At 42.2% G+C, this 72,089-nt stretch overlaps 1 long non-coding RNA gene across 1 annotated transcript; it reads right to left on the bottom strand.

The window, feature by feature from the left end:
- Positions 1 to 40,971: 40,971 nt before the first annotated feature.
- LOC141083081 (uncharacterized) lies at positions 40,972 to 49,808 on the bottom strand. Its single transcript, XR_012230647.1, has 5 exons — positions 49,753 to 49,808; positions 49,573 to 49,677; positions 49,416 to 49,496; positions 49,161 to 49,233; positions 40,972 to 49,044 (listed from the first exon to the last, which is right to left on the bottom strand). It is a non-coding gene; the product is annotated as an uncharacterized lncRNA (long non-coding RNA).
- Between the last annotated feature and the right edge of the window lie 22,281 nt (positions 49,809 to 72,089).

Below are 72,089 nucleotides of genomic sequence, written 5' to 3'. Positions count from 1 at the left end.
GCGACATCCTGACACCTTATAGGAACCTCTCCAGTCAGCAGCTCAATCATTTTTTAGGATCTTCTGGTCATTGATGTCTTCTTAGTTTAGGGGGTGAGGTGGAGGCATCATGATTGGGCTCCGGTTTCTTTCTCATCCCTTAGACACACAGGCCTGACAGCGATCTCTAGAGGTCTTCACTACTGTGTAAGCCTCTGCAGTAAGTCTGAAGAGGATCTCTAGTGTGAGTTGTGATATCCTCTCCATTTTCGCCTTGTCCATATCCATCCTTGATGGGTAAATTAGGAAAATTTTCTTATGTAGACAATCTGTAATGAGAGGATTCACTATAGTAGGGATCTCCACCTAGAGAGCTGCACACCACATATTGTAGGTCCCATTAATAGTGAATCCTCTCAGTAGAGATCTTGTGTATAAGAAAATTTTCTTGACTGACCCATCAAAGAGGGATATGGACAAGGAGAAAATGACGTAGAGGATATTACACCTCACCCTAGAGACCCTCTTCCGGCTTACTGGAGTGGCTGACACAGTAGTGAAGACCTCTAGTGTCAGGCCCTTGTGTCTACGGTATGGGTAAGAACCCAGAGCCCATTCATAGGGCCTCCACCTCACCCCCTAATACAAGATAACCTCAATGACCAGAAGATCCTAGCACACTCCTACAATATGATTGAGCTGCTGACCTGAGAGGTTCCTAAGAGGTGTAACGACGTCACCATTTATATGGGAAGGTTTAATCCTTCTGTAATTAAAAACACCTGAGGCTTAGGGAGTGGAGTGCTCAGTCATAAAGCCTAACTATACTAATATCAAAAGACTGACCATCACATTAAACAGCAGCTGTGAACAGGTGCTTACCAATAGTAACCATCTCCATATATAGCCAACAAAGTAGCACTCTGTAGGTCTATAGCTTTCCAACATGAAATATATTAAATTTGAATTGCATTACTACTCTAGGCAGAGTAATTGAGAATAGTTGGCACATAGGTTGACCAATTCTTGTGTACCCGGTAGCCACTTTAAGGCAAATCTCGTTGCTAGGAACCTTCTTTTAAATCTTTTATTGGGTCAAAGCCTACATTTATATGTGAAGGTAGTATCCAACTGTAATGAAAAGAGACTGAGGGGTGGAGTGCTCAGTCAGCCTAAATATACAAATATCAAAAGACTGATCCAAACAGAAAACAGGTGTGAATAAGTGCTTACAATAAGTGGTCTTCTCCATATACTGTATAACAAACAAGTAGCACTATAGCATGCATAGCACTATAGCATGCAGATATGAAATGTGACATTTGAATTGCATTACTGCTTCAGAAAATTAGAGAAATTGTGACTATTTAGAGCGCATAATTAGGCCAATTCATGCGACTCTGGCTGCCAACATAAGGTGATTCTCAATGGGAACCTACATTTATATGGGAAGGTTGGATCCTTTTGTAATTAATACTTGGCACATAAATTGGCCAATACATGTGTACCTGGAAGCCATGATAAGGTGATTCTTGTTGCTGGGAACCTGCTTGTGTGAATCCTCTCTTGGGCTGAAGCCTACACTTATATGGGAAGGTGTCAAGCCGCGCTCGCCTGGGGTGGGGACTTCGCACCCGACTTCACCACATCCGGTGCCGTGGCCACGCCAGGGATCACATCGGGTGCGCACCTCTCACATTTGATCCTGTGGCTGCATGGCTATGCCTGGCATGCATGTGCGCCCTTCTCTGCTGTGACTGCAGCCACATTGTCTCTATGGTACTGGAGGACCTAACCTGGAAGTCCCAGTGCTCTTGCCCTTTATCAGGCCACCTCCTCCTTTGTGTGGGAATATTGTGCTTCCCTGCTTGGCCTGCTTGCTCCCTGCTCGGTCGCACTCTGTATTTGGGTCCCTTGTCTTGTGTTCTGCTGTGCTTATTAGCACATGTTCTGCTCCTGCACTGTGTTCTGTCTTGCTCCTTAGCACATGCTCTACCTAGTGTCTTGTCGTGCTTCTTGGCACAGCTTCTGCCTTGCCTTGCATTCAGGTGTGCTTTCCTGCACGCGCTCTGCCTTACCCTGTACTCTGGCGTGCTTCCTAGCACACGCTCTACCTAACCTTGTACTCAGGCGTGCTTCCCAGCATGCCCTCTACCTACCATTGTGCTTAGGCATGCTCCCTTGCACGTGCCCTGCTTTGCCCTCTCCCAGCGTTCTTGTCAGTGTATGCCATACGTGCTTGGTAATGGAGAGGTGTCAATAAGACACCTCTCCATTAATCGGGCTTAATGTCACCTTACAATAGAAAGGTGATATTAACCCCTTATGGACCCCACTTGCCACTGCTACAGGGCAAATGGGAAGAACCCAAAAAAGCTACAGAATAGGTTCCTCTATTAGAAGCCCCTTTTCTGGGCAACTGGGGGCTGCTGTTTTTAGCCTGTGGTGGGCCAAGATCAATGGCCCCTTACCAGCCTAAGAATAGCAGCCCCCAGCTGTGAGTCTTGCCAGGTTGGTTCACAAACATTCATTCTCTCCTGTTTGCTGTTGCTGGCAGAGTAGGAGAGAAGAATGACAGTCACGTTCAGCCCCACATGCAGGGTAACAGCACTTACTGTAGCGCTACTTCCCCGTCGGTCATCTGTGTGGTCCTGATGAGGCACAAGGTTGACACATGTGTGCCACACAAAGGTACCACGTATGCATACGGACACGGATAGTACCGGTTCTTCCGGGACCTGAACTATCTGGATGTGTGAGACCGCCCTTAAAAACACAGGCCTGACAGTGATTGCTAGAGGTCGTCTTTACTACTGTGTAAACCTCTCCAGTAAGCTGGATGAGGATCTATAGTGTGAGGTGTAATATCCTCTCCTTTTTCGCCTTGTCCATATCCATCCTTGACGGGTAAATCAGGAAAGTTTAATTATGTAGAAGATCTGTGATGAGAGGATTCACTATTGTAGGGATCTCCACGTACAGAGCCGCACACCACATATTGTAGGTCCCATTAATAGTGAATCCTCTCAGTAGAGATCTTGTATATAAGAAAATTTTCCTGATTGACCTATCAAGTATGGATATGGACAAGGAGAAAATGACTTGGAGGATATTACAGCTAACCCTAGAGACCCTCTTCCAGCTTAATGGAGAGGCATATACAGTAGTGAAGAAGACCTCTAGTGAGCGATGTCATGCCCTTGTCTAAAATATGGGCTCTGGATTCTTACCCAATCATGGGGCCTCCACCTCACCCCCTGATAGAAGATGAACTCAATGACCAGAAGATCCTAGAACTCACCCACAAGATGATTGAGCTGCAGACCTGAGAGGTTTCTATAAGGTGTAAGGATGTCACCATTTATATGGGAAGGGTAAATCTTTCTGTAATTAAAAACACCTGAGGCTTAGGAGTGCTCAGTCATAAAGCCTAACTATATTAATATCAAAAGACTGACCATCACATTAAACAAACAGGTATGAACAGGTACTTTCCAATAGGAACCATCTCCATATATAGCCAACAAAGTAGCACTCTGTAGGTCTATAGCATGCAAACATGAAATTTATTCAATTTGAATTGCATTACTGCTCTAGACAATTAGATTAATTGAGAATAGTTAGCGCATAGTTTGCCTTTAAAGTGACTGCTGGGTACACATAAATTGGCCAAACTGACACATCCAAACAGAAAACAGGTGCATACTAGGAATAGCCATCTCCATACATAACCAACAAGGAAAGTAACACTTTATAGCGCTATAACATGCAAACATGAAATATATGAAATTTAAATTGCATTACTGCTCTAGAAGAGTAGAAAAATTGAGAAGGTTTAATGTATAAATTGGCCAATTTGTGTACCCAGCAGCCATAATAAGGTGGTTCTCATTCCTGCCTGTGTGAATCTTCTCCTGGGCTAAAGCCTACATTTTTATGGGAAGCTTCTAAATATCCTCACTCCTCCATGGAGAAATAGATGGTGATATCCTGACATCTTATAGGAACCTATCCAGTCAGCATCTCAATCATTTTGTAGGTGAGTTCTAGGATCTTCTGGTCATCTATGTCCTCTTGTATCGGGGTGAGGTGGAGGCCCCATGATTGGGCTCAGTTGTTCCCCATCCCTTAGATACAGGGGCCTGATAGAACACACTAGTGGTCTTCTTCACTACTGTGTAACCCTCTCCAGTACACAGGAAGAGGATCTCTTGGACGAGGTGTAACCTAGTAAGGCCGAAAAAAGACATTAGTCCATCCAGTTCAGCCTATAAAATTCTGTCAGAATAAATCCCCTGATCTATGTCTTTCTAAAGAACCTAACAATTACTAAGATACAGTATTGTTATGCTCCAGGAAGACATCCAGGCCTCTTTTGAACCCTTCAACTGACTACACCATCACCACCTCCTCAGGCAGGGAATTCCAGATTCTCACTGCCCTAACAGTAAAGATTCCTCTTCTATGTTGGTGGAAAAACCTTTTCTCCTCCAGACGCAGAGAATGCCCCCTTGTGACCGTCGCCTTCCTTGGTATAAACAGATCCTCAGAGATATTTGTATTGTCCCCTTATATACTTATACATGGTTATTAGATTGCCCCTCAGTCGTCTTTTTTCTAGACTAAGTAATCCTAATTTTGATAATCTCTCTGGGTATTGTAGTTCCCCCATCCCCTTTATTAATTTTGTTGCCCTCCTTTGTACCCACTCTAGTTCCATTATATCCTTTCTGAGCACCGGTGCCCAAAACTGTACACAGTACTCCATGTGCGGTCTAACCAGAGATTTGTATAGAGGCAGTATAATGCTCTCATGTGTATCCAGACCTCTTTTAATGCACCCCATGATCCTGTTAGCCTTGGCAGCCGCTGCCTGACACTGGCTGCTCCAGGTAAGTTTATCATTAACTAGGATCCTGTAATATCCTGTCATTTTCTCCTTGTCCATATCCATCCTTTATGGGTCAGTCTGCAACATTTTATGTAGAAGATTTCTACTGAGAGTATCAACTATTGTAGGGACCTGATGATCCTGAGAAACATTGGGATTTTCTTGTTTACAGTCCTGTGGAAGAAAACGGGGACATCTTTTGGTGTTGTCCTCTTACTGGAGGGAACTGGTGATGTGAAGGGATCGGGGACCTGCATCATGATGTCCTTGTACACATGTTTGTATCCTTCTACTGTAAATACTCCCACTCTTCCATGGACAAATAGACAGCAACATCCTTACACCTTATAGGAACCTCTCCAGTCAGCAGCTCAATCATCTTGTAGGCGAGTTCTAGGATCTTCTGGTCATTGATGTCCTCTTGTATCAGGGGGTGAGGTGGAGGCCCCATGATTGGGCTCTGGGTTCTACCCCTTCCTTTAAACATAGGGGCCTGACAGCGCTCACTAGAGGGCTTCTTCACTACTGTGTAAGCCTCTTCAGTAACCCTCAAAGAGGATCTCTTGGGTAAGGTACATATCCTCTCCATCATTTTCTCCTTGTCCATATCCATGCTTCACTGATCAATCAGGAAAATTTTCTTGTTGATCCCTAATGAGAAGATTCACTATTGTAGGTACCTCCACCTACAGAGCCGCACACCACATATTGTAGGTCCTTACAATAGTGAATTCTCTCATTAGATATCGTCTATATAAAAAAATTTCCTGATTGACCCATCAAGGATGGATATGGACATGAAAATAACGGAGAGGATATTACACCTCACCCTAGAGATACTCTACCGGCTTAGTGAAGAAGCTTACACAGTAGTCAAGAAGATATCTAGTGAGTGCTGTCAGGCCCCTGTGTCTAAAGGATGGGGAAGAACCCTGAGCCCCATTATGGTGCCTCTACCTCACTACCTGTTACAAGAGGACATCAATGACCAGAAGATCCTTGAACTCCCCTACAAAATGATTGAGCTGCTAACTGGAGAGGTTCCTATAAGGTGTAAGGATGTTGTCATCTAATTGACCATGGAAGTGTGGGAGTATTTAGAATGACACAAAAATCTGTACGTCATGATTGAGGTTCCCCAGCTCCTCACATCTCCAGTTCTCTCCAGTAAGAGGACAACACCAGAAATATGTCCTCGTTCTAGTCTTCCACAGAACTGTAAATAAGGAAATTCCAATGTTCCTCAGGATCTTCAGGTTCCTACAATAGTTGATACTCTCAGTAGAGTTGTTTTGTATTAGAAAATATTCCTGATTGACCCATCAAGGATGGTTATGGACAAGGAGAAAATAACTGAGGATATTACACCTCACCCTAGAGATCCTCTTTCGCCTTTATCGAGAGGCTTACATAGTAGTAAAGAACACCTTTAATGAGTGCTGTCATTGACCGTAAGATCCTAGAACTCGCCTACAAAATGATTGAGCTGCTGACCAGAGAGTTTTCTATATATAAGGTGTCAGGACGTCACCATTTATATGGGAAGGTTTGATCCTTCTTTAAATAAAACAGGTGCTTGCTAAGAATGGCCATCTCCATACATAACCAATAAGTAAAGTAGCGCTCTACAGCATGCAAGCAAGAAATATATGAAATCTAAATAGTTACTGCTCTAGAAAAGTAGAAAAATTTTGAAGGTTTAGTGCATAAATTGGCCAATTCATGTGTCCCCGGCAGCCATGATAAAACCATTGTCTTTGCTGGCAACCTTCCTGTGTGATCCCTCTCTTGGGCTACGGGCTACAGCCTACATTTATAAAGAAGGTTTGATCCTTCTTTAATTAAATATGCCTGTGACTTAGGCTCTCTGAGCACTGCACTCCTATGTATAGTAATATCAAAAGACTGACCGTCACATCCAAACATAAAACAGGTGTGAACAGGTGTTCAATAGTAACCATCTCTATATATAGCCAGCAAAGTAGCACTCTGTAGGTCTATAGCATGCAAACATGAAATATATTAAATTTGAATTGCTACTGCTCTAGACCTTTACAGCAATTGAGAATAGTTAGCGCATAGGTTGACCAATTCATGTGTACCCTGTTATGATTGAGTCACCGTAGGAGGCAAAAACAGAAATGCTAGCTAAGTCCAGAAAACCAGAGAGGTTGGCAGCTATCGGATTGCAGACCCCTGATCCTATCACAACAACTAACAGTAGCCGTGGGGGGTTCCTACGATGCCCTAGACCCCCTCGATCACAGCCGGAGAATTAAATAGGCCTAAAGAAAGAAAGGGGAAATCTAAATTGCCCCAGAGCAGACCCCAAAGCAATAGGCAGCCCCCAACATATAATGACGGCGAAGCAAGATGAAAACACTAACACAGACAGAAAGATAGACTGAGCAAAGAGGGGCCCAAGCTAACTAGATAGGAAAGGACAGGAAGGCTGCTGTCTGCAATCCGTGAAAAACCCTATGAAAATAAGAGCCAACAGACTGACAGTGAAAAAGGCCCTGAAGACGCTAGGCTTCAAAAAAGCTATGTCAGTACTCAGGAATATTCTGAAGACAAAGCAACAGGCAAAAGGAGATTCAGCTCATCCCAGCAGGGAATGGCAGAATCCAGAAAAGCAAGGAAAACAAAACACAAATGCAAACAGGCAAAGCAGAAAACTTAGCTTTAGAGGAGCAGGAATCAGACTGGTGTCCTAGAAGTCCACAGAGAAATCACCCGCAGGGCAGAAGGGCGTCGGCAGCCTTATATCCAGTCAGTGACTCCACTCAGCCAGTCATCCTCATTAGGCTCAGGTGCCTGATAATCAGGCTCATTACCTTCCTTTACCAGAATAGGGAGTTCACCAGACCTCAATGACGAAGGGGAAAATGAACTCACAACAGTACCCGGTAGCAACTTTAAGGTGAATCTCGTTGCTAGGAACCTTCTTGTAAATCCTTTATTGGGTCAAAGCCTACATTTATATGTGAAGGTAGGATCCTGCTGTGCTCAGAGAGCCTAAGTATACAAATATCAAAAGACTGACCAACACATCAAAACAGAAAACAAATGTGCACAAGTGCTTACTAAGACTAGCCATCTCCATATATAACCAACAAGTAAAGTAGCACTCTGCATCACTATAGCATTAAGACATGAAATGTATAACATTTGAATTGCATTACTGCTTTAAAAATTTTTAAAATTAAGAATACTTGGCACATAAATTTGGCTAATTCATATGTACCTGGTGCCACGATAATGTTATTCTCATTGCTGGGAACCTGCCTATGTGAATCCTCACTTAGGCGAATGCCTTTATTTAGATGGGAAGTTAGGTTTCTTTTGTAATTGAAAACGCCTGAGTCAGAAAGCTTTGATTGCTCAGTCAGAAAGCCTAAGTATACTAGTATACTAATATCAAAAGGCTGACTGACACCTCCAAATACAAAACAGGTGTGAACAGGTGCTTACTAAGAATAACCATCTCCATATGTTACCAAGTAAAGTAGCACTCTATAGAGATATAGCATGCAAACATAAAATATTTGAAATTTTAATTGCATTACTGCTCTAGAAAATTAGAAAAATAGAAAATGCTTAGCGCATAAATAGACCAATTCATGTGTAACTGGCAGCCATAATAAGATGATTCTCATTGATGGGAACCTGTCTCTGTGAATCCTCTGTTGGGCTAAAGCCTACATTTCTATGGGGTGGTTGAATTTTTTTTTGTTTGTTTTTTTTTTATTTATTTTTCAGTCAATATGGCCATGTGAGGACTTGTTTTTTGCGAGACGATTTGTACTTTTGAACGACACCATTGGTTTTACCATGTATTGTACTACAAAACAGGAAAAAAATTCTAAGTGTGGTGAAATTGCAGAAGTGCACTCCCACACTTGTTTTTTGCTTGGCTTTTTGGCTAGGTTGACTAAATGCTAAAAGTGACCTGCCGTTATGATTCTCCAGGTCATTACGAGTTCATAGACACCAAACATGTCTAGGTCATCTTATCTAAGTGGTGAAACAAAAATTCCAAAGTTTGTTAAAAAATAAATTGCGCCATCTTCCGATACCCGTAGCGTCTTCATTTTTCATGATCTGGGGTTGGGTGAGGGCTTATTTCTTGCGTGCTGGGCTGACGTTTTTAATACCACTCTTGTGCAGATAGCTTCTTTTTATCACCCATTATTGCATATTAATGCAATGTCACAGCGACCAAAAAAAAATTTAATTCTGGCGTTTTTTTTTTTTTTTAATTTCTTGCTACGCCATTTAGCGATCGGGTTAATCCCGTTTTTTATTGATAGATGTGGTGATACCTAATATGTGTATGTGATTTTTTTTTTTTTTTTTTTTTTCATTGTTTATAAAAAATTTTTTTAACTTTTGGCATGCTTCAATAGCCCCAGTGGGAGGCCAGAAGCTGCCATGGCATGATCGGCTCCGCTATATAGACGATTCTCAGATCGCCTATATGTAGCAGAAATACAGCATTGCCATGAGCGCCGACCACCGGGTGGCGCTCATAGGAATCAGGCATCAACAACCATAGAGGTCTCCAGGAAACCTCTGGTTGTTATGCCAACGCATCGGTGACCCCCGATCACTTGACGGAGGTCAGCGATGTGCGCATTTCTGACCGTGCAGTTGGAAGCACTGGTTAAATGCCGCTGTCAGTGTTTGACAGTGGCGTTTAACTAGTTAATAAGCGCAGGTGGATCACGATTCCACCTGCGCCTATTGCGGGCACATATCTGTTCATAACAGCTGACATTTCCCAGGTTTGATGCGGTCTCACTGCTGAAGCCCTCATGAAAGCGGGGGAGACGTTCAATGACAGACTGTCAGTCATTGGACATTAAGGGGTTAAAGCGAATCTCATTGCTGGGAACTTGCTTGTGTGAATCCTCTAAAGGCTACATTTTATATTAGTATATTTGAATGAAAAAAAGAAACAATATCCCAATAAAATATATTACCTTTATTTTAAAACTACATAAGGTGCAAGGGGATACAGGGACAGACAGAATGCACAAATAGACAATAGGGCATATGTCCAACAGGAACACGAGTTGCTTACAGAATCAAAGTAACACCATATAATACGTGTCATAATTGATTCATAGTCACGATAACCTACATAGACTGGGAGGGCAAAAAAAGTAAGAACTTTAAGATATATGTGCAAATAGCAACAATAGAGACATCAATTAAGAGTCATGTGCATGATATTGCTATAGAACCACTTTCATTATCCCACATGGCCTATGACATAATAATCTTTGTTTTTTATATATAGCGCTAACATATTCCGCAGCGCTTTAGAGTTTGCACACATTATCACTGTCTCCGATAGGGAATTTAGATAGTGAGCCCCATCAGTTTGTCTTTGGAATGTGGAAGGAAACCCACGCAAACATGGGGAGAACATACTCCTTGCAGATGTTGTCCTTGGTGGAATCTCGTATAATCCCTGTCAGGTACTTATTTGTGGACTGGGTATCTTAACCCCTTAGCGACAGAGCCAGTTTGCAGCTTAATGACCAGGCCAATTTTTACAATTCTGACCTCTGTCCCTTTATGAGGTTATAACTCTGGAACACTTTAATGGATCCCGCTGATTCTAAGATTGTTTATTCGTGACATATTGTACTTCATGTTAGTGGTAAAATTTCTTCGATAAGTCTTGTGTTTATTTATGAAAAAAATGGAAATATGGTGAAAATTTTGCAATTTTAAAACTTTAAATTTTTATGCCCTTAAATCAGAGATATGTCACACAAATTTCTTAATAAATAACATTTCCCACATGTCTACTTTACATCAGCACAATTTTGAAAGCAAAATTTTTTTTGTTAGGATGTTATAAGGGTTAAAGTTTAACCAACGATTTCTCATTTTTACAACAAAATTTACGAAACCATTTTTTTTAGGGACCACATCATATTTAAAATCATTTTGAGGGGTGTACATGACAGAAAATACCCAAAAGTGGCACCATTCTAAACACTAGACCCCTCAAGATGCTCAAAACCACATTCAAGAAGTTTATTAACCCTTTAAGTGCTTCACAGGAACTAAAGCAATATGGAAGGAGAAAATTAACATTTAACTTTTTTTGCAAAAAATTTACTTCAGAACCAATTTTTTTTTATTTTCACAAGTGCTAAAAGAGAAAATCAACCACAAAATGTGTTGTACAATTTCTCCTGAATACGCCTATGCCCCATATGTGGGGGTAAACCACTTTTTCTGCACACAGCAGAGCTCGCAAGGGATGGAGCGCCGTTTGACTTTTTCAGCGCAGAATTGGCTGGAATTGAGATCGGATGCCATGTTGCGTTCGGAGAGCCCTTAATGTGCCTAAACAGTGGAAAACTCCAACAAATGACACCATTTTGGAAACTAGACCCATTAAGGAACTTATCTAGATGTGTGGTGAGCACTTTGAACCTTCAAGTGATTCACAGAAGTTTATAACGTAGAGCCGTGAAAATAAAAAATCCTTTTTCTTTCCACAAAAATGATCTTTTTGCCCCCAAATTTTTATTTTTACAAGGGTAACAGGAGAAATCATACCCGCACAGTTGTTGTGCGATTTGTCCTGAGTAAGCCGATACCCCATATGTGGGGGGGAACCACTGTTTGGGCGCATGGGAGAGCTCGAAAGGGAAGGAGTGCCAATTTGAAATGCAGACTTTGATGGAATGGTCTGCGGGCATCATGTTGCGTTTGCAGAGCCCCTGATGGGCCTAAACAGTGGAAACCCTCCACAAGTGACGCCATTTTGGAAATTAGACCCCCCCCAAGGAGCTTATCTAGATGTGTGGTGAGCACTTTGAACCCCCAAGCGCTTCACAAGAGTTTATAAACGCAGAGCCGTGAAAATAAAGTCTTTTTTATTTCCACAAAAGTGATTTTTTAGACCCCCAATTTTTAGACCCCCAAAGTTGGTAAATAGTGGAAACCCCTCAATTCTTGCTCCAACCCTAACTCTAATCCCAACCCTTATCCCTAATCCTAATTCTAACCCTAATCCTAGTTCGCCCTAACCCTAATTCTAACCCTAGCCGTGACGCGAGCCCTAGCCCAACCCTAACCCTAGCCCAACCCTAACTCTAGCCCAACCCTAACCCTAGCCCAACCCTACCCCTAGCCCTACCCCAACTCTAACCCTAGCCCCAACCCTAACCCTAATGGAAAACTGAAAAAAAAAAGTATTTTCTTTATTTCATTATATTTGCCTATATAAGGGGGTGATAAACGGGGGGGTTATGTACTATTTTTTTTTTTTATTTTGATCACTATGATCGTTTATCATAGTGATCAAAATAATGAATGGAATCTGCCAGCCGGAGCCGGCAGATTCCCGGCGGGCGCACTGCGCATGCGCCCACCATTTTCAAGATGGCGGCGCCCATCGGAGGACGCCGGCGGGACGTGGGACCACCGGGAGGGGACGGAGGGCCACGGAGAGGCACCGGGGGGGATCTGGGACCCTATTTCTCTCTCCACTGATGTGCGGTAAAAACCGACCGATTCATGTTCTCTGGGGTCTCGGCTACCCCTGGCAGCCGAGACCCCGGAGAAAATCAGACACTGGGGGACGCTATTCACTTAAATCGCCGTTAAAAGGCGTATCGGCGGTCGTTAAGGGGTTAAATATATTTAAGTAAAACTATTCTATCAATTTATTCCATGTCTTTTTTTTTTTTTCCATGGAGATTTAATTATTTATGTGATAGGCATTTTTTCACCGTTCTGCATAATATCAACTTATGTTAGCGGCACTATTCATTTCATTCGAGCATTGTCATCAATCATAATATACACCTATTCCCGTATTGCAGTATGCCTAGCACGCTCGCACGCCATGATCCCTGAGCACCAGTCGACCTCCAAATTTTGTATGTGCTGACTGACTTAAGAACACCATGGTCATGTGACCCAAACGTCACTCTGCACATGATGCCAGCGCCCCCATGCGTCCCGATTCCCATGGTGCTGCATGTGTCACTTCCGGCATACTCTGCAACACCATTGACTAGACAACCCTTTTTATACCTGTCTGTCCATGTATGCAGCGTTCCCTAATGAAGGCTTTGCCAAAACGCGCTTTGGAGATGGCACGTGTCCATCTAGGGACCAGTGTGCTGCTTTATCGACCTGTACAGGTACAACAATTATCGTTATGCTTATTTGTGGACTGGATATTTGATGTATATATGAGTACCTGTCAAGGATTATGAGATTTCGTAGGCCATATGGGATGATGCAATAGAGTGGCTCTATCAGTATCATGATCATGAAACTTTTTTACTTGATTGATGCTTGTATTGCTGCTATTTGCATGTATATCATACAGTGCTTACCCTACGTAGCCTGGGAGGGCAGGAAAAGGTATCTTGACTGTGAATCAGTCATGACATGTATTATGTGATGTTATTTTGATTGCATTATTCTGGGAGCAACACGTGTTACTGTTGGACATGTGCCCTATTGTCTATTTGTGTATTCTGTCTATCCCAGTGTCCACTTGCACCTTATGTAGTTTTCAGATTAACGTTATACATATTTTATTGGGATTTTGATTTTTTTTTTTTTCTTTCAAGTTTTGCTAGTATCTTAGCGATGTATCCCTTATACATGTCCTATACCATATATCCTATTACACATTGTGTACTATCATATTTTGTACAAAATGTGGTTGTTTCTATGATTGTTAGATTTATATGGGAAGGTAGGATCCTGCTGTAATTGAAAACACATGAAACTGAGAGGTGGAGTGCTCAGTCAGACCATAAATATACCAATATCAAAAGACTAGCTGACACATGCAAATAGAAAATAGGTGCTTACTAAGAGTAGACTTCTCCATACAAAATCAACAAGTAAAGTAGCACTTTATAGCACTATAGCATGCAAACATAAAATATATGAAGTTTGAATTGCATTACTGCTCAAGAAAAGTAGAAAAATTTGAAAATGCTTAGCGCATAAACTGGCCAATGTATATGTACCGGCAGCCATAATAAGGTGATTCACATTGCTGGGAATCTGTCTCTGTGAATGCTCTATGGGCTAAAGGCTGCATTTCTATTGGGTGGTTTGAGCCTTCTGTAATTAAAATTGCCTGAGGCTTAGGAGTGGCGTGTTCATTCAGACAGCCTAAGTGTACTAATATCAAGACTTACTGGCACATCCAAACAGAAAATAGGTGCTTACTAAGAGTAACCGTCTCCATATACACAGTTGTGCTCAAACGTTTACATACCCAGCAGAATTTTTGCGTTCTTATCCTTTTTTTTCCAGAGAATATGAATGATAACACCAAAACTTACTCCACTCATGGTTAGTGGTTGGGTGACACGATTTATTGTCAAACTACTGTGTTTTCTCTTTTTAAATCATAATGGCAACCCAAAACATCCAAATGACCCTGATCTAAAGTTCACATACCCCCATAATACCATGTATTGCCCCTTTTAACATCAATGACCGTTTGACAATAAATGGCTTCACCCAACAACTAACTAAGCCGCCACAACATGGTAGACACTTTTGGCTGAGCTCTTCTCTACTGTAACCTATTAAATATTTGTTAAAATATGCAATACAATTTAGGTATATTTTTATTTATTTTTCTATTTTTAAAACTACCAATAATATCACATACAAGGGACAAATACCACCGCACCATGGCCAGACCATATATTACCACCACATAGTGACTGAATACAATACTGTTAAGTAATAAAAAAAAAAAAATACTATCACCGGCAATGATGTCAGACGCCGGCGATGTGCGCGCTGATATCAACTGCTAGCCTCTAATTGGCTGGCGGCTTTAACTACTGCCAAGAGGGCCCGCACGGCAATGGAGTAACTGAACCTGCGTCCTGGACGCAGGTTAAGTTACTTGATAGGCAGAATCCTGCTGCTGGGGGCGGGGCACTGGGGCCCGATGGATAGAGGTGACGGGGCCTGATTCGGGCCCCTTCTGCTGATCGGACCCCATACGCCAGTCAGGGCAGTAATGAGCTGATGGTGGCCCTGGCTATCTATGTAACAAATAGAAAGTAGCACTCAGCAGCTTTTAAGCATGAAAACATGTATTATATAAAATTTGAATTGCATTACTGCTCTAGGCAATTAGAAAAACTGAGAATGCATAAGTTGGCCAATTTGTGTACTGGGCAGCCACTTGAAAGCGAATCTCATTGCCAGGAACTTGCCTGTGTGAATCCTCTTAGTCTAAAGGCTACATTTATAGGAGTAGATTTGAAAGAAAAAAAGAAAAAATATCCCAATAGAATATGTATAACCTTTATTTGAAAACTACATACAGGGACATACAGAATGCACAAATGGACAATAAGGGCACATGTTCTACCGGAACACGTGTCGCTTACAGAATCCTTCTGTAATTAAAAACACCTGAGGCTTAGGAGTCGACTGCTCAGAGAGCCTAACTATACTAATATCAAAAGACTGGCACATCCAAACAGAAAAGAGGTGCTTACTGGAATAGCCATCTCCATACATAACCAACAAGTAAAGTAATTCTATAGCGCTATAGCATGCAAACAAGAAATATATGAAATTTAAATTGCGTTACTGCTCTAGTAAAGAAGAAAAATTGAGAAGGTTTAATGCATAAATTGGCCAATTTGTGTACCCGGTAGCTATAATAAGGTGGTTCTCGTTGCTGAGAACCTGCCTGTGGAAATCTAATCCTGGTCTAAAGCCTACATTTATATGGTAAGCTTCTAAATATTCCCAGTCCTCCATGGAGTAATAGATGGTTATGTCTTGACACCTTTATAGGAACATATCCAGTCAGCATCTCAATCATTTTGTAGGCGAGTTCTAGGATCTTCTGATCATTGATGTCCTTTTGGATCAGGGGGTGAGTTGGAGGCCCAATGATTGGGCTCAATTGTTCCCCTTCCCTTAGATACAGGGGCCTGATAGCACACACTAGTGGTCTTCTTAACTAATGTGTAAGCCTCTCCAGTAAGCCAGAAGAGGATCTCTTGGACGAGGTGTAATATCCTCTGTCATTTTCTCCTTGACCATATCCATCCTTGATGGGTCAGTCTGGAACATTTTCTTATACAGAAGATCTCTACTGAGAGTATCAACTATTGTAGGGACCTGATGATCCTGAGAAACATTGGGTTTTTGTTAGTCCTGTGAAAGAAGAGAACGGGACATCTTTCTGGTTTTGTCCTCTCACTGCAGAGAACTGGTGATGTGATGGGCTGGGAAAGCTCCATTATGACATCCTTGTACAGATTTTAATGTCCTTCTAAATACTCCCACTCCTCCATGGACAAATAGCCAGCAACATCCTTACACCTTATAGGAGCCTATCCAGTCAGCATCTCCATCATCTTGTAGGCAATTTCTAGGATATTCTGGTCATTGATGTCCTCTTGTATCAGGGGTGAGGTGGAGGCCCCATGATTGGGCTCCAGATTGTTTCCCATTTCTTAGTCACAGGGGCTTAACGGCGCTCACTAGAGGTCGTCTTCACTAATGTGTAAGCCTCTCCCGTAAACCGGACATGGATCTCTAGAGATTGGTGTAATATATCCTTTCCATCATTTTATCCTTGTCCATATCCATCCTTGATGGGTCAATCAGGAAAATATTCTTATATAGAAGTTTTCTACTGAGAGATTCCACTATTGTAGGGGCCTACAATATGTGGTGTGCGGCTCTGTAGGTGGAGGTCCCTACAATAGTGAATCCTCTCAGTAGAGATTGTCTATATAAGAAAATTTTGCTGATTGACCCATCAAGCATGGATTTGGACAAGGAGAAAACGACGGAGAGGATATTACACCTCATCCTAGAGACCCTCTCCTGGCTTACTGGAGAGGATTACACAGTGGGGAAGAATTCCTCTAGTGAGTGCTGTCGGGCCCCTGTGTCTAAGGGATGGGGAAGAACCCTGAGCCCAATCATGGGACCTCTACCTAACCCCCTGATACATGAGGACATAAATCACCAGAACTTCCTAGAACTTGCCATAAGATGATTGAGCTGCTGATTGGAGAGGTTCCTATAAGGTGTAATGATGTTGTCTATTTGTCCATGGAGTAGTGGGAATATTTAGAAGGACACACAAATCTGTACAAGGACGTCATCTTGGAGGTTCCCAGCCCCTCACATCACCAGTTCTCTCCAGTAAGAGTACAATACCGGAGAGATGTCCCTGTTCTCATCTTCTACAGGACTGTAAACATGTAAAATCCCAATGTTCCTCAGGCTCATAAGGTCCCTGCGATAGCGGATACTCTCAGTAGAGATCTATTCAAGAAAATGTTCCTGATTAACCCGTTAAGGATGGATATGGACAAGGAGAAAATGACGGAGAAGATATTACACCTTGCCCTAGAGATGCTTAATGGAGAGGCTTATACAGCATTGAAGAAGACCTCTAGAAAGCGCTGTCAGGCCTCTGTCTAAGGGATGGGGTAATAACCCTGAGCCCAATCATGGGGCCTAAGATCCTATAACTCGCCTACAAAATGATTGAGCTGCTGACTGGAGAGGTTCCTATAAGGTGTCAGGACGTCGCCATTTATATGGGAAGGTTTGATCCTTCTGTAATTCAAAACACCTGAGGCTTTTCAGTTGAGTGCTCAGTCAGATAGCTGAAATATACTAATATCAAAAGTCTGACTGTCACATCCAAACAGAAAACAGGTGTTTATTAAGAATAGCCATCTCCATACATAACCAACAAGTTAAAGTAGCATGCTATAGCGCTTTAACATGCAAACCTGAAATTTAAATTGTGTTACTGCTGTAGAAAATTTAGAAAAATTGAGAAGGCTTAGTGTTGTGAATTCCCTGGCTCAGACTTCTGAGCCGAAGCTCCTCCTGCTCCCTCCGGTGGTTACTGGAGGTAGTGGAGCTGGCCAGATGACAGAGGTCTCCTGCCCTGATCCTGCATTGTTAAGCTAAGTGGTTCATTTGCCAATCCTTTGTCTCTCTGCTTGTTGTGCAGGTTCAGCTTGCTCCTCTGCTGGCTGTGCTGGACCACCGCTCCAATTTACAGCCTGTCAGTTTGTTCAGTCCCCTGTTATATTGGTCTCTTTTTCTTTGATTCCAGTTCATACTGGAGTGCTGATATAGTGGGGGTGAAGTCGTGTGACTTCAGTGTTTTTTTTGTACATCAGACGTGTTGGATTTTTCAGGATTTTTGCGTGATTGCAGATAGGATAGGAAAGGAAAGACACTATCTAGTCAGTTTGGGCCCCATCATTTGCTCAGGCTATTTTTCTGCCTTCGTTTGTGTTTCATCTTGTCTCACCGACAATATATGTTTGGGGGCAATCTGTTCCTTTTGGGGTCTGCTCCGGGGCAGTTTAAGGCTGTGTGCACATGATGCAGATTTGGAGCGGTTCCGCAGCGGATTTTACCGCGCAGAAACGTTGCATTTCTGCATTGTGATGTACAGTAGCCTTAAAATCAATGTAAAAAAAAACGCTGTGCAGACGCTGCGGATTTTTCCTCACGGTTTTCCCGCGGTACAAAATCCGCAGCATGTTACTACTTTTGTGCGGTTTTCCATCTCCCCTGTCACCAAATCCGCAGGGGGAAAACCGCGATGGAAAACTGCACAAAAACCGCATGAAAAATGGAAGAAATCCGCAGGAAAAATGCAGGTCATTTGACCTGCGGATTTCTTCCATTCTGCGCGGAAAAATCCGCAGGACCAAAAAGTACGTCTGCACTCAGCCTTAATTTCACCTTTCTTAATTTAGGCTTAGTTAGCTCTCCGGCTGTGCCGAGGCGTCTTGGGCATCGTAGGTACGCTCCACGGCTACTGCTAGTTATTTAGATAGGATCAGGGGTCTGCAATCCGCTTAGTTACCAACCTCTCTGGTTTTCTGGTTGCTTAGCCTGTTCCTGCCATCCTCCTTGGTGACCCATTAATAACAGCTTAGTGCATAAATTGGCCAATTCATGTGTCCGCAGCAGACACGATGAAGCGATTCTCATTGCTGGGATCCAGCCTGTGTGAATCCTCTCTTGGGCTAAAGCCTACATTTATATGTGAAGCTTCTAAATATTCCCGCTCCTCCTTGGAGAAGTAAACAGCGACATCCTGACACCTTATAGGAACCTCTCCAGTGAGCAGCTCGATCATTTTGTAGGTGAGTTTTAGAATCTTCTGGTCATTGATGTCCTTTTGTATCAGGGGGTGAGGTGGAGGCCCCATGATTGGGCTCAGAGTTATTTCCCATCCCTTAGACACAGGGGCCTGACAGCGCTCACTAGAAGTCTTCTTCACTACTGTGTAAGCAAATTTTTTTATATAGAAGATCTCTACTGAACGTATCCACTATTGTAGGGACCTGATGATCCTGAGAAACATTGAGTTTGTTTACAGTCGTGTGAAAAAAGAGAGCAGGGACATCTTGTGTTGTCCTCTCACTGCAGAGAACTGGTGATGTGATGGGCTGGGAAAGCTCCATTATGACGTCCTTGTACAGATTTTAATGTCCTTCTAAATACTCCCACTCATCCATGGACAAATAGACAGCAACATCCTTACACCTTATAGGAGCCTATCCAGTCAGCAATTCAATCATCTTGTAGGCGAGTTCTAGGATATTCTGGTCATTGATGTCCTTTTGTATCAGGGGTGACATGGAGGCCCCATAATTAGGCTCTGGATTCTTTCCCATCCGTTAGTCACAGCGGCTTAACAGCGCTCACTAGAGGTCTTCTGCACTAATGTGTAAGCCTCTCTAGTAAACCGGAAGTGGGTCTCTAGAGATTGGTGTAATATCCTTTCCATCATTTTAACCTTGTCCATATCCATCCTTGATAGGTCAATCAGGAAAATTTTCTTATATAGAAGTTTTCTACTGAGAGTTTCCACTATTGTAGGGGCCTACAATATGTGGTGTGCGGCTCTGTAGGTGGAGGTCCCTACAATAGTGAATCCTCTCAGTAGAGATTGTCTATATAAAAAAATTTTGCTGATTGAGCCATCAAGCATGGATTTGGACAAGGAGAAAACGACGGAGAGGATATTACACCTCATCCTAGAGACCCTCTCCTGGCTTTCTGGAGAGGATTACGCAGTGGGGAAGAAGTCCTCTAGTGAGCGCTGTCGGGCCCCTGTGTCTAAGGGATGGGGAAGAACCCTGAGCCCAGTCATGGGACCTCTACCTCACCCCCTGATACATGAGGACATCAATCACCAGAACTTCCTAGAACCCGCCATAAGATGATTAAGCTGCTGATTGGAGAGGTTCCTATAAGGTGCAAGGATGTTGTATATTTGTCCATAGAGTAGTGGGAATATTTAGAAGGACACACATCTGTACAAGGATGTCATCGTAAAGGTTCCCAGCCCCTCACATCACCAGTTCTCTCCAGTAAGAGTACAATACCGGAGAGATGTCCCTGTTCTCATCTTCTACAGGACTGTAAACAAGTAAAATCCCAATGTTCCTCAGACTCATAAGGTCCCTGCGATAGCGGATACTCTCAGTAGAGATCTATTCAAGAAAATGTTCCTGATTAACCCGTTAAGGATGGATATGGACAAGGAGAAAATGACGGAGAAGATATTACACCTTGCCCTAGAGATGCTCTTTAGGCTTACTGGAGAGGCTTATACAGCATTGAAGAAGACCTCTAGAAAGCGCTGTCAGGCCTCTGTCAAAGGGATGGGTAATAATCCTGAGCCCAATCATGGGGCCTAAGAGCCTAGAACTCACCTACAAAATGATTGAGCTGCTGACTGGAGAGGTTCCTATAAGGTGTCAGGACGTCGCCATTTATATGGGAAGGTGTGATCCTTCTGTAATTCAAAATACCTGAGGCTTTTCAGTTGAGTGCTCAGTCAGATAGCTGAAGTATACTAATATCAAAAGTCTGACTGTCACATCCAAACAGAAAGCAGGTGTTTATTAAGAATAGCCTTCTCCATACATAACCAACAAGTAAAGAAGCATGCTATAGCGCTTTAACATGCAAACATGAAATTTAAATTGTGTTACTGCTGTAGAAAATTAGAAAAATTGAAGGCTTAGTGTTGTGAATTCCCTGGCTCAGACTTCTGAGCCGAAGCTCCCCCTGCTCCCTCCGGTGGTTACTGGAGGTAGTGGAGCTGGCCAGATGACAGAGGTCTGCCACCTGTTGATGTTGATGATGACGATTGGCGATCTGGGGTTACTGATTGGAGTATTTAAGTCAGCAGACTACCTTCAATCCCTGCTGATGATTGCTTTCCTATGCATTCTGAGGTCTGATGTCTCCTGCCCTGATCTTGCATTGTTAAGCTAAGTGGTTCATTTGCCAATCCTTGGTCTCTCTGCTTGTTGTGCAGGTTCAGCTTGCTCCTCTGCTGGCTGTGCTGGACCACCACTCCAATTTACAGCCTGTGTCAGTTTAAGTCCCCTGTTAGATTGGTCTCTTTTGCTTTGCTTCCAGTTCATACCGGAGTACTAATATAGTGGGGGTGAAGTCGTGTGACTTCAGTGTGTTTTTGTACATCAGACGTGTTGGATTTTTCAGGGTTTTTGTGTGATTGCAGATAGTGTCTTTCCTTTCCTATCCTATCTAGTCAGTTTGGGCCCCATCATTTGCTCAGTCTATTTTTCTGCCTTCGTTTGTGTTTCATCTTGTCTCAGCCCCCAAGCATATATTGTCGGTATCTATTCCTTTTGGGGTCTGCTCCGGGGCAGTTTACATTTCACCTTTCTTGCTTTAGGCTTAGTTAGCTCTCCGGCTGTGCCGAGGCGTCTAGGGCATCGTAGGTGCGCTCTACGGCTACTGCTAGTTCGGATAGGATCAGGGGTCTGCAATCCGCTTAGTTACCAACCTCTCGGGTTTTCTGGTGGCTTAGCCTGTTCCTGCTATCCTCCTCAGTGACCCATTCATAACAGCTTAGTGCATAAATTGGCCAATTCATGTGTCTGCGGCAGACACGATGAAGCGATTCTCATTGCTGGGATCCAGCCTGTGTGAATCCTCTCTTGGGCTAAAGCCTACATTTATATGTGAAGTTTCTAAATATTCCCGCTCCTCCTTGGAGAAGTAAACAGCGACATCCTGACACCTTATAGGAACCTCTCCAGTGAGCTGCTCGATCATTTTGTAGGTGAGTTTTAGGATCTTCTGGTCATTGATGTCCTTTTGTATCAGGGGATGAGGTGGAGGCCCCATGATTGAGCTCAGAGTTCTTTCCCATCCCTTAGACACAGGGGCCTGACAGCGCTCACTAGAAGTCGTCTTCAACACTGTGTAAGCCTCTCCAGTAAGCTGGAAAAGGATCTCTAGGGTGAGGTGTAATATCCTCTGACATTTTCTCCTTGTTCATATCCATCCTTGACCGGTCAATCAAGCAAATTTTCTTATATAGAAGATCTCTACTGAACGTATCCACTATTGTAGGGACCTGATGATCCTGAGAAACATTGAGTTTATTGTTTACAGTCCTGTGAAAGAAGAGAGCAGGGACATCTTGTGTTGTCCTCACTGCAGAGAACTGGTGATGGGCTGGGAAAGCTCCATTATGACGTCCTTGTACAGATTTTAATGTTCTTCTAAATACTCCCACTCCTCCATGGACAAATAGACAGCAACATCCTTACACCTTATAGGAGCCTATCCAGTCAGCAACTCCATCATCTTGTAGGTGAGTTCTAGGATATTCTGGTCATTGATGTCCTCTTGTTTCAGGGCTGACATGGAGGCCCCATGATTAGGCTCTGGATTCTTTCCCATCCGTTAGTCACAGCGGCTTAACAGCGCTCACTAGAGGTCTTCTGCACTAATGTGTAAGCCTCTCTAGTAAACCAGAAGTGAGTCTTTAGAGATTGGTGTAATATCCTTGCCATCATTTTAACCTTGTCCATATCCATCCTTGATGGGTCAATCAGGAAAATATTCTTATATAGAAGTTTTCTACTGAGAGTTTCCACTATTGTAGGGGCCTACAATATGTGGTGTGCGGCTCTGTAGGTGGAGGTCCCTACAAAAGTGAATCCTCTCAGTAGAGATTGTCTATATAAGAAAATTTTGCTGATTGACCCGCCAAGGATGGATTTGGACAAGGAGAAAATGACTTGGAGGATATTAGACCTCATCCTAGAGACCCTCTTTCTGCTTACTGGAGAGGCTTACACAGTGGTGAAGAAGACCTCTAGTGAGCGCTGTCAGACCCCTGTGTCTAAGGGATGGGGAAGAACCCTGAGCCCAGTCATAGGACCTCCACCTCACCCCCTGATATGAGGACATCAATGACCAGAACTTCCTAGAACTTGCCATAAGATGATTGAGCTGCTGATTGGAGAGGTTCCTATAAGGTGTAAGGATGTTGTCTATTTGTCCATGGAGGAGTGGGAGTATTTAGAAGGACACAAAAATCTGTACAAGGACGTCATCATGGAGGTTCCCAGCCCCTCACATCACCAGTTCTCTCCAGTAAGAGTACAACACCGGAGCGATGTCACACTTCTCATCTTCCACAGGAATGTACAGAAGAAAATCCCAATGTTCCTCAGGATCATAAGGTCCCTGCAATAGTGGATACTCTCAGTAGAGATCTATACAAGATAACGTTCCTGATTAACCCGTTAAGGATGGCTATGGACAAGGAGAAAATGATGGAGAGGATATTACACTTCGCCCTAGAGATCCTCTTCAGGCTTACTGGAGAGGCTTACACAGTAGTGAAGAAGACCTCTAGGGAGTGCTGTCAGGCCCCTGTGTCTAAGGGATGGGTAAGAACCCTGATCCCAATCAATGGGCCCTCACCCCCTGATACAAGATGACATCAATGAGCAGAAGATCCTAGAATTCGCCTACAAAAAGATTGAGCTGCTAACTGGCAAGGTTCCTTTAAGGTGTCAGGACATCGCCATTTATATGGGAAGGTTTGATCTATCTGTAATTACACCATGTTCCAAATTATTATGTAAGTTATATTTTTCTCTCATTTTCCTAAATGGTCGGTGCAAATTACAGTCAGTCTAAATTACATTGAATTTTATTGAAGAAACCTCCCAATGATAACAGTATAATATCCAAAATGAATAAAATCTCAAAATGCACTGTTCCAATTTATTAGGCACAGTAGAATTTCTAAACATTTGATGTGTTTTAAAGAACTGAAAATGCTCATTGGAATTTGCAGCATTAGGAGGTCACATTCACTGAACAAAAAAGCTACCGTATATACTCGAGTATAAGCCGACCCGAGTATAAGCCGACCCCCCCTAATTTTGCCACAAAAAACTGGGAAAACTTATTAACTCGTGTATAAGCTGAGGGTGCACAGTGAGTGGCCCCAGTTATGCTGCACAGTGAGTGGCCCCAGTTATGCTGCACAGTGAGTGGCCCCAGTTATGCTGCACAGTGAGTGGCCCCTGTTATGCTGCACAGTGAGTGGCCCCTGTTATGCTGCTGCTGCCCCTGACTCCCTTACAAAAAAAACAAAAAAACTGCAAACTCACCTCCATCACTGCCCCCTGCTCATCAGCGTTCGGGCTCTGCAGTGACTGTGCAGGCAGATCTGAATGTCACTGCAGAGGACGCAAGACAGCAGAGTGCAGAGACAGGTGAATATGCCTCCCAACCCCCGTTCATACTCACCGGGTCCTGGCGCTTGTCTCTGCAGCTCCTCTGCTTGTTCCATGTATGTCGGCGCTGCTCTCTTCCTGGTTCAGCAGTCACGTGGTACCCGCTCATTAAATATGTGCATATTTAATGAGCGGGTGCCATTTGACAGCTGAAGCAGGAAGAGAGCAGCGCCGACAACATGGAACAAGCAGAGGAGCTGCAGAGAAGGGTGAGTATGATCTGACACCCCCGATCCCCCTTCCCCGGCCGACCCCCGGTATATGACTCGTGTATAAGCCGAGAGGGGGACTTTCAGCCCCAAAAAATGGGCTGAAAATCTCGGCTTATACACGAGTATATACGGTATTTAACTCCAAAACATCCTAACAGGCTAAGTTACATGTTAACATAGGAACCCTTCTTTGATATCACCTTGACAATTCTTGCATCTGTTGAACTTGTGAGTTTTTGGAGAGTTTCTGCTTGCATTTCTTTGCATCAAGTCAGAATAGCATTCCAGAGCTGCTGTTTTAATGTGAACTGCCTCCCACCCTCATCGATCTTTTGCTTGATGATACTCCAAAGTTGCTCTATAGGGTTGAGGTCAGGGAAAGATGGTGGCCACACCATGAGTTTATCTCCTTTTATGCCCATAGCAAACAATGACTCAGAGGTATTCTTTGCAGCAATGGATGGTGCATTGTCATGCATGAAGATGATTTTGCTCCTGAAGGCACGTTTCTGCTTTTTGTACCATGGTAGAAAGTTGTCAGTCAGAAACTCTGTATACTTTGTAGAGGTCATTTTCACACCTTCAGGAACCTTAAAGGGCCCTACCAGCAACCATTTCTGCTTGTGAGCACTGTTTGGGGGTGGCCAAATGGTAGGTTTATGCACCACAGCAAGCCTTTTGAAGGATCCTACACCTTGAGGTTCGATGGACTCCAGGGGCACCAGCAGCTTCAAATGTCTGTTTGCTCGTTTGTAATGGCTTTTTAGCAGATGCTCTCTTAATCCGATGATCTTGCCTGGCAGAAACCTTCCTCATTCTTCCTTTATCAGCAGGAACACGCCTGTGCTCAGAATCAGCCACAAATCTCTTAACAGTACGATGATCACGCTCAAGTTTTCGGGAAATATCTAATGTTTTCGTCTCTTGACCCAGGCATTGCACTATTTGATGCTTTTCGGCAGCAGAGAGATCCTTTCTTTCCCATGTTGCTTGAAAACTGTGGACTGCTGAATAGTTTTCCTTTTATTGGGCTCACATGGCAAACTAATTATCACAGGTATCTGAGATTGATTTCAGTGATCCAAAGAACCCTGAGACACAATACCATCAATGAGTTTCATTGACAAAAAACAAAATGGTATGACACTTAAAACCAATTTGCATAATAATTTGGAACCTGTTGTAAATACACCTGAGGCTTATCAGTGGAGTGCTCAGTCAGATAGCCTAAGTATACTAATGGATCGTCCTCCAGGGCAGTGGGGATACTCTGTACCTGGCCGTTTCTTAAAGGGATGTGCCACGGCAGCTGTGACCCGGTCCGTGGCCCTGGGCATCCAATAAAAGGGGATATTTACAAGGGGTGAAGTTTATAATAAAGTTTTTGTGACACCACTTGTGGTTTCTGGTCAGAGGTGACCAGCGCTGCAGGGCAGTTCCTCTGGGACTGATGCTAATGCAGCTGAGTTGGTACAGCTCTCCACAGGCAGAGCATTGTCCCAGGGCAGTTGGTATGTAGATGTTAGAGGTAGTGATGATAGATGTAGCAGAGTTGGCAGGTGATGCAGGAAGAATTCAGAGGACACAAGTGAGGTGCAGTTCCAAAGCTTTACTCACTGTTCTGGTACCCAGCAGCTAATTTAACCTCTTTCCGACATCGGGCGCAATAGTATCCCTATGTCGGACACCCTCCTATTGATGTGGGCTCCGGCGGTGAGCCCACATCTTTCCCGCAACATGTCAGGTGTTTTGAACTGCTGACATGCCCAGAATAGCCGCTAATGGAATTGCGATTCACCCGTGGCTATTAACCCGTTAAATGCTACTATCAAACGTTGACAACAGTATTTAACATGCACTTCGAGCAATCGCGCTGGAAAATCCTCCCATTGGTGACCCCCGTCACGTGATGTCGGGTCACTAATGGGTTGGCATGACACCCAGAGGTCTCCCCTCACCCTTCTGTGGTTGTCAGTCGCCTTGCTATAAGCACTGCTCAGTGGTCTCTGCTCATAGCAAGTGAGTAATTCTGCTATATACTGGCGATCTAATCGCCTGTATGTAACGGAGTCGATCAGGTTATGGCAGCTTCTAGTCTCCCATGGAGACTATTGAAACATGCCAAAAGTAAAAATGTTTTTAATCCCTTTCCTACATTAGACGTACTATTCCGTCCATGTGACCTGGGACCTAAGTCCCAAGGACGGAATAGTACGTCTAACGCGATCAACTGCGCTCACGGGGGGAACGCTGCTGATCGCAGCTGGGTGTCAGCTGATTATCACAGCTGACACCCGGCACTGTCAGGGGCGGTCACGGACAGCCCCCAGCGTGTTAACCCCTGGCACACTGCGATCAAACACGATCACAGTGTACCTGGGGTTTAGGGAAGCATCAGGAGGGAGGGGGCTCCCTCCGTGCTTCCTTGCGACCCCCCCCCCCCCCCCCCCGCAGCAGCGCGATGTGCAGCGACCTGTCTCATGACAGTTATGTTCCCCCTGGGACAATGTAATAGTTAGGGATTTTTTTTTTTTTTTTTTAAATTTACCAATTTTTTACACTTTTTTTCCCTAATTCATTTTTTTGAAAATAAAAATAAAAGTACGCATATTTGGTATCGCCGCTTCCGTAACGACCCGCCCTATAAAACTGTCCCACTAGTTAACCCCTTTATTGAACCCTTTAAAAAATAAAGCTTTATTTTTTGCTTAGTTTTTTATCATACCGCTGAACAAAAAGTGCAATAACACGCGAACAAAAAGTGCAATAACACGTGATCAAAAAGACGGCTATAAATAACCATGGTACCACTGAAAATGTCATCTTGTCCTGCAAAAAACGAGCCGCCACACAGCGTCATGAGCGAAAAAATAGTTATAGCTCGCAGAATAAAGCGATGCAAAAATATTTTTTATATAAAATTGTTTAAATTGCATAAAAGCGCCAAAACACACAAAAATGGCTCAAATGAGGTATCGCTGTAACCGTACTGACCCGAAGAATAAAACTGCTTTATCAATTTTACCACACGCGGAACTGTGTAAACGCACCCCCGAAAAGAAATTCATGAAACGCTGGTTTTTGATCATTCTGGGTCCCAAAAATTGGAATAAAAAGCGATCAAAAAATGTCACGTGCCCGAAAATGGTACAAATAAAAACGTCAACTCGTCCCGCAAAAAAGACCTCACATGACTCGGTGGGTCAAAATATGGAAAAATTATAGCTCTCAAAATGTGGTGATGCCTAAACTATTTTTACAATAAAAAGCGTCTTTTAGCGTGCGACAGCTGCCAAAAATAAAAACCCGCCATGAATAGTAAATCAAACCCCACTTTATCATCCCCTTAGTTAGGGAAAAATAATAAAATAAAAAGTGTTTTATTTCCATTTTCCCATTTAGGGTTAGGGCTAGGGATGTGTTGGAGTTAGAATTGGGGGGGTTTCCACTGTTTTGGCACATCAGGGGCTTTCCAAACACGACATGGCATCCGATCTCCATTCCAGCCAAAAAAGTCAAATGGCGCTGCTTCCCTTCCGAGCTCTGCCATGCACCCAAATAATGGTTTACCCCCACATATGGGGTATCAGCGTACTCAGGACAATTTGCACAATTATTTATGTGCTCACCACATATCTAGATAAGTTCCTTGGAGGGGTCTATTTTCCACTGTTTAGGCACATCAGGAGCTCTCCAAACGTGACATGGCATCGGATCTGAATTCCAGCCAATTTTGCAGTGAAAAAGTCAAACGGCACTTTTCCTTTCTGAGCTCTGCCATGCGCCAAAACTGTGGTTCCCCCCCACATATTGGGTATCTGTGTACTCAGGAGAAGTTAGTCTGGAAAAGCTATTGTGCAATTTGTCCTGTTACCCTTGGTAAAATAAAAAAATTGAACCTGAAGTAATTTTTTTTGTGAAAAATAGTTAAATGGTTTTTGTTTTTTTTTGTTTTTTTTAAGCATTCAAAAAATTCCTGTGAAGCACCTGAACGGTTAATAAACTTCTTGATTGTGGTTTTGAGCGCCTCGAGGGGTGCAGTTTTTAGAATGGTGTCACTTTTGGGTATTTTCTATCATATAGACCCCTCAAAGTGGCTTCAAATGTGATGTGGTCCCTAAAAATAAAATGGTGGTGTAAAAATGAGAAATCGCTGGTCAACTTTTAACCCTTATAACTTCCTAACAAAAAAAAATTTGTTTCCAAAATTGTGCTGATGGAAAGTAGACATGTGGGAAATGTTATTTATTAACTATTTTGTGTCACATAACTCTCTGGTTTAAGGGCATAAATATTCAACGTTTGAAAATTGCAAAATTTTCGCCAAATTTCCGTTTTTTTCATAAATAAACGCAAGTTATAGCGAAGAAATTTTACCACTAAAGTGAAGTACAATGTCACGAGAAAACAATCTAAGAATCGCCTAGATCTGTTGAAGCGTTCCTGAGTTATTACCTCATAAAGGGACAGTGGTCAGAATTGTAAAAATTGGCCTGGGAGTTAAAACGTGCAAACCACCCTTGGTAGTAAAGGGGTTAACAATATAAAAAATCAAACATACACATATTTGGTATCGCCGTGTTCAAATTTGCCAGATCGATCAATAAAAATTAAGTATTAACCTGATCGCTTATCGGCGTAGCGAGAAAAAAAATCGAAATGACAATTATATTTTTTTTGGTCGCTGTGACATGGCGATAACGGGCGATAAGATGATTGCATCTGCACCAAACTGGTATCCTTTAAAAAAAAAATAAAAAAAAAAAATCAGCTGTGTGCAAGAAATAAGCCCCCATTGCACTTTTTTTTTTTTTTTTTTGCAATTTCACCTCATTTGGAATTTTTTTCCCATTTTCTGCTGCACGATATGTTAAAACCGATGGTGATGTTCAAAACGACAACTCGTCTCGCAAAAAAACAAGCCCTCACAAGGCCATATTGACGGAAAAATAAAGTTATAGGTCTGGGAAGGAGAGCAATAAGCGAAAATGCCACTGGACATGAAGAGGTTAATTCGAATCTCGTTGCTAGGAAACAGCATGTAAATCCTTTATTGGGCCAAAGCCCACAAATAAATGGGAAGGTATGATCCTGCTGTAATTAAAAATGCCTGAAACTGCGGGATGGAGTGCTCAGTCAGAGAAGAAAAGTGTACGAATATCAAAAGATTAACCGGCACATCTAAAGAGAAAACAGATGTGAACAGGTGCTTACTAAGAGTAGCCATCTCCATTTATAACCAACAAGTAAAGTAGCACTCTATAGCACTGTAGCATGCAGACACAAAATACAGTGTGTCCGTCAAGTCATGTTGCACTTTTGACCAGTTACTGGAAAGCAGCAAAAAATTACAGAAATGTGAAATCTGCCCCAAATAAAAGAAAAACTCCCAGTTTCATACCTATTAAGTGCAGTTCGATGTGGGCTCAATTTGTTGCCGTACACACATCCAAACGATAGTGAAGTTCTTGCCACATACGGGTAAGGAGGACGTCTAGTGTAACAGAGTGAATAACGTCTGTGATTGTCTGTTTTAAGTGATTAATGTTGTTGATACGTTCAATGTACACATGTTGCTTTACATCACCCCAAAAGTAAAAGTCTAAGGATGTCGGATCTGGGGATTTATTGTATACTGTATACTTTTCTGTGACTGGTCTAAAGTGCACCATAACTTTACGGACACATGACATTTGAATTGCTTTACTGCTTTATAAAATTTGAAAAATTAAGAATACTTGGCACATAAACTGTCCAATTCATGTGTGCTCAGCTGCCACGATAAGGCTATTCTCTTAGCTGTGTACCTGCCTGTGTGAATCCTCTTAGGTGAATGCCTTTATTTATGAGGTAGGATCCTGCTGTAAATTAAAAAAAAAAAAATCCTCAAGCTGAGGGGTGGAGTGCTCAGTCAGAGAGCCTAAGTATACTAATATCAAAACATGAACTGGCAAATGTTAAGCGAAAACAGATGTGAACAGGTGCTTGGTAAGAGTAGCCATCGTCATATATAACCAACAAGTAAAGTAGCACTCTATAGTGCTATAGCATACAAACATGAAATATGACATTTCAATTGCGTTACTGCTCTAGATAATTAGAAAAATTGTGAATGCTTAGTGCATAAATTGTCCAATTCATGTGTCCCCGTTATCCACGAAAAGGTGATTCTCATTGCTGGGAACCTGCCTGTGAATCCTCTCTTGGGCTAAAGCCTACATTTGTATGGGGTGGTTTGATCCTTCTGTAATGAAAATTGCCTGAGACTTGGGAATGGAGTGCTCATTCAGAAAGCCTAAGTATATAAATATCAAAAGACTTACTGGCACGCGCAAACAAAAAACAGGTGCTTACTAAGAGTAGCCATCTCCATATATAACCAACAAGTAAAGTAGCGCTCTACAGCGCTATAGCATGCAAACATGAAATATATGACCTTTCAATTGCGTTACTGCTCTAGATAATTATAAAAATTGGGAATGCTTAGTGCATAAATTGTCCAATTCATGTGTCCCCGGCAGCCACGATAAGGCTATTCTCATTGCTCAGAGCCTGCCTCTGTGTATCCTTTCTTGGGCTAAAGTCTACATTTATATGGTAAGGTAGGAGCCTACTGTAATTTAACCCCTTACCGACATCGGGCGTATATTTACGCCGATGTCGGACTCCCTCCTTTTGATGTGGGTTCCGGCAGTTAGCCCACATCTTTCCCAGGACATGTCAGCTGGTTTGAACAGCTGACATTCGCCCACAATAGCCACGAATGGAATCGCGATCCACTCGCGCCTATTAGCTAGTTAAATGCTGCTGTCAAACGCTGACACCGGCATTTAAATGGCGCTTCTGGCATTCTCGCCAGAAATACTCACCGGTGACCCTCGTGATGTGATCGCGGGTCACCGGTGCTTCTACATGACAACGCGAGGTCTCCTGGAGACTTCTATTGTTTTCAATGCCAGCTTTCTTTAAGCGCCTCCCAGTGGTCGGCGCTCATGGCAAGTCAGTAATTCAGCTCCATAAAGGCGAACTGATTATTGCCTCTATGTAGCTGAGCCGATCGAGTTGTGCCAGTTTCTAGTCTCCCATGGAGACTATTGAAGCATGCTAGAAGTTAAAGGAAAATGTTTTTAAAAAAATAAGTTCAAATCACCCCCCTTTCTCTCCATTCAAACTGAAACAATAAAAAAAAATGAAACATACACATATTTGGTATCGCCGTGTTCAGAATCGCAAGATGTATAAAAAAAAAAAAAAAAAAAAATTAACCTGATTTTTAAATGGTGTAGCGAGAGAAAAAATGAAAACGACGGAATTACTTTTCTTTTGGTCGCCGCGACATTGCATTAAAATGCAATAACGGCCGATCAAAAGATCGGATCTACACCAAAATGGTATTAAAATTGTCAGTACAGCACACACAAAATTCACCCAACCCAAGATTACTAAAAATGGAGACTCTACGGGTATTCGAAAATGGCTCAATTTTTTTTTTAACACCTTAGATAAACAAGAACCTAGGCATCTGGTGTCTATGAACTTGTAATGACCTGTAGAATCATCATGGCAGGTCAATTTTAGCATTTAGGGCATTAAGTGTGGGATTGCACTTTTTTTTGCAATTTTTCCGCACTTGGAATTTTTTTCCCGTTTTCTAGTACATGACATGGTAAAACAAATGGTGTCGTTCAAAAATACAACTTGTCTCAAGAGAAACAAGCCCTCACATTGCCATATTAATGGAATAATAAACACATCCAAACAGAAAACTGATGCTTACTAAGAATAGCCATCTCCTGTTCAACAAACTTTATTGAATTTTCAAATATTAGCAGTAATATTATGTCATCATATTACAATGTAAATTACAATATAACAGTAAAATATTTTCACTAATAACCAGTAGGGCTATCTTAAATAATTTAAGTATTTAAAGTTATAAACAGTAGTATATTTATATATATTAACATCCAGTGAGATGCAATAATACACTAACAGTAATATAAACATCACGATACTATTTCCATTAGAGAGGATATCTTTGTTCAACCAAATTTTAAATTTGTTATAATATTTTACTAGTTATGCAATGGAAGGAGAATAAATAGAGTTCAAGACATATTTCTACTAGAGGCAAAATCAGCCCAAGATTTCCATCTTTTGTCGAATTTTACAAAATAGTCGTTTGCCAGAGCATGACTCTTCTCGTACGAGTAATGCAGCGACATTTTATCCAAAATGTCGCTCACCCTAGGAATTGCATTTTCATTCCACAAGGACGCAATGGCGTTTTTAGTTATCAAAAATAAATGGATAACCGTTGAAATATGAGAAGGATGGAATACATCAATATTTATAGATAATAATGCCATTTGTGGAGATATAGGAATTTTTTGTTTGGTCAATGTTTCGACTATTTTAAATATTTCTAACCACAGTGGTTTAATCTTAGGGCATTCCCAAAATACATGTAGCAAGGTACCTGGAAAACCGCATTCTTTCCAGCAATCAGGAGACCTGCCTGGAAAGATTCTGGCTAGTCTTATAGGGGTAAAATACCACCTAGAAACTAATTTGTAAAATGAATCATGCAAGGAAGCACATATGTTAGATGAATACGTGAGTTGAAAGGCTTGTTTCCACTGTTCTAGAGGGATCTGCACATTTAGATCTTTCTCCCAGTTTATCATAAACAATGTTTTCTCTGAGATTTCAGGATTATTTAAAAGCTCGTAAATATTACTCATTTTCCAGTAAAGCTTATTCTCATAGTTACATAATAATCAGCTAGTAGCCTCAGTAATATGATTTCTTTCTCAAGAATTTCAAGATATGTTTCTTCAGTAAAGAAACAAGAGTTAAATCCGAAGGAGAAAATCCAAATTGAGACATTAACGTTTTGTTTTTAAATTTTTTACTATTTATGTAGATCACCTACTATTTTAATATTGGATTTTTTCCAAGAAGTCGGTAGTTCCTTATTTATTAGTAAACCAAAAAATCTCAAAGAAACATTCTTGAGCTGCTCATATCTTCGATTTTTATTTTTCTGAATTTGAGGCTTAGCCAATTGTTTCCATGCTACCAAAGTAGCTGAGATTGTTGGAGAATCATATTGTATTGGAGTTGAAGACGTAAGACAATCCAAGATCAACCTTAACAATGAAATATTTTTGACTTGAAATCTCTCAATTTCCCCCAATGCTGGGATATTATGTGTGTTAATCCAGAAAAGGGATTGTTTAATCAAATTAGAATAATAATAAACTAAATTGGGAAGAGCTAATCCGCCGTCCTGTTTACTTCTCATTAATATGAGAAGCTACCCTGGCTCTCTTTCCTTTCCAGATAAATTTGTTAACAATAGATTGTAGCCGCCTGAAATATTTCAAAGGAATGAAAAGTGGGATTGCTCTAAAAATATAGAGGACTTTCGGAAGGGTAAATAATTTAAATAGAACGTTTCTTCCTAACCAGGAAATCTCATGTTTTGAAAAATTATTTAACTCGTTCTGCGAAATTTTAGTTATATTCTGCATATTAAGCTCTACCAGGTATGAAATGGCCTCTTTTTCCCATTCGTATTGGGAAATACTTTTAATACCTAAAACAGTTGAGTCATTTAAGAAAAAATCTAGAACTTTGGACTTAGATTCGTTTATTTTATAGTAAGAAGCCTTAGAAAAACTTTCAAAAATTGGCAGAACTGCTTTTATAGAATTCAATGGATGATTCTAATAGCCTCTGCAAGTGGTTCCATTATTAAAGCAAATAAAAGGAGAGACAAAGGGCACCCCTGCCTAGTCCCATTAGTGATTAAGATTTGCTTGGAAACGTGGTTATTAGCATAAACCGTTGCAGAAGGAGAGGTATATAATGCCATAATCATCTTTATTACATTGTCGTTAAAACCAAATTTTCTTAAGGTGGCTATTAAAAAATCCCAACTGACTCTATCAAAAGCCTTTTCGGCGTCAAGAGCTAGGAGAAGGGATGGTATCTTCTTCTTTTTTTTTTTTTTTTTTTTGATAAAATTTATAATATTAAAAGTTCTTCTTGTTCCATCACTAGTCTGACGCCCTTCGATAAAGCCAAGTTGCTCTTTGTGGATTATGTTAGGGAGAATTTTCTTTAATCTACTTGCAATAATCTTTGAAAAGATTTTTACATCCGTATTTATTAAGGAAATAGGTCTGTAACTTTTTTACTTACTCTAAATCTCCTTTAGGTATTACAGTTATATTGGCTCGTAGCATCTCAGGTGGGAATTCACCAACCCGAGTCACTTCATTAAACATTCGAGACAAATAGAGTAACCATAAGGGCCAGGTGATTTTTTCTTTTTAAGAGACTTGATGGCTTCCATAACCTCAGGTGTAGAAAATGGAGCTTCAAGACTAGTTAACTGCTGCTGACTAATTTTTGGTAAATCCAGAGGGTTTAAGTCATCTATCCCTGTACTATCAGGTTGTGGAGTATGAGCATCAAGTTTAAGGTTATATATGGAGGAATAATATGTTGCGAAGGCATCGACAATTTTTTTAGGATGTTCCAAGAGAGATCCATTGTGTTTTATTTTATTGATCTTACTTCTAATTCTCATTGCTCTAAATTTTTGGGCCATAAGTTTTGTTGGGTTTATTGAATGACGAGTAATAATTAGATTTCATGGACTTGGCAAATTTGTCATATTCGTCAAATAAAGCTGACCTTAATTCCAATCTTAATTGAAGAATTTCTGAGTGGATATTAAGTGGGGGTAAAGATGATTTCTGTAATATTTCTTCTTTATTTTTGAGATCCAATTGTAATTTTGTAAATTTTTTCCCTATTTTGCTTTTTCTTAGTAGATGTCAAATAAATCATGACTCCTCTAATTACTGCTTTATGAGCGTTCCAGATTGTAAAAGGACTCATATCAATATCATTCTCTGTAAAATAATTTTTTAAAGCTATTTCAATTTCTTTCTTTGAATCTGGATTAAAAAAAAAGCGCGGAATCACACTTCCATAAAAAGCATGGTTTATTCCAGCTTCCCAAAATTATCTCGGCAACGATCGGGGAATGGTCCGCGAAAGATCTGGGAAGAATATCTATCTTTTTAAACTTTGAAATTGAGAGAGAATCTGCCAAGAAAAGGTCGATCCTGGAAAAGGTTTTACGTGCCTCAGAAAAATGGGTGTATTCTCGAGAAGACTTATTCAAACATCTAAAAACATCAAGATACTCGTGATTACTAAGCCATTGTTTAAGCTCTGGGAATGAAGACCTAGTGGGAGAAGTTGAATCAATTAAACCATTTGGAACAATATTAAAATCTCCAATCAGAACAGTAGTGCCTCTCTTAACCTCTTCAACTTTTTTATCCAAATCATTAAAAAATCGCATTTGCCCATCACTGGGTGCATAAATATTTACTATTGTAGTAAGGTGATTGTCAATCAAACAAATTAGAATTAAGTACCTCCCTGCATGGTCAGAATATTCACTAATGAGTTCAAATGAAACTGTGTTTTTAATTAGAATAAGTACTCCTGCCTTTTTTTTTTCGTTTAAAGATTTAAAAATATACGGAAAGTTTTTGTTTTCAATCTTGGGATGTCCCTCTTTAGCTAATTTGACCTCTTGAAGGCAAATAACATCTGCCTTACTGTTCCTAATCTCCTTCCATGTATAATACCTTTTGACTGGGCTATTTAAGCCTCTCCCGTTAAACGATAAAATCTTAACCATAAATATAGTACAAAAATGTAAAGATACAAAAATAGAAAAATACAAATAAAGAGGAAGACTCTGTAACTTACAGATACTCTTCCTTAACTGGGAAAGTTCTTGAAAGCCTCTCAGGGCCTCTGCATGTTAGAATATGGAGACATAACGAAATATATCCTTGCATTCATCCAGGCGGTCCCCCTTCTTTATTCAACGTTGCAATGAAGGACATACCCTCTTTGACAGAAGAAATTGAAACAACTCTTCCCTCATGATTAATCAAGAGTTTTACTGGAAAACCCCACCTGTATATTACCCCTTTTTTTCATAGAAGTGTGGTGACCTCATTAAAGTTTTTCCTTAGTTGGATTGTCTCTTTAGAGAGGTCAGCAAATATTTTAATATGGTCAAATGGTTGAGGAAACTGCTTATTAATTTTAAGGTAATTTAAAAGCTTTTCTTTAGTGGAAAAAAAATGAAACCTTAAAATTATGTCTCTGGGAAGTTCAGACGGTACAGATTGTGGGCGGGGGAGTCTATGGATCCTGTCTATCATTAATTCCATGTCCGGAATGGAGGGTAAAATTTTAACCAAAAGTTCTTTGACATATAGTTTTGTAGATTATTTTGAGTTATCTTTTCCGAGATACCCCTTACTTTAATATTATTCCTTCTGCTACGATCCTCAAGGTCAGCCACCTTGTTACGTAAAAACTGTACCTCTTTTTTAGTATTCGTTTGTTCCTTTTGCATAGAGACTGAAGATTTTTCTAAGGTCTCTATCTTTTTTTCGTTTTTATCAATTCTGGTATTCATCACCTTTAAATTAGTCTGAAAAAGCTCAGTATGCTTACTAAGAGTAAGTTCTAATTTTTTATCCATAGCCACAATTAGCTCTTTAAGAGATTTTACTGAGTCATCTTCCAATTAAACACTCTTTTCCAACCTGGGCCTACTTTTATCAGGACTTTCAGAAGGAGAAGTTTCATAGAACTCCTCATCAGATTCAGACAAAATGGATTTACCTCCCTTGTTACCTCCTTTTCTTTTAGTTTGTTTACTAGCAGCAGAGATATCCATTTCTACTTGGATACTATCGAGTTCCTGTAGCAGTATCTTATTCACATCTCCTTTTTGATCAATTGAAATTCTGGGAGATATCAGGGAAGAAGGGGGGCTAATAAGTACAGCCTCATCCAATTTAGTAGTGTCTTTCCTTGATCCAGATTTGTCTTTGTTGCTTCGGTTTAGTATTTCTTTGACTCATTTTAAAATTATCAAACAGCAGTGTTGAAAAAAAACTCCCAAATAAGCGAACAAAATCACTTTTACTCTACCTGGAAGCTCCTCAATTTTAAAGTAAAATGGTTCAAAGAATAAGAATCTATAGACCAAAGCTTTTTAGAAACAAATATGAGCCAAATACAATATTGATTAACCTATGTGGGAGAAAATAGTACTTTAATAAATCCCAACCCAAAAGAGAAGTATCCAACATAAAATTAGCCTAAAATAATCTCTTTAGTCCCTGGCACGACCTAAGACTCAAGGTCACAGATAGTATCAATGAATGCGATGACTCTGAAAATCATCTTATTTAGGAGAAACAATTCCCCACAACTAAGGACTGTAATGATTTTCCTGAGTATCAAATCCCAAACCCCATAGAAGAAGGACCCAATTCTTGAAAGGTATCCCTCCTAATTCAGAGTAGCATATATCCACAATAAACATAAAAAAATATTGCGTGTCAAGGAAACCGGCGCGGCTATGGCTCAAGAGCCGGTTATTATAAAAGCCCCAACCGCCGACGATTTCAATCTGTTTCTCACAAGGAGGCTATCAAACCCGGCGCCCCTGTCTGCAAAGAGCCCAGAGGAACCAGCCAGATCCACAGTAATAATCCACAGGTGGTCGCTGCAGCAGAAACTCACGGCGGGTCCCGAAACAGCAGCCGCCGTCAGTCAAGATCCGGCTCCCTCAGTACCTCCCACCACCGATGGCTTTAATAAAGAATTCTCTGAAAAATCAATGGAGCCTGGCGTGCCCAAGCCCAAAACACTCGGGGGGGGGGGGAGGTCCAAGTTCAATGAAACAGGCTCTCACCTGATCCAAAGTCGGGGATGTCCACTGTATTCAAACTTCAGCGGCGGATCTAGGGGGCGGTGGCCACGGCTATGAATCGGTTCCTGCAGCTCCTTACTCCACCGATTTTAGCAAAGAACTTTCTGAATATTCAAAGGATCTCGATGTGCCTGGTCTTGAATTGTTCAGGGAGATGATCTTTATCTGGATAAGCAGGCTCCCGTTGGATCCAGAGTTGCAGATGCCCGTGGTTGCCCAGGAAATACGGCGGATCCAAGAAACAGCCACTGCCGTTGTTCAAGAGCCGGCACAAAGAACGGGCTCCTCCAGCTCCTGACACCGCCGATGATTTTAGTGTATAACTTTCCGAAAACTCACCAGTTCTCGGCGTGCCCGGTCTTAAATCTCTCCCATGGGCTGTTCAGACCCAAAGGGACAGGCTCCCGAGTGATCTACCAACACAGATGTCCGTTACAGCCAAAAATCCATAGTGGATCCAAGAAGCAGCCTCGGTTGTCTTATATGAGCTGGTACAAAGAAGCGGCTCCTCCAGCTCCTGACACCTCCGATGATTTTAGTGTAGAACTTTCCGAAAACTCACCAGATCTCGGCGTGCCCGGTCTTAAATTGTTCAGAGGGATGGTCCAGATCCAGGGGAACAGGCTCCCGTGCAGTCTCAAACTGCAGGTACACGTGGCAGGCAGCAGTTCACAGCGAGTCCTGGATTTAGCTGCGGTTGTCGTTCAGGAGCCGGATCCTTTAGCCTCTCCCACCGCCGATGATTTTCTCTTAAATCAACTTGGATAAGTCGCAAAACCCGACTTGCAGAGTCTCAAATTATTCAAGGAGGGAGCCCGAATCTAGTAGGCTAGGAGGAGGCCTCTTCCAGTCAGTATGCCCTCTTTAAAACAGGGTGACTTGCTATGTGCTCCGGATCACCGGAGACTCAGGCTTCACCGCTGCTTCCCCACTGCAGGCTGCACTCCTACTCTCCTGTATTCTGTTAAGAAGGTGAATATAGGGAAATATCCCCACGGTCCAGGGGGGATGCCTGAAGTCCAAGGAAGGATTTTCCAATACTGGATGCCTCCAGATAGTCGCTTTAAATCGGCGCTTCTTCAGATGTCCCTAGGAGCTCTGCAATGGACGTCTCGCCCCATCCACCAGCAGGACACGCCCCGAATAGCCATCTCCTTAAATAGTCAAGTGAAGTAGCACTGTAGATTTCTGATATATGGAGATGGCTACTCTTGGTAAGCACCTGTTAACACCTGTTTTCTGTGTGGATGTGGCAGCCAGTCTATTGATTTTTGTCTATAAAATGATGACAGTCTCAAGTTCAAAGCAGAAGTTGATAATGAGATATGGATTCTGAAAGGCAAAAGTTGAAAACATTGTTATCCTTTTACTCTTCACTGTAGGTATTTATTTGTTGGACTGGAAGGCCATAGCCATTACTGGGGTGGGCATAATCATTCTTGGGATGGGGTGGTGTAGTCATTACTTTAAGGGCGTAATGTTTAACAATTGACAATAACAAGTCAAAAGCAAAATAAAAAGATTTAAAAAGCCCCAAATGTCTGATACAAAAGCAGACCTTGACTCTGGGACTTGGGTGCACCCAAACTGGAGTGCCTTGAGACCTCAAGCAATGAATAACATTATTGGCCTAATAATTATACAAAAAATGATTCCATACAGATTAGTTAAGGCTCATATACATGATAAATTTAATGTACACAAGAATGTAGAAAGTGCGTAGCATTCATACAAAATGCAATGTGAAGCTAAACTGCTTTATGTATACACAGCAGCAATTAAATGCATAAAAACCAATATCAATCCACAGTATTACTAATATTATTCTACAGTTTTGGTATCAGCACTTAGAAAGTTTTTAGGCTAGAGTAGATGAGCATGAGCTCACTACAGGTACAGAAGGGTAATACAATACCAGCACCACAAATTTAAAGCATGTCTGTTTAAGAAGGATACCACTAGCACTATTAGTGCTATATTCACCAGAAGCAGATGCAGTAAAGGGTAATCAAGGTGTAGGGGTTGGACTCACTCTGTTGTGACAGGAGGAAAACAGGAGGCACGTTCCTTTAAAAAGTTCATGTGGGTTTATTGCTTCGTAAACTCAGAAGCACAAACAAAAAGTAAACCGCCTTTAGATCAGGCAGAATCAAAGCATAAATGTCCATAGCAGGGCTCTGCTCTGCCAGGCCTGTGAGCACACAGGCTGGGGTAGTGTCCAGCACTCAAGCTCGGTCTGGAGCCACATACGCAGGAGTCCTTCTCCCTCCCAACTCACAGACCTTGTGCCAAACAGCCTCCATTATATAGGCTGTAACCATATAAATGAGTAAAATAAATAAAATGTCATTTCCGTCTTTCCAGGTGCGCCACTTGATTATGGGCCTTATCTGGTAGTGCTGGTATTGTATTACTTTTTTGTACATATAATGAGCTCATGCTAGTTTTCTCTCTACTAAAAACTACTCCTAAGTGTCTGTCCTAGTACTGGGGTTCCCAGTAATCTTGAAAACAAAATACCCAGATGCATGTTAGATACCAAAAGGTTGCACAGAAGAGTGCAACAAGTCCCAGAAAGGAAAAAACAGCTCCAAAATAGGTTCCCAGTAGTCTGCCCAGGGCCCACAAAAAGTTCTTTGCGGGCCTGAGGTTCCCCACCCCTGCTCTAATGGGAATGTAGTGCAGAAATAGTAGTAATCAATAGTCATGTATGTAGACTGCATGGGAATTCCTCATTCACCAAGGAACAGCATCATTCATCATTTTATTTTAGGAGTACTTAGTGAATATTCCCAATTAACTAAAGTGTTGGTAACAGGGAACAGTGCCAATCAAAGCCATTTAAGGTTTTCTTTATGAGTGAATCAGTGAACATTTGTGAATGAGCCACTGAGTTATGCATGGTGAAATTCAAATTTCTATCTAGATGTACAGTATATCTATAATGTCATTTTCTACTTACAGTAGGGCAGTCTGATGACCAGTTAATAAAAATAAATCCAATGTTTGTTACATGTGTATATATACTGAGTATGATTTGGTCATGTATGGACCCATGTGATTTATAATTACCCTTTACTATTATTTGTCATATAACTGTGTGTTATTAAAATTGTATTATAGTTGAAGCACTTTAGACTCCAATGTATACTGCATTCCTAGAATGTGTAGCACTGTTCCATTTGCTAGTAGACTCCTCAGGCAATCAGTCGAACCTAACATATGCATATGTGTGTATGTATGTATATGTGTGTGTGTATATATACAGTGCCTTTCGAAAGTATTCGGCCCCGGTCCATCGCTGCTCGCCGCTGTGTGCAGCGTCCTCTGTCCGTGACGTTCAGGCTGCAGAGGGCGCGGTGATGTAGTTAGGGTGCGCCACGCCCTCTGCTGGCTGAATGTCACTGACATATGATGCGGCAGACAGCGGCGAGCAAAAAATCCCCCAACTGTAAGACGAGACCTGAATCCGTATTGACTATCGGGGCATAATAGCATGCAGAATAGAAGCAAGGGGAGGTAAAATACGTAGAGTACAGTCAGTAGCTGCTTATACAGTGTACTATGAAGAATGATAAACTGACCACCCGGATTGATCTGGATCTGTTATAAACAAATTGTACAGAGTAGTTTTGGTCACCAAAATGGTGAACCCTCTAGTATGACTAGAGCAGGTGGCATGTTAGATTGATACCTCAAAAGCTTGTTCGAGAACCAATATTTTAGCTTATTATAGATGAGTCTTTTCCAAAAGTATAAGCTTAAGGGAATAGAGCTTTAGAAGATTAAGCACAAGTGCACTTTTAATTTTAGAGTTCATGCCTCTCACATTGCAGGAGATAATTTTGCATTTAGGTCTACAAAGGAGATGAAAGAGCAAGGGCATTTATACATAAGTAAATATTGCAATTAAATGAAATTAGCGGCGCTATTGTAAACACTTTGAATCAGCAGCAAGTAAAGGCCTAAACCACCTAGGGATATAGAATTTAAATAAGTAGAAGATATACCTGCACTAAGGATACAAAGTGCTATTAATAATTACCTGTAGATGAGTCTCATGTATGTTTGGGTCGTGGATAAAATCGGATATAAGGTGCAGATGGTTACACTGTAAATGGATCTCATCTATGTTTAGGTTGTGGGTAGAATCAGATATAAGGTGCGGAGGGTTACACTGTAAATGGATCTCATCTATGTTTAGTTTGTGGGTAGAATCAGATATAAGGTGTGGAGGGTTACACGAAAAAGGAGAGGGTAATAATTAGTATTAAGGCAGAAAAAAACAATGTTAATACTTTTATCAAGTGACAAATGCTACATTTAGAGGGATCATATGCATAGGACCATTATAGCGTGCGCCCCTCTATGGAAAAATGTCTTAATACGGTTTATGAAGAGGAGTTGGATACCGAGCCCCCTGTTTTAGTGGATGCCTCAAGTAGAGGTACTGTAGTTGCTAGTTTAAGAGGTAAATGTGCAGATGAGTGACTATACCTTTATAATGACTTGTGCTAAATAACACATGGACGTAGGCCAATACCTTTTCTCAGAAAACACAAACCTCTTCAGACTCAAAAACCTCTTGATACGCTGCTCAGAATAAAATAAAAAAAAAATAGATGAAATTTTGCAACAATTTATAATAATGGTGATGATTCACAGTACATAATACCTCAGGTATCGGCAGTAAGTAAATCCAGTAGGGTGATGCACATAACACCTTAGATGTCAGTAGAAAAAAGGCAAGATGATGCGCATAATGCTTCAAGTAATGGCGGTAAGTAGATCCAGTAGGGTGATGCGTTAAAAAAGATTCTGTAACGCTTTATGATAATGATAGTTCACACTTCATAGTACCTCAGAAAGGTACGCATTTCAAAGCTCAAGTCACTTATCTCAGATCCAGTGATGCATAGTCCGTGGTGTTCAATGCGGCACTTAGAGCGCTGTCCCGGCCGGTGACAGACGCTCGCAATGCCAGAAGTTCAGAGCACATACTGGAGGTTCGGAGCAAGCACCTCCAGGACCTGCCAGGACCTTCGTGATGTCAGAATCACGTACTTCAGGCGGTCACGTGATAATACAGAGTGCAGAAAGAGCCAATTCTGTTATTCCGAAACACGTAGTAATTGGCTCTTTTGGGGTCCATTTTCTCCTGATAACCTTATGAAAATAAAAAAAGGTTATAAAAAAAAAGTAAGATGTTAATTTTTTTCTTTCACATTGCTTTAGTTCTTGTGAAGCACCTGAAGGGTTAATAAACTTCCTAAATGTGGTTTTGCGCACCTTAAGGAGTGCAGTTTTTAGATTAGTGTCACTTTTTCGTTTTTTCTGTTATATTGACCCCTCAAACTTGCTTCAAATGTGAGGTGGTCCCTAAAAAAAAATGGTTTTGTAACTTTTGTTGGAAAATAAGAAATCACTGGTCAATGTTTAATGCTTATAACGTCCTAACTATTTATAACTATTTATCCTAATTATGTTTCCATAAGTGTGTTGATGTAAAGTAGATATGTGGTAAATATTTAACTATTTTGTGTGACACCACTCTGATTTAAGTGTAAAAACAATTAAAAGTTTGAAAATTGCAAAATTTTCACCAAATGTACATTTTTTCATAAATGCAATTTATATCGAAGACATTTTTCCACTAACATGAAGTACAGTATGTAATGAAAAACCATCTCAATCAGTGGGATATGTTGACGTGTTCAAGAGCTGTAACCTCATTAACTGATAGGTCAGAATTGTAAAAATTGGTTTGGTCATTAAGTACCAAATTGGCTCTGTCACTAAGGGGTTAAGATTTAATCATCTGGAGTATCACTGAACACTTACCCCTGAAGATAAGATTTTCCTCCATGGGAAAATCCATTGTTTGGGTGCATGGCAGGGCTCAGAAGGGAGGAAGCATCATTTGACTTTTTGAACACAATCGTCTGGAATCAGTGGTGGCACCATGTCGCGTTTGGAGACCCCCAGATGTACCTAAACAGTGGAAACTCTCCAATTCTAACCCTAGCCCGAACATACCCCTAATCCTAACCATAATGGTAGCCCTGATTCAAAAAGGTCTTTCTGAGGCGATCAATTGACCGTCCAACATACCTTAAATAGGACAGTTTCCATCCAAAACACAAAGAACTCTATTATCTACAGCCAAGCCATCATATACAATCGTATATGTTCCAAACCCATGGATAGAGACACACCTTGGTGCTTCTCACACCTTCCATCCTTCCATCTTATCCCACCTCTTTCTTCAACTTTGATGCTAGTCAAATGTCCCATTAACTGCAATCTGTTAATTGCCCCCTGCTGTGAACAGTCTTCCAGCCCTCTCCTCCATCACTCACTCACCTGGCTTCATTTCATGGACATTTGAATGGTCTAAGTTGAACAGAGCAGGTCAGATATGACCTTGGTGACACGTGACATCATTTGAAGTGATACATGAGCAATATACCAGAAATGGTCCAGAAATGGGTCAGACAGTAAGACTAACCACTGCTTTCTTACTTGTTTGGTTTTTTTTACCCTGCTTTTTAACCATGCTCCCATTTGCCATCACAGTTTTTGCTCCACTAATCTTCACACTCCTTCGCTATCCCCAAACCCCTGCACCCTCGAACCAAATAATTATCTCCCCCTCTCTCTTACACCTCCACCTCGCTTTATCTGCAGCCATACTGCTTAACCTCAGTCCTCTCCTACTAAAATACAATACAAGACGATCACTCTCCTTCACCCACCTGCTTTCCCTTTCTCTGCTTCTCACTGCTGGTGACATATCCCCCAATCCTGGCCCCTCCTGCCTCATACATCCCACTAATCCTCACCCCTATCTTTCTCACACTAAGAGAAACTACCACAATCCCTCACACTTAAAACCTGTGCCACTGACCCCCTCCCTCCCGCACCCTCTTTCTGGAGCACTTTGGAATGCTCGCTCCATCTGCAACAAGCTCCATGTGATCCACGACCTCTTTACCGCCTCCAACCTTTCCTTCCTGGCCCACAGTGAGACCTGGCTGACACCCCCTGACACAGCCTCCCTGGCTGCACTGAGTTATGGCAGCCTCCACTTTACCCACACTCCTCGCCCTGGCAACAGACAAGGTGGAGGAGTGGGTTTCTTCCTTTCTAAAAAAACAACTGCTCCTTCAACCCTATCCAACCCCCACCCTCCCTTATCCTCCCTTCTTTCGAGGTTCACTCTGTCCGTATTTACTCTACCTCTAATCTCCAAATGGCTGTCATATACCGACCACCGGGCTCAGCCACTGCCTTCATCGACCAATTCTCCACCTGGCTCCTCCACTTTCTCTCTGCTGACATCCCCACCATCATCATGGGGGACTTAAACATCCCCATTGACACCCACCAGCCAGCAGCCTCCAAACTCCTATCACTTAACTCATTCTTTGGACTTACTCAGTGGTCCTCCACAGCCACCCTTGATGGACATACATTAGACCTTATCTTCACCCGCCTCTGTTCCCTATCTAATCTCACAACCTCTCCCTTCCCCCTATCTGACCACTATCTACTCACCTGCCCCCCATGTCCAGCCACTAGCACATCCTCGCAGAAACCTTGCACACCTAGACATCCACAGACTCTCAGACTCTCTTCCACCTCTGTCCTCAATATCTTCACTCCACAACACGGACAGTGCCACTGCTTTCTAGAGCGCCACCTTCACATCAGCCATAGACTCAGTCGCTTCTCTCATGCATGGCAAAGTGTGACAAACCAATAGGCAACCCTGGCACAACAACCTCACCAAAAAACTTCAACAAGCATTCAGGGTCGTGGGTGTGGTGTTGGAAGAAAACACGCCTGCCAGACAACTTCACTGCTTTCAAACAAGCTACACTTGCCTTTAAATCAGCCCTCACCTCTGCTAAACAGACCTATTTCACAAACCTTGTATCTTCATTATCCCACAACCCAAAACAACTGTTCAGCACATTCAACGCTCTCCTCTGCCCACCAATGCCACCTCCAACTCCCCTCATCTCTGCTGAGGACTTTGACACCTACTTCAAAAACAAGATTAATCAAACAAGGCATACCTTTACAGTTCCACCACCCCAACCGCTCCACATACCAGACCTCTGCCCTTCCCTAATAACCTCCCTCTCCAACATCACCGAAGAAGAGCTTACTCATCTCCTTTCCAAATCACGCCTCTCCACCTGTGCACTTGACCCCATCCCTTCCCACCTGCTCCCCATCCTCACTAACATGATCATTCCAGCCCTAACCCATCTCTTTCAACTTATCCCTAACTTCTGGTACCTTCCCCCCTGCTTTCAAACATGCCACCATAACACCCATCCTCAAAAAAAATCAAACCTTGACCCAACTGCTATGCCCAGCTATCGCCCCATATCACTGCTCCCGTTAGCTTCCAAACTCCTTGAACAGCTTGTCCATGCTCAACTTTCCTCCCACCTCTCATCTAACTCCCTTCTTGACATTGTGCAATCTGGCTTCCGCCCCCACCACTCCACTCAAACTGACCAAAATTACTAATGACTTACTCAAAGCCAAAGCTAACAGTTCTCCATCCTCCTCCTTCTTGACCTGTCCTCTGCCTTTGACACAGTTGACCACTGCCTACTGCTACAGATTCTTTCTTCCCTTGGCATCAAAGACCTTGCCCTGTCCTGGTTTTCCTCATACCTTTCTGACCACACATTCAGCGTTTCCCACTCCCACACTACCTCATCCCACCACCTCTCTGTTGGATTCCTCAAGGCTGTCCTGGGACCCCTACTTTTTTCCATCTATACTCTTGGCCTAGGACAACTCATAAAGTCCCATGGCTTCCAGTAGCACCTGTATGCAAATGACACTCAGATCTACCTCTCTGGCCCAGATTCTCCTCTCTGCTGTCCAGAATCCTGGAGTGTATATCATCCATATCCTCCTTTTTCACCTCTCAATTCCTTAAAACTCAACGTAGACAAAACTGAACTCATTATCTTCCCTTCATCTCGCGTATCTTCCCTACTCGATCTATTATGGTAAACGGCATCACCTGAAATCCGCTGCCTCGGAGTAACTCTCGACTCTGGCCTGTCCTTCAAACCACACGACCAATCTCATGCCACCTCCTTTCACCTCCAACTCAAAAATATTTCCAGAATCCGTCCCTTTCTCAATCCTCAATCTACTAACACTCATGTACATGCCCTCATCATCTCCCACCTTGACTACTGCAACACTCTGCTCTGTGGCCTCCCTGCTAACTCTCTTGCACCACTCCAGTCTATCCTCAATTCTGCCCGACTAATCCACCTCTCTCCTCGCTACTCCCCTGTCTCTCCCCTCTGCAAATCCCTCCATTGGCTCCCAATTTCCCAACTAATCCAGTTCAAACTGCTAACACTGACTGACTTACAAAGCCATCCACAACCTTTCCTCTCCCTATATCTCTGAAATAATCTCCCAATATCTTCCATCACGTAGTCTTCAATCCTCCAAAGACCTCCTACTCTCCTCCACACTTATTCGTTCCTCACACAACCGCCTCCAAGATTGCTCCCGAATATTCCCTATCCTCTGGAAAGCCATGCCTCAATACATCCAATTATCCACCACCCTCGGATCCTTCAAACGGAACCTGAAAACCCATCTTTTCAGGAAAGCTTACAGCTTGCAATGACCATACTGCTGCCTCATCACCACCAGAGCTGCTGCACCCCCGACCTTCTGTCTCTTCCCCACTATCCCGTAGAATGTAAGTCTGCAAGGAGAGGGCCCCTCCCCTCTGTACCAGTCTGTCATTGTGAATTTGTTTACTGTTAACGATATCTATAGCTTTATATGTAATTCCCCTTCTCATTTACAGCACCATGGAAGTAATGGCGCTATATAATAATACCAGGGGATAACCTATCATTGACGGACACCCTCTATTTAAATATACCACCATCCGTCACTGTACATGCCCCTGGAAGAAGCGAGCAGTGAAACTGCTCCCGTCGGGCAAGAGGTGAGAGCACAGCCCTTACGTTGACACCCGTGGTCAGCACTTGCAGCACTGCAACCCTTATACCCACCCTATTGAGGTTATGAATGCTATATAGGGGATATTTCTTCTCTCATATAAAGAGAGCACGGCACTCAGGAATAGTTTGGTTGTTGGTGCTCAAGTCGGGTATCCAACCCATCAATCAAAAATCTTGGCACTCAATATGTTTAATATTCAGACACTTATTTTGTGCATCCAGACAGGTTTAAACGTTTTCGGTCCAGCATAGGACCTTCATCAGAAAAATCTCGTTTACTGAAATATACATACAGAAAAAGAACAAAAACAAGGCGTTAATTGCTATCCGCATCATCACAGAAATACATACTAACAAAAGACATGACAAAAATATATGTTCCAACTTCATCAAAAATTCAAAGGAGAGAGAGAGATGGCTAGTAGAGGTACTATCCAAGGGTGCTTTGCTGAGTCAGGCGATGGTAACTCCAAAAGTGCTGTGCTGGTCGTTAAGGAAGAGGGATCCTATAAGTGAGTATTGTTGAGCATAGAAGGAATTACAACAGATAATAACTTGTAATAGTATGGTGCGCCCTTGTGCTTTGAAGGATACAGGTATAGCGATATCTCATACATGTGCAATCTAGTGCTTCCAAGATGGCTAGGAATAGAAGTCACACCAATACCTGAAATAAATAAATCCTTGCAATGGTAGCCAAAAGAAGGACAAAGTAGAGAGTCTAAAAGCAAAATGGAGGTTCTAATTAAATGCAATAGATGTGACACAATGTATATGGCAGTCATATAGCAGCACAGAACCAACTATGTGTGGTCATATAGACTGAAAAAAAGGTCTAAGATGGAATACCTGGATGGCCAGTGGAAATGTTAAATGGCTGGCATCTGGAAAGCGTATGTGGACTGAGCTGTCCAAAATTAGAACAGGCAGCTGCAAAATAAATGGCCTATCAACCAGTGAAATACAAGAGGGAGACAAGGAATAGGTTGATTGAAGATAAATATACCTGTACAGCATAGGGCTTCAGAAAAGGGACCTCTAGGGTCACTAAAATAAGGAGTGAAGACAGCGCTGATAGCAGTGGGTATACAACCTCTAGAATTGAATTGCGCTGTAAAAAGAAAGAAAAGTGTGAAGAGTTAAATGACAGGAGTCTGGCATGCACCTCATCTCCTGCTCTATTTACCTGGTGAAGCCCTGATCTGTGGTCTGGCTGCCCTGTGTGGAAGACGCTGTGAGGAGTGAGCACTTCCGGGTTTAAATGCAGACCTGGAGTGCACCACAGCGGTCACCTGACCGGAGAGAAATGAGCTTACACAGTAGGGCAGGGGAGAGAAATTAACACCAGCTGTGTAAGCTGCACAGGATAGGAGAGAAAAAAAAAAAAAACACCTTATGTTGTGGGCTGAACAATAGGGCCAGGGGGAGATCAGGAAGACAAAAGATGCCACTGTGTGTATAAGACCCAAGTGATTAGGGGAAGTTAGTCTCATACAAATGTGTGAATGTTAACTATGCAATATAATTAGATATGCTAATTAAGGGGAATTGGTTAGCTGCCTAGGTGTCTGTGTGAGATATACAGCACCATTATGTGGTGAAGCACAGAGCCTCAGGTATAATAAATGAGAGATGGGAACTACTAACAAATGGGTATATTCATTTCTGTATATATGATGCTCAAAAAATTACCTCCCAATGTGTATGTTGGTGTTGAGGGTTGTAATGCGGTTACTGCTGCCAAATGAACCATATACATTACCGTGTATGGAGTCAGAGGTGATCAGTGAGAGACATGGGGTGAAGATTAACGATTCTGAAAGAAAAAAGGAAAAGATTAGGGTGGAGATCATGAATAAGAAAACAGGTCACACAGTAACATTATAAAAATGCAGAAACCTCATATTCCCTATTGAGTCCCTTTTGGCTCTAGAGTCTGTAAAGTGAATATCCAAAAGGCCTCCCTCTTTTTGAGTATTTTGGACCTATTTTGGCCCCTCCTACTGATGTCAACCTGTTCCAAAACCTGAAACCTGAACTGTGATATATTGTGATTCTTATCATGAAAATGTAATGGAAGGGGCAAATGAGTTTTTTTGCAACAGATAGTGGATTTGTGCTGTGATATCCTGTCTCTAATTGTCTGGGTGGTTTTGCCCACGTAAGCGAGTCCACAGGGGCATTTTATGATGTATACAACAAAGGACGACTCACAAGTGTAGAACCCCTTGATTGGAATCCCCTTACCCGTTTGAGGGTGGAATAAATTAGAGCCTTTTTGAACATTGTTGCACTGTAAGCAGTTCAGACAGGGAAAAGTGCCCTGTTTCTGAGTTTGAAGGAATGTCTGTCGTGGAAGAGTAGAGGCGGAGCCAATATCTGTTTTCACCAACCTATCTTTGAGATTCCTAGCTCTGCGGAAGCAGGATAGAAATGGGGCCTGAAATTCCGGGATCTTAGGATAACTTTTTGCCAGGATGTTCCAATGTCTACGAATGGTGGATTGGATTACTTTGGAGAGGGGGTGATATGTAGTAACAAAAGGAATCCTTTTTTGGGCATTGGAGTCCCTACTGGATGACATGTAACTTTTAGCTCGGTTAAGTACCCCATGGGGGTATCCCCTGTCCGAGAACTTATTTTCCATTTCTGACATCCTGAGTGCCCTGGTGTTGGTATCCGAGACTATGCGTTCCACCCTTTTGAATTGTGATCTGGGTATTGAATTTTTAATGGCTGGTGGATGACAACTGCCATAATGTTGGAGACTGTTCCTATCTGTGGGCTTAGTGAATAAGTCAACGGACAATGCGCCTGTTCTGTCAACGTTAATTTTGGTGTCCAAGAAGTTGATGCTATCAGTGTTGTATTGGATAGAAAATTTAAGCTCTGGCCAAATGTTGTTGATATAACCGTCAAATTGCATTAGAGTCAACCGGGCCAACCCAGATGCAGAATGTCATCTATATAACGACGCCAAAGCATGGCGTGACTAGTGAAGAGAGGGTGATCATAAACAAAGTCCTCCTCAAATTTTGCCATATATGCGATTGCATACGGAGGCGCGACGTGTGACCCCATTGCGGTGCCCTGCCGCTGAACATAGAACCTGTCTTCGAACATGAAATAATTCTCCTTGAGAACTAACTCAAGGAGATCAGAACAAAACCGTTTGACTTGGGTATTGGCCCCCGTCTCCAATAGGAGGCAATCTATAGCCCCCATGCCTTTCTCGTGTGTGATGGAAGTATAGAGACTATTGACGTCCCATGTGACGAGTATGGAGGATGCAGGGAGGGGCCCTAAGGCTTTTATGAGTTGCAAAAACTCATTAGTGTCTAATAAAGAAGACTTAGTAAGCTTAATAAGGGGCGTGAGGATCTTTTCCAGCACTATGGATAGTGGTGAAAGGATGGAATCAGTCAGTGAAACTATGGGTCTACCTGGTGGTTTTTGTAGCCTCTTATGGATCTTAGGTAAGGTATAGAACACGGGGGTTATGGGATCCGTTTTGATTAAAAATTCATACATTCTTTTGTCAATTGTCCCCTCCTCCAAATGTTTATCCAAAATCACTTTGATCTTGGAGGCTATCTGTGCCAAAGGATTGCTAGGTATTTCTCTGTAAACCTCAGTGTCACTGAGCTGCCTATAAATTTCCTCAAGTTAATCCGATCTATCCATAATGACCGTAGCCCCTCCCTTATCCGCTGGTTTTATAATAAGGGTTTTGTCTGAGGATAATTGGTCTAAGGACAGCCTTTCCTCCCGTGTGAGATTAGCCTGGGAGTAAAATTTTCCCTGGTTAAAATCATGAATGAAATTATCAATGTCCCTATCGACTAGGGATACAAACGTTTCTACGGGCGGGTTGTCCTTAGGTGGCATGTAAGTACTCGGAATCCTAAGACCTAAGTCATGGAGTTCCACTAGAGCTGGAGTCTCGCCGGCTGCTGATGTCGGTTTTGAGGATTGTTGTGAGAAATGTGCCTTTAAACGGAGATTTCGATAGGACCTCTGTAGATCCATGTTTAAGTCAAAAGTATTGAATTTGTACATTGGGCAAAAGGAAAGACCCTTCTGTAGGACCGACAATTGTTGGACATTAAGACTTTTAGAAGAAATATTTATCACCAAGGGAGGATGTGTACCTCTGATCGTGTCTGCATTTGATTTCTGGAGTCCCCGGCGGCATTGGCCCCCCCCTCCTCGTCTTCCGCGGGAGCGGCCCCGGTGGTGTCCTAAAAAAGAACTCGTGGTTGGGGCATTCGAACCGCATCTGCTCTCGGCCGAACCCGAGGAGCTTTGGGAGGTGCGCCGCTTGGTGAAGCGCTGAGTATCGCGCCAATGATATACCCGATTCTGGAGGTAGTCCTCTGTATCCCTTAAGAATTTCATTCTTTTCTTCTTTTCTAACTCCATTCTGTGAGAGCGTAGGGCTTCGTGGTTCTTTTGTTTTTAGTTCCTGAAACTCCGCCTGCGGCATCGTGTTGGTCAGTTGATTCTCGATTGCGCTTATCTGTGCATTCACTGAGTCCAGGTTCTTCTGTAGGAAGGAAAGTGTGAGGGTTATCAAGTCGAAAGAACATTTGTTCAAAATCTGCTCAAAGGTAGTGCAGTAGTCTTTATCGTCCCGAAAGAACGTAGGTTGCAGTGGGACCCTCAGTCCCCTGGGAATACGCTGCACCCGGAGATATTCTGCAAGGGTGGCGATGTGAAACTCAAGATTCACAGCCCTCTTGGATTCCCGTTCCAAGTCTCTATTTTTAATTTCCTGAGTAGGAATTTGGAGAAATTCACTGGAAGCAGTAACCTTGGATAGGATTTCAGCCGTCTCGGTGGCGTTGAAGAAAAAGGTCTCACTGGACATACTTCTGGTGCTCGTGTTTGGCAAAATTACAATCCTATAAAGAGAGTACGGCACTCAGGAATAGTTTGGTTGTTGGTGCTCAAGTCGGGTATCCAACCCATCAATCAAAAATGACAAAAATCTTGTCACTCAATATGTGAAATATTCAGACACTTATTTTGTGCATCCAGACAGAAAGGTTTAAACGTTTTTGGTCCAGCATAGGACCTTCATCAGAAAAATCTCGTTTACTGAAATATACATACAAAAAAAAGAACAAAAACAAGGCGTTAATTGCTGTCCACATCATCACAGAAATACATACTAACAAAAGCACCCTTGGATAGTACCTCTACTAGCCATCTCTCTCTCCTTTGAATTTTTGATGAAGTTGGAACATATATTTTTGTCATGTCTTTTGTTAGTATGTATTTCTTCTCTCAGCTTTCAGCTACAGCATATGGATTGCACATTTACTATATACTGCCGTGTGTTTATTGCTATTTAATGATGGGATAATCTAATTGGGGAACTATGGATTCACTTATTGTATGAATTATCTTTTTTCATTGCACAACTTGCACTTTTTTAATATACTCCTTTAAAGTATTGACCCATTCATTACCTTATTTTGATCTGAATACTTTTGCAAGTTCCATTGACCATTTAATTCTAATTGAGTTTCACAGATCAATAGTGTATTTTATTTATATCCTTCACTTTTGAGATATTGAGTGTCCCACAAATTTGTTCTGTTACTACTTGCCCATTAATGTCGGGATTTTGTGCTGTTTCTCTCCCTCTAATTCTTTTTTTTTGCCCTGTTTATTTTTAAATCCACTTATTTTAAAATAATTACTAGTTTTTAACTTTGCCAGCAGACAAGAAGTGATGCCAACCAAAGGTACCTCAACAGACCACCCTTTGATGTATATTGATTGAAGTGTCTAGCAACTAATAATTTTTTGGACCCATAGATATTATCATAGTAAAATGTACTGTAGGAATCGCCATGTACTACAGTATTTTTTACTGAATTTATTGTTAGCGCAGACAAAAAACAATCATCTGTGTCCTACAGCCATTGAGCATTGATCACTGATGTACATCAGTGAACGTCCTCCGGTTGTTGCCTTTTTTTGAGTAAAAAAAAAAAAAGAATTTAAAAAAGTTTAGATTAGTGACTGCGAAATGTACTGTAGTAATTGACTACTATAGTATTTTTTTTTTTTTTTTTTTTTTTTTGCTGAATTTAGTTAGGGTTAGTAGTGTTAATGCCGAAACAAATCACATCCATGCTTGTTGCCTACAGCCGTCGATCTCTCCGATTGTTGCTTTTTTTGAGTGAAAAAAAGAACTTAAAAAAATATAGATTAGCGACAGTAAAAATATAATGTAGTAATCGGCGGTGACTACTGTATTTTTTTACTGATTTGAGTCAGGTTAGTGTTAGTAGCCAGCACTTAGTAATTTGTTTTATCACTGACGTCCATTTAGTAAGTTTGTTTTTTACTTACCAAATTTTTATAATTTTATTTCTATATTCTTTTCTTTTATCTCTTCTAAATAAAAAAGCAGTTTACCCCAAGCCCTCACACACGCCTGGAAAAATTTGGTGTGCACACACAAGCACCACATATGTGAAAAAATGTCCCAAAACCAGTATTTAGCGGAGAAGGTATATGCTTTCCTTGCAGTGAGGTAGAAGATCTCACCATCCTTTATCTTTCTGACTCCTCTTATGATACCAAACCGCCACGCAGATGCCCCGGGACAGAAAATAACCTAGCGACCACCGTAACTAAACTCGTATGGAGACTTGTTTCCCAAAAATTATGAGCCACAGATTCCTGATTTTGTGGCACAATCAGAAATCCAATTTAACACTAACTGCCTCACAGAATTTGACTTTTTCAGTCTTTTTTTCTCTGAGAATTATGTAAATCTCATGGTGTCGCAGACAAATTTGCACTCAGCAATTTTATCTCAAAATCCAAACTGGACCCCTGTGGATGCCATAGAAATGATGAAATTTTGGGGCCTGGTTATTCACATGAGTTAGTGAAGAAGCCAGATATCTGGCAATATTGGAGTGTTGACATGGCTATGCCCTGGACACACTTTGAGGCTATCCACAAATTCTTGCATTACAATAACGCGTGGCCTCCCGGAGATGACCCCAACTTTAACCGACTTTTTAAAGTTCGGCCGCTCATTGAGCATGTCAGCAACAGCTGAGGTGTACAACACCCAAAGGGACATCTGGGTGGATGAGTCCCTAATACATTTCAAGGAAAGGCTCAGGTTCCGGCAATACCTGCACAGTAATGGAATTAAACTATAAGCCGTGCGTCAGGGTACACCCACAGGTTTAGCCCGAATTCAACCCCCTGAATGCCCACCTGTCCTGGGAGTGAGTGGAAAAAAGGAATTTGATGTACCCACTGCTGGATCAAGGTTATCACCTCTATGTAGATGACTTTTATACCTGCTTACCACTCAAGTACCTCTGAGCAAGCTTCCGCAGCCTGCAGCACTCGCCGCAAAAATTAGGTAGGCCTATCTAGGATGCTAATTTGGAAGCTGCTCAGAAAGGGCGAGAGCAGAGCCCAATGTAGCAGCTACATGCTGGTGGTATGAGGACATGAGGGATGTCCTTTTTTTGACCACCATACATGGTGATGGAAGCACCCCCAGTACTGTACCTCAACACGGGTCCACAAATCACACTGTTCTGGAGTACAAGAACATGGGGGGACTTGATCTCTCTGATCAAGTCCTCAAGCCATATAGTGCCATGTAAAAAACTAAGGTGAGGTACAAGAAACTGGCCATGCACATTGTACAGATGGCAATGTACAATGCTTTCGTGGTATCAAGATGTACTGACCAGACCCAGTCCTTGCTTCAGTTCCAGGAAGTACTGATCAAGGCCCTAATATTTGGCAGTCAGGAAGGAGCAGGCCCCAGTACTTCCAAAACTGAAAGTGCCTGTGTTGTAGCAGGGCAAAATTTTCCTGGTAAAACATTTCAAAATGGAAAGAGGAAGGTCACACAAAAGCTGCAAAGTGAGTTACAGAAGAAGGATATGAAAGGACACACTATTTCAGTGTGACATCTGCCCTGACAAATCTAGTCTGTGTATGAAAGACTTTCAGAGTCTACCATTCATCCATCTAATATATAAAGCTCTATGTATGCATGTACAGTGGGAAAAAAAGTATTTAGTCAGTCAGCAATAGTGCAAGTTCCACCACTTAAAAAGATGAGAGGCGTCTGTAATTTACATCATAGGTAGACCTCAACTATGGGAGACAAACAGAAAAAAAAATCCAGAAAATCACATTGTCTGTTTTTTGTTTCATTTTATTTGCATATTATGGTGGAAAATAAGTATTTGGTCAGAAACAAAATTTCATCTCAATACTTTGTGATATATCCTTTGTTGGCAATGACAGAGGTCAAATGTTTTCTGTAAGTCTTCACAAGGTTGCCACATACTGTTGTTGGTATGTTGGCCCATTCCTCCATGCAGATCTCCTCTAGAGCAATGCTTTTGGCTTTTCGCTTGGCAACACGGACTTTCAACTCCCTCCAAAGGTTTTCTATAGGGTTGAGATCTGGAGACTGGCTAGGCCACTCCAGGACCTTGAAATGGTTCTTACGAAGCCACTCCTTCGTTGCCCTGGCGGTGTGCTTTGGATCATTGTCATGTTGAAAGACCCAGCCACGTTTCATCTTCAATGCCCTTGCTGATGGAAGGAGGTTTGCACTCAAAATCTCACGATACATGGCCCCATTCATTCTTTCATGTACCCGGATCAGTCGTCCTGGCCCCTTTGCAGAGAAACAGCCCCAAAGCATGATGTTTCCACCACCATGCTTTACAGTAGGTATGGTGTTTGGTAGAAACACAACTTGTCGTGTTTGGTAGAAACACAACTTGTCGTGTTTGGAGGAAAAAGAATACTGAGTTGCATCCATCAAACAGTTCCAGTTTGGTTTCATCAGACCATAGGACATTCTCCCAAAACTCCTCTGGATCATCCAAATGCTCTCTAGCAAACTTCAGACGGGCCCGGACATGTACAGGCTTAAGCAGTGGGACACATCTGGCACTGCAGGATCTGAGTCCATGGTGGCGTAGTGTGTTACTTATGGTAGGCCTTGTTACATTGGTCCCAGCTCTCTGCAGTTCATTCACTAGGTCCCCCCGCGTGGTTCTGGGATTTTTGCTCACCGTTCTTGTGATCATTCTGACCCCACGGGGTGGGATTTTGCGTGGAGCACCAGATCGAGGGAGATTATCAGTGGTCTTGTATGTCTTCCATTTTCTAATTATTGCTCCCACAGTTTATTTCTTCACTCCAAGCTGGTTGGCTATTGCAGATTCAGTCTTCCCAGCCTGGTGCAGGGCTACAATTTTGTTTCTGGTGTCCTTTGACAGCTGTTTGATCTTCACCATAGTGGAGTTTGGAGTCAGACTGTTTGAGGGTGTGCCATTACTACAGGTAATGAGTGGAGGAAAGAGGAGACTCTTAAAGAAGAAGTTACAGGTCTGTGAGAGCCAGAAATCTTGATTGCTTGTTTCTGACCAAATACTTATTTTCCACCATAATATGCAAATAAAATGAAACAAAAACAGACAATATGATTTTCTGGATTTTTTTTTTCTCAGTTTGTCTCCCATAGTTGAGGTCTACCTATGATGTAAATTACAGACGCCTCTCATCTTTTTAAGTGGTGGAACTTGCACTATTGCTGACTGACTAAATACTTTTTTTCCCCACTGTATGTATGTATGTGTATGTCCGGGATTGGCATCTGCACCGTCGCAGCTGTCTTGTAGGAGACCCTGGACAGGTGCATTATAGATATTTGAAATCTACATCTGAGACTGAATGAATTGAGTAATGATATAGCTCATATGTGGCATTACATTGTAAAGTTTCCTGGATGCATTTGGCCAGAAAAGAGCAAGGCTTGGATACTCACATTATACAGTTATCTGCTCTTACAGTGAAATTCCTTTGTTTTTGAGGCTTTTGTAGAAATTGATTTTGTCTAAGAGCTGCTGCATTCTGTTACTGTGTGAAGGACACTAAATTTCTAAAATTCTGATGGGAGGGGTGAATGATGCCCCTGCGCGACTGCTTGTGTGTTTCTCCTCTCTGTTATCTATGCTGTGTCTAATGGGAGGGGGCACAGAGCTGCGTTCAAAATTCTCTGTATTTCTGTCTTTGGTGTAATGTTCGCTAGGAGATTTGTGCATTTTAAAGCAACAGTACTTAATTGAAGTGGAATTAAATTTTGTAAGTTGAAAGTAAAATATGGTGCCTAATTTAGAAGGAAACTTGTAAATGATTGGTCATTAATGTGTTTGTACCTGCTTCTAGTTGTGATTGATATATAGCAAAATTCAGGATCAGCAGGAGGTAGCCAACTGCATGGCTGATAAAGTAGGTTAGAGGCCTATCACATCTGGGCCTTCTTACTTTAGTCAGCAGGTTTTTTTGTTGTGGGTGAGAGGCAAGGGCAAGGAGCCTTCCGGCTACACCTTGGCAGGCTCGCTCTGATTTGCTATGTGTGGCCTGTAAGACAAGGTCCAGGCACACTGAGACGGCATTTCAGAATAAAGGTGAGCTGTCTAAGTTGAAGCAGCCTTCCCACGTTCCATGGAGCTGGACTAGTGGGTAAAAGGCCTATTCCTATTCTCGTCAGCTGATCTAATGGGTGAGAGGTTAAGAGCCTTCCCGTTACATCCTGTAGGTCTACCTGGTGAGAGGCAAGGAGCCTTCCCGCTACACCTTGGCAGGCTCGCTCTGACTTGCTACGTGTGGCCTGTAAGACAAGGTCCAGGCACACTAGAAGGGCATTTTAGAATAAAGGTGAGCTGTCTGACAAATAAGTTGAAGCCATGGCAACTTAGTGTGTGTGCAGTCAGGGCCTCCCAATGGGATTCGACCGCTATGCATATTGTAAAAGACAGAGAAGAAAGGAAGCAGTAAAACAGGTGTGACCAATATTGAAAAAGGCAAAAATGCCAGAGTGTGAATGTTTGGATGTGCATAAACAGGCAAATACAAGGGAAAAAAATAGCAAGTGAATAAATGATGTTTGATAATTTGCAGCAGTACGGAAGTAAGGTGTATTATGAATGTTTTGATTGACAAAGTTTAACCAGAGACCCAGACAAAACAGATGGACTTGTAAACACTGTGGTCAGACTCAGACAAACCCAGACTGAAAAGCTACTTGTGTGACCTGTGCTACCGATCTAAGCGAGTTGTGCTAAATCCTGTTCAGACAAGATAATATGTAGTGACATAAGAAGCTGACAATAGTGTGGATAGTGGGGACATTGACCTTTGGTCGTCTGGTGTCTGCTGTCAGCTTACTTCTCAACCACATCAGGACCTAGAAGGGTGACTAGAGTAAGAAAGGTGCAAGAGTGTTATCCCTGGAGCCCCTCTGGCGAGCTGGCTATGCTGAAGCAGCTGCCTGACCCAGAGTACCAACCTTTCCTGTTTTACAGACAAAGGAAATACAGCAGGCATATAAGTGTACCTGGGCAGACCTACAGAGGTTGGTGAGTTTAAAGGCAGGTGACATACTAGGACACATAATTAAGACACACACAGATGTGGCAAAGAATCAGGCTTGGGGCATGGATGATAAATCTGCATGATCTGGGGAGACATACTGTGAGTCACTAAAACAGTTGGCTACAGTGGAACAATCAAAGCAGTCTGTACTCCTGACTAACGTGACACAGCAAAAAGGAGAGAGTGTAGAGATGTACTTTGGACGGATACAACTGAAATGGGCAGACATGGGGTACATTCGCATAAACCCACTTGATGTTAAAATACTGGTAAATGTATTCATTGACGGTATGAACAAAGACTTACGAGATGCAGTACAGACAACCAGACCTGAATGGAGATATGTAGATCCGAAAGACCTCCTTAAGGTAGCTAAAGGAGTTGAACAAACAAGGACGATAAGACAACTTGTCTTGTATGCTGGAGCACAAGGGAAACAGTGGAGATGTAGTAAGGGACCTAAGGACCTAGAAACAGTGAGGTGCTGGAATTGTGGTGCTTACAAAACTTTATTTTTAGTGACAATACCAATATGAATTTACTGTCATGATTAAATTGAAAGAAGGAACCACTCCTCCTTGTTTAAAGCAATACCCCTTGAGCCTAGCCAAATCAATGGCCCTGAGCAGGAATATTAAAGAGTATGTTAAGGCAGGGGTTCTGGTGCAAAGATATTCTCCCTACAACACCCCTTTGTATCCCATTAGGATAAAAGGACCCAAGGGTTCGCTGACACTTACAAAAAGGTTCATGACTTAAGGACTATTAATGATGTTACAGAGAGTGTGACCTCAATTGTCCCTGATCCACACACACCTGTCACAGATCCCAATGATGTCAAAATGTTTCACAGTTATTGATTTGGCAAATGCATTTTTCTCTGTACCCCTGCACCCTGACAGTATCTTTTTTCCTTTACTCATGAAGGTAAACAATATAGTTGGACGGTCCTCCCACAAGGGGGAAAGAACTCCCCTACCATCTATTCAACAGCAATGGCAGGGGTCCTTGAGCAATGGCAACCACCTCACCCACCGATGGTCATCCACGTACTGTAATAGTACTTTTTGCTCTGCTGCCCGGGCCAGATGTCCTGCAAGGAAGCTACAGTTTCCTTGCTATGTTTTTTGGCAGAAAAGGGTTGTAAGGTCTCACGTGACAAATTACAGTATAGCAAACAAAAGGTGACATTTTTGGGACATTGTATTGCCGAAGGTACAAGACACCTGACTGAAGACAGGAAACGGGCAATTCAAAATCTCCCTCTACCCAGGTCACATCAGCATCTACTGGGTCTAATTGTGCTGAGTAGTAAGAAATTGATTCCTTCTATTCTCTCAAACTGCTCATTGTGTCAGACCCGGCCTTAGGCATTCCAAGCTATGACCAGCCATTTTTCTTGTTTTGCACAGAGCAGGGAGGACATGCTACCGCAGTACTGACACAACAACATGGAGGGAAACAGAGACCAATAGCTTACTACTCAGCACAATTAGACCGAGTGATCAGAGGGTCGCCTACGTGTGTCCGTGCGGTAGGAGCATCTGCACTACTAGGAAAGACATGTGAGATCACGCTGACTTTTCCTTTGACAATTTATTCCCTACATGACCTCCATTCCATACTCGTACAAGTTCAACCAAAACATCTGTCTATGGCCAGACAGCTCTGACTTGAATGCGCGCTACTAATTCCTGAGTATGTCACCCTCAAAAGATGTAGCGTTCTGAATCCAGCCACCCTCCTGCATGTGGATTCAGAAAAGGGGGAATTGGTGACCGTAGTAGCAAGTGAGGAAGAATACTTTGACATGACCCATGAACATGACTGCATAGAACTGATGAGTCAGGAGACAGTTGGTTTTGCACACGTTCATGAAAAACCTGTTCCTACTGTTCCTAATGTAGATTTTAAGTTTTTTTGTAGATGGCTCCAGATACCACCAGGATGGACGACTCTACACTGGATATGCAGTAGTGCCTCACATGAGGTAATTCGAACTGAACCACTCACTCCCTCCTCACATGTCGGCACAGGAGGCAGAGTTGAAGGCACTCACTGAGGCGTGTTGAGCCGCTGCAGGTAAAGTTGCTAATATTTACACAGATTTGAATTATATATGGGGAATAAGCCCATGATTATGGCCCATCTGGAAAAGCAGAGCGTTTTACATCAGCCGTAAGCCCATTAAGAATGCAGAGCTGGTGAAACAATTGATGGAGGCATTGATGTTACCAGTCCAGGTTGGCATTGTCAATGTAAATGTACACAAAAAAGGTGACTCCGTGGAGGTAGAGGGCAACAGAAGGGCAGACGAGGCTGCTAAAGTAGCAGCAAAGCAGCCTAGGGAGCAGTGGACGGTGGCGGGGAGTCAGCGTATTACAGCCACACTGAGCCGAGATGTCCTGAAATCCCTCCAGCAACAGGCTGCTCAAACAGAGAAGGAACACTGGGAGACTGGGAGCTAACCTTAAATGGAGTATGGGAGGATAAAGATAATTTGTGTTTACCAAAATCCCTGTTCCCAATTATGGTGCCAGCAACACATGGCCTCACTCATGGTAGATGCCTTCTGGATCGCTCCTGGTTTCAGCTATGCAGCCGCGAAACTCGTACAATCATGCCTCATCTGTGCACTGCACAACCCAGGTAAAACAGTAAAAGTCCCTAAGGAAGCAACACCTAGGCCTCTCTACACATTTCAGAGACTGCAGATTGATTACATACAGCTACCCAAGGTAGGAGTGTATGCAAATGTCTTAGTATGTGTAGATCTCTTCTCTGGTTGGCCGGAAGCCTATCCAGTAAAATGTGAAAATGCTAAAATGACTGCAGTCAAACTGATGAAAGAGCTGATCTGCAGGTATGGTGTCCCAGAAACCAGAGAAAGCGATAGGGGTACACACTTCATGGAAGAAATAGTGAGGGAAGTCATGCAGGCCATGGGTGTACAGCAAGCATTTCATACACCATATAGACCACAAAGTAGTGGGAAAGTGTAAAAAATGGGACACTTAAACTGGAAATTCAAAAGGCCATGGCAGACACAGGAAAGAGCTGGGTAGAGTGCTTGCCTCTTGCACTCTTTTCAGTGAGACACACTCCAAATAGAAAGATAGGCTTGTCTCCTTTTGAAGTCCTGTTTGGTAGTGCACCAAAGACTGGTCTGTACTTCCCACAGGTGCTACAAATGCAACACGGTTTTATGACGGCTTATGTCCAGGCCTTGCAGGAAAGACTTAATGTGGTACATAAACATGTGTTCTCATCCATTCCAGATCCAAATGAAAGTGCAGATGTGCATCAGCTGAATCCAGATGATTGGGTGGTCATACGCAGACACATGAGAAGGAGCCTGGACCCACGATTTGACGGCCCCTTCCAAGTCCAGCTGACCACATCCACCTCAGTAAAACTTGAAGGAAAGCCCACCTGGATCCACGCCAGTCACTGCAAGAAGGTCCTTTCAACAGCAGAATGACTGTTTTCCTAATCACCTTGCTGGCAGTGACAGGATTACTGCGCTCTACAGAGACACAGGATAATCTCTTAATGTTGACTGGGACAACAAACTTATTCGACATCATGCTCTTCTTATAAAGGACATGGAAGGACAGAAATCGAAAGACTGTTGGATCTGTACACACAGCCCAGTATCTGCAAGGACTATGCCGTACTTAGCCTTACCTCTGGAGCTATGGGAGGTATTAACTCCACACTGCATACACAATGAGACTTGGACTCAATCTTGGTTTGGGGGAAAAGATGTGCCCCATGATATAGCTGCCTCATTGGCTATAATCAGATGGGCCGCTAATCCCTGGTTTCAGTTTAATATAACGCGGCCTAGGATACAAATGTGGTGGCGGGAATATGATTCAGATGTCTGAAATATGGTCGCCAGGAGGAGGACTGAAATCCCTCACTCAGACCCCATTCCCAATGATGGACTGTGGTTCAGTCTTCCACACACTGTAGCAAATACCTGTGGTGAGGACAATAATTTCTTCCGTATATACACTCATGATCAACCACAGATTAATGAGACGGTGTACCAAGATGGTGTTGAAGGCTGTTAAAGCCTCTACAAGTAAAATAATAAGGAAAGAAAGGGGTAAATGTACATTTGGTATAAACGGAAAACAAATGAATAATACTTGGTGTGCCCATAAACCTGAGTCAGGACTTTTGCGTTTATACCAATGTATACAGACCCCGGGTAATGTTTGTGTTCTCCCAGAAGGAGTATTCTTAGTGTGTGGACATCGTGCCTACAGGTGGGTGAGCCCAGACATAAGAGGGGTTTGCACTCTTGCCAAACTAACACCAGCCACTTTCATAGTTCCTCATAATAAAATACACAGCAGCAGTCCCAATTCACACCTTGTATAGAAGGGCTGCAGACAATAAGCCCCGTGCAAATGGGTAGGCCACATCTAGTACAAATGGGGATAACAAAATAATCAATAGTATGCTAATATACCCCTTCATAACACAACTGTGGGATAAATTAGTGGAAGCTACTGACTACCTGGACGATCAGATTTTCCAGATTCTTGAAGTTCTTAATGAAACTAATACAATACAGAGACAATTAATCGTAGTTACTAACCAACATACTATAGTACTAGATTACCTGACAGCAAGAAAGAGGAATGTGTCAAATAATTAGTCTCACCTGTTGTAATTATATCGACCCTGCTGGCAATCTCCAGATCAGGGCCAGTATTGACAAAATAGGTGAACTTAGAGACCAATGGTTAAAACAACACAGTGCAACCAGAGACTCCTAGTGGGGTAACACATTCTCTTTTTTAAATCCAGCAAATTGGTTTAATGGCCTAGCAGGATGGATTTTTGGCATTGTACAGACTTGTATGCATTTTATTGTTTTACTTATTGTTTTTTTTGTAGCTGTTAAAGAGCTAATATATGTATTACTTAAGCTACTGAATAATGTATGTGTGGAAAAAAAAAATCTAAGGCTGAACCTTCTGTAGTGTATCATAGACCCCAGGTAGCCATTGTTGATGGGGAAAGTGAGTGTCCACACTGAGGGTGGATGGGCAAAGCAGGTAGGAAGCCTCCTTATGGGTACCAGACCCATGAGACAGTAGCTCCTTTGTGGACATCAGCTGACCCTGTGGCAAAGGTTATACCATTTACAAAAGGGGGAAATTGATATAAAAGGGTTTATGGTTTGCCTTTTGCCCTTAACTGCTAGAATTTATTCTCATGGCACAGCAGTCTCCTCTTCAAGGAAACTATGCTTCTTATCATATATGTTCTCAATAGTCAGCCACAACGTGTTCTGGGTACATGGTAAACAAGGTATGACCCTGAGGTGACGGTGGGGGCTACATGAGCTCCATAGACTCACACATTTGTTGCAAATGGTATAAAAGATTGCCTTTTGTTTCATTACGTCAGATAAAGTGATTTGCCCTTGACCTGTGTGCAGTCTCCTTTGTCTCCAAGCACTTGTAACTTAAGGGCGTAAACTCCTAATTTAGCCTCACTGGTGATCTGGTCGGCATAACTTTGGTCAGAACGAAAACAGCTACAATACCAATTATACTGAATCAATCACCTACATGATGGACAATACATCTTCAAAATAGCAGTATATTTATATAGAACTAGCTGAAGAGCCCGGCGCTGCCCGGGCATAGTAACTAACTGTGGTTAGTTATAGAAAATTATAATTATCCTCCATCCCATAGTCCCGTGCCCATATACCCATCATACATATCCACGATCCCATAGGCCCGTGCCCATATACCCATCATACATATCCTCCATCCCAAAGTCGAGTGCCCATATACCCATCACACATCCTCCATCCCATAGTCCCATGCCCATATACCCATCATACATATTCTCCATCCCATAGTCCCATGCCCATATACCCATCATACATATTCGCCATCCCATAGTCGAGTGCCCATATACCCATCACACATCCTTCATCTCATAGTCCCGTGCCCATATACCCATCATACATATCCTCCATCCCATAGTCGAGTGCCCATATACCCGTCATACATATCCGCCATCTCATAGTCCCGTGCCCAGATACCCGTCATACATATCCTCCATCCTAAAGTCCAGTGCCCGTATACCCATCACACATCCTCCATCCCATAATCCCATGCCCATATACATATCCACCATCCCATAGTCCCGTGCCCATATACCCGTCAAACATATCCTCTATTCCATAGTCCAGTGCCCATATACCCATCACACATCTTCCATCCCATAGACCCGTACCCATATACATATCCGCCATCCCATAGTCCCGTACCCATATACCCGCCATACATATCCTCCATCCCATAGTCCAGTGCCCATATACCCATCACACATCCTCCATCCCATAGTCCCGTTCCCATATACCCATCATACATATCCTCCATCCCATAGTGCCGTTCCCATATACCCATCATACATATCCTCCATCCCATAGTCCGGTGCCCATATACTCATCACACATCCTCCATCTCATAGTTAACCATTATGACATCATAATGAGCGGCGGCGGGGCTTGCAACCTATGATGACATCAGGGTCGCCATGGCAACCATTGTGACATCATAATGAGGGGCGGGGCTTGGCACGCACACACTGCTTCCCCGGTATGCAAATAGGGGCATTGTGACATCACAACGAGGGGCGGGGCTTGACACGCTCACACTTTCCCCCAGTATGTAGATAGGGGCAACATTGGTGAATTGGAACGCGCGGGGTTAAAATTTCGCCTCACAACATAGCTTAGGACGCTCTCGGGGTCCAGACGTGTGACTGTGCCAAATTTTTTGGCTGTAGCTGCGACGGTGCGGATGCCTATCCCGGACATACAAACATATACACACACACACACACACATACACACATACACACTTTGAGCTTTATATATTAGATATTCAAAGACGCTGCTTCTAATAATAACCTAGAAAAACACTCAAATAGTAAGATTCCTTTTATCCTTGTGGACTAAAGGTACTGTCACACCTAAGCGATATCGCTAGCAATATCGCTATAACTTGTGACGTTAAAGCAATATTGCTAGCGATATCGCTGTGTCTGATACCTACGACCGCTCCCTCGCTGGTTATAGCTAATCACGCGAGAACAGGCTGGACTGTTTCTCGTCGTCAGCTTCCTGCGGCGCTTCCTGCTGTGACGACGAGCGACGCGTGGAGCCGGGCGGGAGGACGCAGGATTGCCTGGTGTGACAGGTAAGTAGCGACCCCCGTCCCCAGCGATGTCGCTAGTGAGATCTGCCTGTGTGGCAGCTCACTAGCGACCACTTAGCGATGTACCAGCGTCATATCGCTGGTTGGGATCGCTGGTACATCGCTAAGTGTGACAGTACCTTAAGGCTATGTTCACACTTGGCATTTTTGCTGCAGGTAAAACCTGCTCTTTTGGCAGTAAAGAAGCTGCTTACAGAAAGCAGATTTTTCTGCCTTTTGCAGGATCACAAAGTTCAGCTTTGCTTACACCACAGAAGCATGACCAATGCAAGGTGTTACGTCACCAATGCAAGACATATATGAAATCATAAAACAATTTTTGGAAAAAAGGGCAATTTGATCAAATTATATCAATTTATTTAGTGGAAAAAAAATAGTCTGAAAATATAACAGTAACAATAAAATGTAACAGTGGGGGAAGGTGAATTGGTCGAGAATAGTTTGCCTATGGTTAAATGTTCATACTTTTGCATTTTTGCTGCTTTTTTTATGCAAATGTTAAGCTGTGTTTTATAGTACCAGCAAAGGCTTTGAGATTTCAGAAATCTCATGCACTTACTGTCACAATTCTGTTGTTGGGTGCCCCGAGATGAGGGTCTCCTTCCCTGTCCCTAACACTAGTGGGTGCCCTAGTTTGCCCTGCTGCCCAGATTACTTCTGATGGTGAAGATACCGGGGCCACATACCTTGCCTCAGCTTCTGAATCCAAACTAAGTCTGTACCCTTCTCTACCTAGGGAACAGGGGAGGAGTAGTAGACCGTATTACACCAACCAGACTAACATGGTAGTATAAACAGGAGTAACGAAAGATACCAAACATACAAATGTACTCATACATTTAACAGAGGATTGCACCAGGAAATGGAGGATGAGGGTAAACCAAAGTAGAAGTAAGGAAATTATCACACACTTAAAACCCACGAACATTGTCAGATAAATCCACTAAACGCCTTCTCCAATAACACCCGACAACAACCTCCAGCCTTTGACCAAAAACTTGCTTTGACAATGAGTGCTAGCCAGGGCTCAGATTATACTGGAGATGGGTGTGACTAACAGTGCACAGCTGAGAACCTAAATGCTCCAGGAGCTCTCAGCAGAGTAGCCAATGTACTGCCAAAAGAAATGTACATAATTTATTAAGAAGGTGAAGTGATTTAAATCAGTGCTGGAGTAATAAAAATCAGATGCTGCAGTCTTCCGGCTCCTCTGTTACAGTAAACCTGTCACTCATACATAGCAGTTTTCCCAAATCAGTCAGGAAAAAAACTTTCTGCAAAATGTAGCATTCACTTTGCAGCATTTTTTCACGTATAGAAAGCAATGGGTAGATGAAAAAACACAGTTAATAGGTTTTGGTGCAAAAACCTGAGGAAGTTGAATCACTTTTATGTACTAACTTTATCAGCATGCACTAGAGATAAATGTACCAGGCAAAAATGTAGCAATAACTGCGCAAAAACTGCTTTTTGTAAGCTGTTTTTTTTTTTTATTGCCAAGAGAGCAGGTAGACATAGCAGAAGACATTGGTAGAGCATTAAGTTTGTAGGACACTGTTTACATTCATCATATATAGCCCTAAAATGATCTTTATTGATTAAAAAGCCATATGCAATGGTTCACACCAAAAAAAAGTGCACAAACAAAAACAACAGTGTTCCAAAATTACCGAATAAAATGGGTAAGCTAGAAGTCCGTCTTACGTCAGCTAGTCTGTCGCCTTCCTGGCTGCGGAGGTTGGCACCCTAGGGGGGAACGTTGTGGCGCCCCCGCTACACGATGGCTGACCCTGGGAGCCCTGTAACACCCTACAGCCACTAGGGGAACCCTTCTACCCGATATGCTGAAGGAACCACTATAAATAGACATAGACGATCCTATATCTAAGAGGACCCTACACCCCAATTAAGAACACAATAGGCAACTGGTGACGATTGACATAATTTCACAACGTGGTCAAAGGATAACAATACTCCAGGGGTTTGGGCCCTTGGCTTGCCAAAACAGACTGTAGTCTCTTAACATGCAGACTAAATTTCAATAGTTGCTACAGAAATTAGATACTGCTTACACTGCCAACTAATAGTTGGCATAGATGACAAAATGGTGCTCAGAAAACTATTAGAGCCAACTCAGATGTGGTCACTGTAGGAAAACCTAATGTTAAATCCGTGTTTTCTAAGCATGCAGTGTATGTTCACACTCTTTCCAATAGCAACAAAAAGACCAACAACGCCACATTTCAAATGTGACCAAAAATGCTGCATGATGTTACCCAAAAGAAGTTATAACCCCATCATTAACCATGTGTATAAAATAGAAGTGGTTTCTAAGCATGCAGACTGTGTTCAAAAAACTGCTGCAGTAGATACTGCTTTTTAATGCCAATTGTTAATGACACAGATGAGTACCAATGCTAAACCAACTTATAACTACACTCATGTCAATGAAGGACCCGAGATGCAGCACATTCATGGCAGGAGAAAAAAAATGTTTGCATAGCTATAATTAGCAGGTTTACTGCAGACTATGATCCAATCCAACATATCCTGCCACAAGAATGATGGCACTCATCTGGTTAACTGCCACCAGCCATAGAGAATTCTATGCCTCGACGTGTTTCACCCATTGGGGCTCATCAGGAGGCCTGCTGTAACAAAGACTTGTGTCCTGATTTCACCTACAATACAGAGTAGAGATTGGATCATAGTCTGCAGTAAACCTGCTAATGATATCTATGTGTATGCAAACCAAGAAGAAATGTGTAGAGAAAGACAGGGAGGGGGGGGGGGCAGTTGAATAAGCCCCGCCCATCGGACCGGATCGTGGCAGTTTACATACATCTGAACCGATATAAAAAAGGTATTTATGCATGAAAGGTGCGGGGTCAGGGGGAAGCAAAAGTACTAAGAGAATCCTTATGTGACACACAATGGAATGATATCATTATATGTTATCTGAAAAATGGTGTGACAGATTCCCTTTAACAACTGGAATTAAAAAGCAGTATCTACTGCAGCAGTTTATTTGAACACAGTCTGCATGCTTAGAAACCACTTCCATTTTATACATGTGGTTAATGATGGGGTTATAACTTCTTTTGCGCAACATCATGCAGCATTTTTGGTCACATTTGAAATGTGGCGTTGTTGGTCTTTTTGTTGCTATTGGAAAGCGTGTGAACATACACTGCATGCTTAGAAAACACTGTAGAAAAACCTAATGTTGGTTAAATCAGTGACCACATCTGAGTTGGCTCTAATAGTTTTCTGAGCACCATTTTGTCTACACTGCCAACTAATAGTTGGCATAGATAACAACTGTAACAACTGTTATATATATATATATATATATATATATATAGTGTGTATATATATACATATATATTGTGTGTATATATATATATATATATATATATATATATATATATATATATATATATATATATATATATTTTATATAGTGTGTATGTATGTATATATATATATATATATATATATATATATATATATATACATGTATATGTGTGTGTATATATAACAACTGTAGCAACTTTTGAAATTTAGTCTGCATGTTAAGAGACTACAGTCTATTTTGGCAAGCCAAGGGCCCAAACCCCTGGAGTATTGTTATCCTTTGACCATGTTGTGAAATTATGTCAATCGTCACCAATTGCCTATTGTGTTCTTTTTTGTTTTAATTGGGGTGTAAGGTTCTCTTAGATATAGGATCGTCTATGTCTATTGATAGGGGTTCCTTCAGCATATCGGGTAGAAGGGTTCCCCTAGTGGCTGTAGGGTGTTATAGGGCTCCCAGGGTCAGCCATCGTGTAGCAGGGGCGCCACAGTGTCCCCCCCCCCCCCCCCCCAGGGTGAACACCTCCGCAGCCAGGAAGGCGACAGCCTAGCTGACGTAAGAGGGACTTCTAGCTTACCCATTTTAATTGGTAATTTAGGAACACGGTTGTTTGTTTGTGCACATTTTTTTTTTTGTGTGAACCATTGCATATGGTTTTTTATTCAATAAAGATCATTTTTAGGGATATATATGATTTAACAGTTGTATACCCTTTTTGGATCAATTTTTGATAATTTTTTTCGCTTTTTACATTCACTCTTTAGTCTGCCCTTGAGTCGGTGACGTGTATTATTCAATTTCACACCTTGCTCAGACAAGGTTAACTTTGCACACACAACCAATATAATTAAATTTTACTAATCCTAATTAAATTGTAGGAATCCTAAACTGCCATTCTGAGGTAAGGAGACCAAGACATTATGGTTTAACCCCTTTACGACCTTGGGTATGTCCATGCGTCCAGGTTGGCAGGTACTTACCGAACTTGGACTTAAGGATAAGTCATTGCTCTCCTGCATACAGGGGCTATGTGTGCGTGATCACTGCCAGGTGTTAGCTGAAACTGATAGCTGACACCCGGCTCTCAGTGCCAGGAGTGGTGCCCGTACCACTTCAAGAACTTTATCCCCCTAAACGCTGCAAAACTAAGCAAGCAGACAGGGAAGAAAGCCCCTCTGCCCTTGGATCGGAGCCCCTACTATGTCATAGTGGGGGCCCGATCGTTGCCATGGTGATATCCCGGTCATCAGGCACTAGCAAGTTAGTTAGATCATGAACAGTGGCAAGTCCCCACTCAGGTCTGTCATCTGTTAACAGAAATATTGAGGGCTTCAATGTTTTGCAATTCTGTTCTCCCAAATCCAAATGCCCCCCTCCTTTCTGAGCTTCAATACGCGTCAACCGCAGTTAGTGTCCACATGTTTGGCATTTCTGTAGCAAGGAAACCCTGCC

This window comes from Dendrobates tinctorius, unplaced genomic scaffold, assembly GCF_039654945.1.
Source record: "Dendrobates tinctorius isolate UK_male_01 unplaced genomic scaffold, ASM3965494v1 ptg000019l, whole genome shotgun sequence".
Taxonomy (NCBI): Eukaryota; Metazoa; Chordata; class Amphibia; order Anura; family Dendrobatidae; genus Dendrobates; species Dendrobates tinctorius.
Note: the sequence above shows the minus strand (reverse complement) of the source record. Positions and strands in the feature narration are given on the sequence as shown.